The following is a 72,089-nucleotide window of genomic DNA, read 5'->3' on the forward strand; positions in this document are numbered from 1 at the left end:
TGTATTTTACCCCTGCTTCCTTCAGAATTTGAAAGAGAGTATTCCAGTCAACACTGTCAAAAGCTTTCTGTAAGTCTACAAATGCTAGAAACGTAGGTTTGCCTTTCCTTAATCTAGCTTCTAAGATAAGTCGTAGGGTCAGTATTGCCTCACGTGTTCCAACATTTCTACGGAATGTAATGAGCTTGCCTCACTTTGAAATCCTCCATACTCAAAAATGGTTCAAATGGCTCTGAGCACCATGGGACTTAACATCCATGGTCTTCAGTCTTCTAGAACTTAGAACTACTTAAACCTAACTAACCTAAGGACATCATACAACACCCAGTCATCACGAGGCAGAGAAAATGCCTGACCCCGCCGGGAATCGAACCCGGGAACCCGGGCGCGGGAAGCGAGTACGCTACCGCACGACCACGAGCTGCGGACAAACCTCCGTTCTGATACTGCTCATCCTCATGGTTTGTCTTTTCTCCTCCTCGAATATGCCTGCTGTATATTTGCAGCTAAGACACTGACTGATCTGTTAGCTTTCTTGACACAGCTCTCATCGATGGTGTGAAATGCTTTTGTTGGAAACACACCAGGATCCATACCAACTCTATTCAGCACTTCGATCCTGCCATTATTTCCGTTATTATAAATTACAGCTGCCTCATAGACACCTATTTTGAGTACTTAAAGTCCGCAGAATATCCTTTCTTAGCAACTAATCCAAATTAAATTAATGTTGGTTTCATTTGCAATTTGTGTCTTTCGTGAAAATACGTCCTCAGCACTTCTGGGTTTGCAAGAAGCCTGAATGTGGGCTTAACTGCATTCGTAACAGGTTCTGGTAATGAGTGTTTATGTGAATACGTCTCATTTCTGTTGCTGAACTTACACCAATCGTCTTTCGGACACACATTGTGCATTGATGTTAGGTCAGCGGATAGTTTGTGGGAAAAATGACCCACACAACACGTCTCATTACTTGTAAATTATGTGTGTTTTTCCTGATAGCTCTCTCATAAAATAACTGAAGAGAATCAATTTATTTCCGATGAATCCTGTCTTTTCCTCCTAGTGCTTTTCCACCCTCAAGTACTTCACCCTTCTTCTCTTTCAGCAAGCGACGAAGACTGCCACCAAGCCTCTTTTGGATATGGAGATCATATTGCAACTTTCCTGTTGTCGTTTTGTACGGATTTTTATCTGTTACAGCTTTGAACGAAGAGGAGTCCCCAACACCAAGGTATTTAGTATATTGGTCCTCATATCTTGAGAACGTGCTCATAACTGCAGCAGCCTCCATGCCCACAACTGAGCCACCATCATTTTTAGAGCATGTTACTGCATGTTTTTCTTGCCACAGTCAGTTTCTCACTGTCTTCCTAGTTGTACATTTTCCTTGTTGCACAATGGCGGCCGTATTTAGACATAATTTCTATAAGTAAAACTTTACCTGAGTCAATACCAATAATAGATTGAGCTCTATACAGAGATGTGTGACCCCTCTTCATCCAGGTACGGTTTAGCAGAGATATCTGTTTGAACAGAATGAGTAATGTTCTCATTACTTTCATTCATTTGAAAAACACCGCAACGTTGATGAAGGAATCGTTATCGAGTTATTGTCACACTAATTTGGGTAATGATACGCATAATTGTATTAGTTTAGCCTTCACTGATTTGGGAAAATTCCGTTCGGTTTTAAAATAAACAGTGCATGCGTGTACTGCTAAATTATCGAAAGTATGAACAGAGTTTCTTGATTGCATTACTCAAAAAAGCTAATTTTTGAAGCAGATTAAGAACGTTCTTTAAATTATAACAGTTTTATAAGGTATCGCATTAAACAGAGAAATGTTACCTTAAAGCACACTAATTACACTTGGTGAAATGACAACTTGGTTTTCGTTAATTACAGCCTGTCACTGTGCCCTAACAGAATCAAATTCCTCCGCGTGCTGAACGTGGCCGCGCTTCCCATGCTCTCTCTCGGCGATAAACGGAAGTAGATGTGTAGTTTCAAAGTCAGCCGTTGCGCTGCGCTGCCGGTACGACTGAGCGAGTTTTGCTCCAAACTTCTGTTGACAGATGTCGCAAATAGCTTAGCAAACATCATGGGGCTTCGAAATTATTTTCCATTTTCTTCGACGTAACTAATTATAGTCTGAGATCTCTGTTGGTAAGCAAATAAAGCGTTTAGAATGGCGAAAACCCATTTTCTTGAGATGAGAGGAACACTTCCAGACTCGACAGTGATAATTCTCCTTTTTTTGAGTATTTATGCAGTGCGTTTTATGGGACGTTGCTTATTTAGATGCCTCCAGAACAACAAACATTTTAATTTTTTATTAACAATTGAAAATGCTGCCATAATCTACCCATTAAGAGGTATGATATTTCGTGAATCGTTAACACAATATTTCAAGTAGAAACTTTGCTTTCTTACCGAAGCAACGTCACACAGATGTCCGGACTTACTCATTCAGTATCTGAGAATGAGAGCGTTTACCGACTTCCAACAAACTTTACACACAACTTCATATGTTTTCGAAACTTTTTCTCGTTGAAAGAATGATAAGAGGAACGAAATTGAGCGACTATTACGTTTCCCCTCTTCGTGCAATAATACGGCGCCATAAGGTATGACGTGTCAACTCTGTTCGCAACCCACTTTGGAGATGGTATCTATGTGTCTATGTGTCTGCTATGAATATACGATTTATAGTTCTTGAGACACGACGTCGTGAACATTCCTTTTGCTGAAAATGACGCGCAGTAAGACTTCAGTATCGGGCATGACATTTTAATTTGGTTACTTCTGTACTCCCCCCCCCCCCATGAACCATGGACCTTGCCGTTGGTGGGGAGGCTTGCGTGCCTCAGCGATACAGATAGCCGTACCGTAGGTACAACCACAACGGATGGGTATCTGCTGAGAGGCCAGACAAACGTGTGGTTCCTGAAGAGGGGCAGCAGCCTTTTCAGTAGTTGCAAGGGCAACAGTCTGGTTGATTGACTGATCTGGCCTTGTAACAATAACCAAAACCGCCTTGCTGTGCTGGTACTGCGAACGGCTGAAAGCAAGGGGAAACTACGGCCGTAATTTTTCCCGAGGGCATGCAGCTTTACTGTATGATTAAATGATGATGGCGTCCTCTTGGGTAAAATATTCCGGAGGTAAAATAGTCCCCCATTCGGATCTCCGGGCGGGGACTACTCAAGAGGACGTCGTTATCAGGAGAAAGAAAACTGGCATTCTACGGATCGGAGCGTGGAATGTCAGATCCCTTAATCGGGCAGGTAGGTTAGAAAATTTAAAAAGGGAAATGGATAGGTTAAAGTTAGATATAGTGGGAATTAGTGAAGTTCGGTGGCAGGAGTAACAAGACTTCTGGTCAGGTGACTACAGGGTTATAAACACAAAATCAAATAGGGGTAATGCAGGAGTAGGTTTAATAATGAATAGGAAAATAGGAATGCGGCTAAGCTACTACAAACAGCATAGTGAACGCATTATTGTGGCCAAGATAGATACGAAGCCCACACCTACTACAGTAGTACAAGTTTATATGCCAACTAGCTCTGCAGATGACGAAGAAATTGAAGAAATGTATGATGAAATAAAAGAGATTATTCAGGTAGTGAAGGGAGACGAAAATTTAATAGTCATGGGTGACTGGAATTCGAGTGTTGGAAAAGGGAGAGAAGGAAACATAGTAGGTGAATATGGATTGGGGCTAAGAAATGAAAGAGGAAGCCGCCTGGTAGAATTTTGCACAGAGCACAACTTAATCATAGCTAACACTTGGTTTAAGAATCATGATAGAAGGTTGTATACATGGAAGAACCCTGGAGATTCTAAAAGGTATCAGATAAATTATATAATGGTAAGACAGAGATTTAGGAACCAGGTTCTAAATTGTAAGACATTTCCAGGGGCAGATGTGGACTCTGACCTCAATCTATTGGTTATGACCTGTAGATTAAAACTGAAGAAACTGCAAAAAGGTGGGAATTTAAGGAGATGGGACCTGGATAAACTGAACGATCCAGAGGTTGTACAGAGTTTCAGGGAGAGCATAAGGGAACAATTGACAGGAATGGGGGAAAGAAATACAGTAGAAGAATAATGGGTAGCTTTGAGGGATGGAGTAGTGAAGGCAGCAGAGGACCAAGTAGGTAAAAAGACGAGGGCTAGTAGAAATTCTTGGGTAACAGAAGAAATATTGAATTTAATTGATGAAAGGAGAAAGTATAAAAATGCAGTAAATGAAAGCAGGCAAAAGGGAATACAAACGTCTCAAAAATGAGATCGACAGGAAGTGCAAAATGGCTAAGCAAGGATGGCTACAGGACAAATGTAAGGATGTAGAGGCTTATCTCACTAGGGGGAAGATAGATACTGCCTACAGGAAAATTAAAGAGACTTTTGGAGATAAGAGAACCACTTGTATAAACATCAAGAGCTCAGATGGAAACCCAGTTCTAAGCAAAGAAGGGAAACCAGAAAGGTGGAAGGAGTATATAGAGGGTCTATACAAGGGCGATGTACTTGAGGACAATATTATGGAAATGGAAGAGGATGTAGATGAAGATGAAATGGGAGATACTATACTGCGTGAAGAGTTTGACAGAGCACTGAAAGACCTAAGTCGAAACAAGGCCCCCGGAGTAGACTACATTCCATTGGAACTACTGACGGCCTTCGGAGAGCCAGTCCTGACAAAACTCTACCATCTGGTGAGCAAGATGTATGAAACAGGCGAAATACCCTCAGACTTCAAGAAGAATATAATAATTGCAATCCCAAAGAAAGCAGGTGTAGACAGATGTGAAAATTACCGAACAATCAGTTTAATAAACCACAGTTGCAAAATACTAACACGAATTCTTTACAGACGAATGGAAAAACTAGTTGGAGTCGATCTCGGGGAAGATCAGTTTGGATTCCGTAGAAATACTGGAACACGTGACGCAATACTGACCTTACGACTTATCTTAGAAGAAAGATTAAGGAAAGACAAACCTACGTTTCTAGCATTTGTAGATTTAGAGAAAGCTTTTCACAATGTTGACTGGAATACTCTCTTTCAAATTTTAAAGGTGGCAGGGGTAAAATACAGGGAGCGAAAGGCTATTTACAATTTGTACAGAAACCAGATGGCAGTTATAAGAGTCGAGGGACATGAAAGGGAAGCAGTGGTTGGGAAGGGAGTAAGACAGGGTTGTAGCCTCTCCCCGGTGTTATTCAATCTGTATATTGAGCAAGCAGTAAAGGAAACAAAAGAAAATTTCGGAGTAGGTATTAAAATCCATGGAGAAGAAATAAAAACTTTGAGGTTCGCCGATGACATTGTAATTCTGTCAGAGACAGCAAAGGACTTGGAAGAACAGTTGAATGGAATGGACAGTGTCTTGAAAGGAGGATATAAGATGAACATCAACAAAAGCAAAACAAGGATAATGGAATGTAGTCGAATTAAGTCGGGTGATGCTGAGGGAATTAGATTTGGAAATGAGACACTTAAAGTAGTAAAGGAGTTTTGCTATTTGGGGAGCAAAATAACTGATGATGGTCGAAGTAGAGAGGATATCAAATGTAGACTGGCAATGGCAAGGAAAGCGTTTCTGAAGAAGAGAAATTTGTTAACATCGAGTATAGATTTAAGTGTCAGGAAGTCATTTCTGAAAGTATTTGTATGGAGTGTAGCCTTGTATGGAAGTGAAACATGGACGGTAAATAGTTTGGACAAGAAGAGAATAGAAGCTTTCGAAATGTGGTGCTACAGAAGAATGCTGAAGATTAGATGGGTAGATCACATAACTAATGAGGAAGAATTGAATAGGATTGGGGAGAAGAGAAGTTTGTGGCACATCTTGACCAGAAGAAGGGATCGGTTGGTAGGACATGTTCTCAGGCATCAAGGGATCACCAATTTAGTATTGGAGGGCAGAGTGGAGGGTAAAAATCGTAGGGGGAGACCAAGAGATGAATACACTAAGCAGATTCAGAAGGATGTAGGTTGCAGTAGGTACTGGGAGATGAAGAAGCTTGCAGAGGATAGAGTATCATGGAGAGCTGCATCAAACCAGTCTCAGGACTGAAGACCACAACAACAACAACAACAACTTCTGTACTACTAAGTCGCAACGCACTTTTACTATAGATAACTACATATATTATTGATTGTACCTGCAAAGTACATCACTGAACGATACATCGTTCAGGATATATGAGATCATACACTGTGCGATGCCTGAAAAACTAGCTTTTGTTTAAAACAGAGCGCAGAATACGATGTTTATATTTTAGGCACTGTTAGTCACTGTCACACAAAATGCAAAACTACGGCTTTTAACTTCGGGGTAATTGTTGAGACCAAAGTGTACATTATTGTAGTTACGCTGACGATTCCCTTCTCATACAGCTTAAAGCTTCAATTTGCGGTTGATTAGGAACATGTCGTTAATGAGATACAGGGCGGATTTTTGTCGCTATTTCCAGACTTCTGATCATCTATACACTGGCGCTGAATTTAACACTTTCCTGAGTAAGAAATATAATTTTTTTCACGTAACTTAGCTGTCGTTTATTCTACCAAACGTCTCCGTTCCTCGTCTACTCATAAGGACGGTAAGTGGAATAATAATTAATTTTGTGGTTATCGAATGTGAAATTGTTATCCTTTTCTGTATATTATGCTTTCATATGCACAATTTTATAATAGTGTTGAAGAGAAATACGGAGATGGGTGAAGATTCGGAATTGCCAACATGGAGGAAATGAAAGCAAGCTGTGCGCGTGCTGCAAGAGTGATAATGGTCGCCCCATCCCCCTTTTGGCATCGAATGTGGCCAGTAGATAAAGCACAGACCACCGCTACGCACAATGATACTATTGTTCAATAATACATGTTACGCTGTTCTTTCGTCTTCTTATAGCGCGTGCTGTAGTTCAGATTCCCTTTTTAGAGCGAGATGAAATTTTGAGCGAAACTTAGGTCGGTTGGCTATGTAAAGTCACCCACATTGTTACGGGGAAGTAAACTCCCTTGGGGCACTGAGTACAGTCTGATGTGTCTACAGCTCAGTTTCCACTAAAAGGATATTTCGGATGAAAAGCATTGGGAAAATATGGGGCAACCGTAACTATTGTAGTACGAGTTAATCCAAATAAAGGAATCACCATTTAATTAAAGTTAAAGAGATTATTAGTTAATCTTTGATTCAATAACGTCTTGCACAGTTCATGTGCATGTTTTAGTGGAAGTAGTGTTTGATCAGTAGTATTTCCGGTTATTGCCTGGTTTTAACTAGTTAGCCCTCTGTCAGAGTTCTACCGGTTGAGGAAGCCTTACTGCCTCTTTTTTCGTGTTTGATGGATTGCAGATAATTTGAATTAATGACTGAGAAAACTCTGTTGCAAAGTGACGATGAAACGGAAGTCACTATCGTCGTTTACCGCATAGTTCGAGTCGCAGTCTGATTTCATTAATAGTGAGCTCTTCCTGGAAACAATTAAATTATTCTTTCGCTCTAGTAGTACTGCGGAAGTATAGAAAAACTAGGGTTAGCATTATTTCTAGTTTACAGAATGTGCCACTAAGGCCAACGTGTAGGTGGTAATTGAAACTTCTTATGGAAGGAGAGTCCAGGTTAGTATGATTCGGAAACACACTGAAGATCGAAGGCAGCACATATATACCTGGAAAGAAAAATAATTTGAATTTAAATTTTACAATTAAGATATTACTACAACCCCTTTATTTTCTATTAGGACCTAGTATTACGCAGAAAGAAGAAAATAAATGAATTATATTCACTTCACTTGATAAGAAAGACCATAAAGGAGCCTTAATACCTAAAAAAATTCGAATTTACTTATGGATATGATAATACTTGAGAATTCACAATTCTGAGAATGAGAAAAGAGAATGTAAAATACGCATTCAGATACAAATTAATGAGTCACGTTCAGCAAAATAAACAGAAAACAGAATTATTAAGCTTTATTTTTGTATTAAAAATAAACCTTGTTAGTAAGGAACTAGGAAGTAGTGGTGCGAGCTACCATTGACTGGCGACGGATAACTTCGTTTTGGTAAACAAAGGAATGATTTATTCCGTAAACAACAAATTTTTGTAATATTCTTTCATTAATATTTTAAAAGAGGTTTTACTTACCATTGAACTAAAGTAGTGCAAACATGAAATCCTTTCACACTCTGTCAGACACTAAATTGTGAATTGTAGTGTTGTCATGTAGATGTAGATGTAGATTGGCAAGGTAAAGCATGTAGCAGCAGTTAAGACCGATAGGATTTTAACTGTTGGTAGCATGTAACCCTTTCAGTTTTTTTCTTTATACACCTCTTTTATATGTAAACTTATATAAAAAGTAGAAATAAGAAAAATACCAAAATTAACTCATGGTGGTTTACATAATTTAAACACTATTATGGTATTACTTACGTAATATATAATCTGGTTATTTGCTGAGGAATAATAAACAGTTTTTAGCTAAAGAATGTACTGTTCGCTTCTTTAGATGTATTATCAATCTAAAGTTGGCTGATTACGCCTACAGAAAATTTTATTCATTGCTCTGATGGGTAAATAAAAAAGTAGAGAAGTGCCAGGGTTTACTTTGTAACAGTACAGTACCCTCTCAGCAGTAAACATTCTTCAGCTGCAGTACATTTCAACTAAAGTTCCTTAGTAATTCAGATAAATGTATGGTCTATATTCAGTATAAAGTTTTCAAAAATAAACATTTTGTATCCTTGTTAGAGATCCTCAATCATATAGCTGATACCGTCTGCATAACTTTTAACATTTATTTGCAAACTGAAAAAAATAATCGATGAAGATTTCCTTCGACAGTTGTTGCAATTAATCCATCCTCTGTTAGACTCAATTACAACAGCAATTCTCCATAAAATATCTTGTTGCTAATTATTCAGCTGTTTGGTTTTTGGTGCTTTCAAATACGTAATGGTAAGTGCACGCTGCAAAGAATTTTACGATTTGTTTATACAAAGGGGCTCTAATTACATATAAACTATAATCTGTGAATATGTCATGTGCTTACCGTAATAAAACTATATCATATAGGATTACGTAATTTTCGTATTAGCTGTAATAAATTTTCAGACGTTATGCTTTAACAGATTCCAGGCGGATGATTTGAAGTACTTATGCCTTTCGATGGGTGTCACCCGTACCATCTGCTGGAGATTTCACCAAATACATCCGAGCTACACGTCCAAACGTCACGTTAGCTGAACAGTGCCAGTCGGCTGGAAACGTGAGAGCGTCCCGTCTTCATGTCCTATTAAAGTCTATATTCAACATGCACAGTACCTGTCTGTGTCTTACATGAGTGACTCTGCTAGTTACTGTATTCGCCATAAAGCAGTCACTCTAGTTAAATGATTCTCCTAAAATATTACGTAATATACTTGCATTTCTGTGTATGAGTATAATCAGTACATTGTATATCAGAATTTCCTGTAGTTCACTTCCCACAGTAAGTTACGATGTCTGTTGACATTTCCAGCACTGATGGTAATGTTTGTGGAGGTGCACTTAAATATCTATTATCAACGTAGCGGGGAGGTTTATGATAACAAAATTATTAAGTAAAACTCATCATTTGCACAAATTTGTTACTTTCTAGCTAACGGAAGGACGAGCTGACAATGATATACTAACGTACTGGCTCGACCAATAGTCTGGGAATCTGGTAATGCAGTGGTACATTGTGCCGTAATGAAATGTCTTGAATCACAGAAAACCAGAGTAACGAAGAGTCTATGAATAAATTGCAAAGCACGAATATAAGTGAAATATTGAGCACTATGGTATGCGGCTGTTTGTGAAGAATCCGTTAGGACAAGGACATAACTTTCAGTCTCAACTTTATTTAACTCATGAAAGAAGCTGTACTGAATGGCGGCCTCACAGAAGTTAACCTTATGCAGAGTGAATCAAACTTAATTAGAAACATTAGCGTATTCAACATAAGTAGAATGCGCGCAGGTAATGTTTAATGTGTGCCATTGGCATTGGGCAGTGCACCTTGTGCAGTACTTCGCAATGTTAATGTAAACAGATTCACTACATTTAGTAGTTCACTCAAAACTCTCTCGATACCATTTCACCGACAGCAACGTTCTGTATCAAAAGAGTATGTAAACTCACACTCAATACACAATATCAGTTTGTAAACAGATGCTCTGTACTATGTGCAGTGCAGCTGCATTCTTCGTTAACAGTTTAACGCAGACGCCGCCCACATGCTGCTCAAGCTCTTACAGTCTTACCCAACCAAAAATAGTGAGCCTAAAGCCACGATACAAGCTCTGCTTGGTCCCTCCTCAACTATCTCACATGACTTTCATCCTAGGTCAAAAGAGTTACTGTTTGCCTGACCGCCAGTTCAAATGTAATTCTACTTATAGGTTTTTAATTATTCCAAATATGCACAAAATACACTGAAGCGCCAAGGAAACTGGTATAGGCATGCGAATTCAAATACAGAGATATATAAACAGGCAGAATACGGCGCTGCGATCGGCAACACTTAAATGAGGCAAGTGTCTCGCCCAGTTGTTAGGTCGGTTACTGATGCTACAATGGCAAGTTATCAACATATAAGTGAGTCGGAACATGGTGTCATAGTCGGCGCGCAAGTGATGGGACACAGCATCTTCGACGTAGTGATGAAGTGGGGATTTTCCAATACGACCATTTCACGAGTGTACCGTATCACGAATGCGGTGAAACATCAAATCTCCGACATTGCTGCGACCTGAGAAAGATTCTGCAAGAATGGGACCAACGACGACTAAGGAGAATCGTACAAAGTAACGGAACTGCAAGCCTTCCACAAATTGCTGCAGATTTCAATGCTGGACCATCAACAAGTGGCAGGGTGCGAAGCATTCAACGAATCATCATCGAAATTGGCTTTCGGAGCCGAAGACCCTCTCGTGTACCTTTGACGACTGCACGACACAAAGCCTTACGCCTTGTCATGGCCCGTCAACACCGAAACTGGACTGTTGATGACTGGAAACAGTAAACCTGGTCGGACGACTCTCATTTTAAATTGTATCGAGCGGATGCACGTGTGCGGGTACGGAGATAACCTCACGAGACCATGGACCCTACATGTCAGCAGGGGACTGTTCAAGCTGGCGCAGAGTCTCTGATGGTGTGCAGCGTGTGCAATGGGACCCACGATATGTCTAGATACTACTATGAAAAGTGACACGTAGATAAGCATCCTGTCTGGTCACCTGCATCCATTCATGTCCACTGTGGATTCTTGCGAACTTGGTCAATTACAGCAGGACAATTCGACACCCTACAAGTCCAGAATTGCTACAGAGTGGCTCCAGGAACACCGTTCTGAGTTTAAATAGTTCCGCTGGCCACCAAACTCCCCAGACATGAACATTATTGAGCATATCTGGGATGCGTTCCAACGTGCTGTTCAGGAGAGATCTCCACGCCTTCATACTCTTACGGATTTATGGGCAGCCCTGCAGGTCTATGGCGTCAGTTCCTTGCGGCACTACTTCAGACATTAGTCGAGTCCATGCCACGTCGTGTTGCGACACTTGTGTGTGCTCCCAGGGGCGCTACACGATATTAGGCAGGTGTATCTGTCTCACTGAATCTTCACTGTATGCGCCTTTGATAAGCAATAAATGAATATTATTCTTTTTGGTTACATCTTGTTAAAACACTAACATAAATTTACTTGTTTATTCTGTTCAAATCGGAACAGTGATTGCTACTCAACTGACCATCTTTATGTTCTCTTGCAGGTTTCACGATATGTTATTCAAGTTATTTTCGTTATACATATCAGTCCATAGTTTTGAATTAAAAGCATATAAAGAATAGAAACAGCGTAAACAATTTATCTAACGGCTGATTTTTTCATCTACACTGATGAGCCAAATCGTTATGACCACTGCCGACTGAAAAGTTGAATGCTTCTTGGTGGTGTTGCGGGCATTTGGTACAGTAATGTAAGCGGAGGAGAGACAAATAGGCAGTCCATATAGCGAAGATAAGGGCCGCAAGTGGGGATATCCACTGATATAGATGGTTTCGACAAAGGGCCCATAGCTATGTTTCTGCGGCTGGAAACGAGAATCTCTGAAATAGGGAAGCTGGTCGCCAGCGTAGTTCTGTCATGAGTACCTACTGAAAGTGGTTGAAGGATTGTGACATGACGAATAGGCCGTATAGTATTGGACGACCACATCTCATCACAAAATGTATTGGTTGGAGAATCCACCACTGTGTAATTCAGGATAGGCATCGATCTGTGGCAGATCTGACGACAGTGTAGGATTCTGGTGCAGGCACATAGTGTTCCGGAGCACACCGTTCGAAGACCATTGCTGAACACCGAACTCTACATGCGAACCCTACGTGTTGACCCAACGACATCATTAGTTGCGATTGGAGTCGGCACAGTATGACCGAGGTTTCACCGTGGATCGATAGAAGTGTGTCGCCTGTTAAATCAATCTGATTTCTTGTTTCACCAGGTCGATGGCTGGATCCTTACACGCCGTCATCCAGGCTGATGGCTGCACGAAACTTGCACCGCGCCACAGTTGCAGGCCGGTGAGGGCAGAATTTTCTGTGAGGTACAGTGAGACGGGCTTCCATGGAACCTGTGGTGGTAATCGAAGGCATCATGACAGTAGTGAACGACGAGAACATTAGTGCGGACCACGTACATCGCTTCATATCGAGGCCTTCCCCTATGACCATGACATCTTCCAGTAGGATAACTGTCCGTGTAACAGGTTCTGAATCGCTATACATTGGTTTGAGAGGCGTTATAGTGAACTCGCATTGGTGTCTTGGCCAGCAAATGTGCCTGTTCTGTACCCAACGGAACACATATCGGGAGTCCCCTGCTTCACCATAAACCACTATCAAGTAATTTGCAGGAATTGCTTCACCTGTGTTTAGATATCTGTTGCCACACACTTCTTGAATCCTGGCAACGAATTGTATAATCCTTTCCCAGCAGAATCTCCGTTTTGCTGTGTCTGAAAAGTGAAATAACGAGCTATTAAATAGGTGGTCGTAATATTTTAGTACATGGGCGTAGGTGTGGAGCACTCTGTTTTTGCACTAACCTATAATAATATGTATTTTTATTTATAATAAATAGATTGTCTGTTCACTTGAATGTCAGACATGCTCATTATAGACAATTTCAAGTGCTAACAGGCGGTGTACCTTACACATTTGTAGCTTGGCAGTAGTATTTGTTACTCTTGTTATAAAAAATTTCATGCACAAATATTAATAAATTCCTTGATGAGGGAGGCTTTCAAATGGCAGGTGGCAGAACCAGCATTGGAAGGTGTATAGAGGCTATCGGAAGGGTACACGGCCGACAGTGTTGTCGTTATCGTAACACGGAAACGCAGCTATTTACCCGTCGTCCGCCACAGCCAAAGATGGCAAGGGTGAACGATGGCTGCGTAACTATGTGGTACTGCAGAAAAATGTTGAAGTTGGACTGATTAAGGAGGTATCCCACAGAATCGACGAAGAGAGAAACATACGGAAAAGAAAGAAGAAGAGACACGTGATAGAGAATGTGCTAAGAGATCATGGAGTAAGCATTCTTCTGCTGTGCTGACGGCAGCACGACGCCTTCAGCCACCACCGCCACACGTCGTTTCTCCCAGGCGCCATATGCTGACACCGGCGCGATCCAGCGACAGTGGCTGACTACATCACAAGGAGCCACTGACCAGCACTCCAGCTTCGATTCGGTCCCTGTAACTGTCACGAGTAAAAGACTTACCTAAAAAGGGGTGTTCTTCTTTCAGACAATCGTTCACCTCCTGTAACTGCCAACATTGCACACTGCAGACCACGCTCCCGTAGAGGAACTGTACTTCATTCTTTTCTATGAGCAGTCCGTTCCACCTGTCCCCACAAGGGTTACGGTCCGACTCCCACATTAAGGTAAGTAAAGGTTTAATTGATAAAGCACTTCTCGTTTTTTCTAAGTACATATTGAAAAGGGTACGAGAGAGACAGCATGGTTGTACGTCCTTTCGATGTTCTATCCAGTTGGTCCCTTCTCCACTAACTTTCACTGACGCTTTTTGATCTAAACATAGGGTTTTTCAGACCCTTCGAGTTAAAGTGAAACGGGTGATAGTGGGTCCACAAATGGTTCAAATGGCTCTGAGCACAATGGGACTTAACTTCTGAAGTCACCAGTCCCCTAGAACTTAGAACTACTTAAACCTAGCTAACGTAAGGACATCACACACATCCATTCCCGAGGCAGGATTCGAACCTGCGACTGTAGCGGTCGCGCGGTTCAAGACTGTAGCGCCTAGAACCAATCGGCCAATCCGGCCGGCTAGTGGGTCCACAACCGGTTACATTAAGATAGGGATCAAGGGTCTGAAATATATATTTTTTGTGTTATGGACATACACAGCGGGCCCCCATAGAACAACAACGTAGCTCATAATAACTGTTCAAAGCGGAGATCGCCAGTTTAAATGCGTCATTTGCAATTGTAAATTCAGTTCTGCTACACTCTCGCACAGCTCCAGGCTGTCTCTTGTACACCGTTATTTCAACACAACGGTGCACCAGCCCACTTCGATGTCCGCGAGCACTTGAACAACACTCTCTGGATTGGTAGTGGGCGGTCCTGTCCCTTGGCCAGCACGACCACGGGATCTCACATCTACTGACTTTTTCCTCTGGGTTTAGGTCAAGATGTTGGTGTACGAAATCTCTGTAGAAATGGATGAAGATCTGCTTTCTAGGGTCCATGCCACCTGTTTCCTGGTACAACAGACACCAGGGATCTTGGAGAGAGTGCGGCAGAACATCATGCGTCATTGCCATGCATCCATTGTTGCTTTGAACAGTTGCTTTGAGTTACATTGTACGCTATGTATGTCCATAACACAATAAGTATGCATTTCTGACCATCGATGCAATATCTCAATGTAGTCGGTTGTGGACCCGCTATCACTTGACCAAATGAAATTATAAGTCCTCTGATTTTCAAGTCTACCTTCCTTTTTCCCTCGTTACAGTTTCAAGTTTATGTAAGTCAAAGTATCAAATATTTTTCAACGTCTGCAAAACACGCATATAAGAACTAGAATCATTACTGTTGTTAGAAAGTCCTCTGCCCACTTCCCACTGCAAATTTTGTAATATAACCTCAACTTTTCTTTTACTCTCTCTTGGTTCAAACATTATAGTACTTCTCCTGGTGTTGTATCTGTACTTGCAACTTTCCCATTTCTATCTCCACCTATTGCACTTATTACTTCTTCCACTGTGATCGTTAGTCCTTTCTCATCACTCGTAATGCTCAGAACCTCAAATTTCAAGGATATTGGTTTCGATCTTGTAACACCGAAAATGCATATCCTCCTATTTCCATCTATTGTACTATAAATTTTCCCTATTTTGTTACCTGAAGATATGACATTTCTGTGTCTTTATATATTGCATTTATTTTACTATATGCATTTATGTCGATGTATAATGGGTTTCTTTTGTAAATATTATTTATATTTATATGCTGGGTCTGGCCTAGGGAAAACAATGCTATCGAACGATTACATCGATGGGTCGTGTGGAGAACCAGAGAGTTTAGGATCTTTGGTAGTGTTAACTCTGCCCTCGACTTGCTATGATAGTTTCTGACACGGTGTCGCGGACGGGAATCATTAGCTAGCGCACGTCAAGAACCTCTTTCGCCTGGTGACCGTGTCGAGAAGAAGGCGCGCCAACATCCAGCTTCTGCAACAGCGACGGCCGACGATGAGTGACTGTCGCCACCTCCTCGACCGACGACTTCAAACCTTCATTCAACAACAAGGAAGACTGCAAGCACGTAAAGTTTTAGTACTGTATGGAAGACCTCAGCTTTTCAAACTGTTCAATTTGTCTCACACAATTACAGCAACGTAGCATGAACCTATGTTGCTCATTGTCCCAATTGCATTACCAAGCAGGGTCCCCTCCTTTTCCGGAATGAATCCGAGTGTCGTTGAAATTCAAACGCCAGCATAAAAGTAATATCATTCCATTTCACAGCTTTAATTTCAAAGTTCAGTTAAAGTATTCATAGCTGGCTACAATATTTAGATTACACAAGCACAAATTAAGAGTGCGAGTTCTGTTACCATATTTTAACTTACATGTGACTGCAGCTCAGCTTGGCACGTACTAAATTTTATTATTGTTAATTGTTCAGAATCATTTAATTCAAGTTCAAAGTTAAATCTCTTATTTGTAAATTGCATAGATTCAAGTAGGTTTCGAAATGATTGTTGAGGTAGCCCAAGACTAACCTTATCTTATTGAATTTCGTAGTGCTTCAGAAACACAGTTCACTATTAATTTCAGTCACTTAATTAACTTTCAATCTTCCGGTTTTATTAATTATTTTGCTAAATTGAGTCAGAGTGTAGCCAAATTTAATACTTCTGACAAACATTCAGTTTTCACACATCACGTGTCAACCTTCAGTTGCCATGCTTTAAGTGCTAATTATATGTGCAATATCCTTTCTTTTCCAGTTATTATAGTAGTTGTCCATAAGACTGGCGACCGTAGTTTTCCACAAATCTCAAATGTCTAATTAACGCCAATTAATTGTTAATGTAACGAGCACACATTTCGTTTCTTTATTAATTTTATCCTTTTCTCAAAATTAATTTCCACAAATTTCATTTGCATTTTTTCTTTCATTTAGATGTAACCCTTTCTTCCCTCTTTACCGACAGATTAACTTCAGTGACGATTGCTTTTCCCAAATTTCCATTAGGTACACGCGGTTTAATTTTTACTGTCATTAAGGTCGATAAGTGAGGGGGAGGTTACACGTGACGAGCTGGTGACAGGACAATCTTCGGATTTGAGCTTGTTGTGGACACGACTATTGCATTGTGCAAATCTCGTAGCAAAGTACTGGTTACGAACAGGTCGTTACGTCAGTGAGAACAAATAGTGAGAGGAATCCTAATTAGATTTGAGATTTGGCATTTATATTGAAAATTATTGAAATGAGTGAAGGCAACAACTACCAAAATTTGGTAGATTTGGATACGGAACAGTAAGTCGAACAGTGGAAAACGCGCACCGCGAACCCATTATTCAGGGGCAGGCGGCTAGGATGAAAGACGCGACCGCCGAAGCGCAACAAAGGGCAGAAATGGAATACGTAACTTTAGAAAATGTTTTGGAATCGGAAGTGAAATTCAAATCCGAACCGCTTGATGACGAATACGGGAAAATTAAAGAGGCTCCCGCTACGGAAGTAAAACCACTGTTTTTCGGGAATTGGACTGATTTATTGCATGTTTTGATTAACGAAGTCAAGGCTCAGTCTAGCAAGATAGAAACTCAATCGGCAGAAATCAAAGGTTAGTCTGCCAAGCAAGAAGCTCAGTCTGAAAAAAATTGACAGGAAGCTAGACAATCAGAACAAAGCTATTAAAGTTGTTAACAACAATGTTGGAGTTGTTAACACAAAAGTTGATAAAATCAAAGCAGATACTGTTGTGATTAATACCAAAATCGGTAATCTTAAACGGGAAATGATAGGCGTTCAGGCGGAAATTGCGAGCTCAAATACTCGTTTTGATTCCGAAATTAGCAGAATCGAGAAAAGTGTAGGAGAAGCAGTTGCTCCGATCATCGACAATAAAGTGACAGAACAAATTCAATTAGTGAAAAAAGAGGATCAACAGAAGGTGGAAACTTTAAAGGCTTTAGTATCCGAAGTAGATACTAAAGAGAGGAAGCAGTCTAATACCTGCGAAGAGAAAAAGAGGGAAGTGGAAACGCATGCGACAACCACTTGACAAGTAATTACGAGAGTGTCGGAATTTAGAAAAGAAACTTGACGAAAAACAGAGATATGTGCCAATCCGTGCACATAGTTCGGAATTGTTGACGAAAGAGGAGCGGTTCGACCCCTTGAAAAAAGTCGGTATACACGAGACGGATTTCATTAAAAATTGTGAAAGAGTTTTACCTAGATCATGCACTGATGAGAGAAAAAATAATGTGGTTATTGACGTGTTGGCTAGTGATGCCAAGCGTTGTGGCTTCAACCTCAACACTACGAACCTCACTTTCGACGAGTTTAAAAATTTGTTTCTGGCTGAATACTAGTCAGAGCAAAAACAACAAAGTGTCTGGCGCGAATTTGTCGTATCGAGGCCTTTCGATGCGAATTCGCGTGGCTCGATTAAAGAGATTTGCGAGGGCTGGATCCGCAAGTTGGAATATTTGCGTGATCACCGCACGGAATCCGAAATAGTCTGTGAACTCTACAAGAAAGTTCCAGATGATACAAAACGCTATGTAGGAAGCAATTACAAGGCAAACGATGATTTCCTGGAAAGAGTTGAGGACGAGGACAATTGGCGCAATAATTGCGACAGTGGTAGAGGCCGTGGTAACAACAACGGATACCACAACAACGATAACCATGGGAATAATGCATACCGCAACCATGGCAGCAATAACAATAATGGTTCGGACCGTAATGACAATCGGTACAATGCAAGTAAAAACAGGAATGACGGACGCCAGTATCACACTAACGGGATACGTGCTTCACAGAATAGCAATAACACCAGAGGGTGTGATAAGCCGCCTCAGCAGCATCCGGGGAGCGTATCTGCTGGGACGAGACAGGGAAACCATTAGCCACGCCTGTGAGGGGCCGACCGGGAGTGGAGAAATTTTGGCTGCCCAATAACAGGAGAAGACCCAGGTGTCGTCGTTATGAAAATTCCGTACGGAATAATCACCGGCGGCAGAGTGTGCCAGTGTTAGGAGAAAGGAGTGCGCCCACAAGTAGTAGATCAGCTGTAGACACGGCAGTAGAAAATACATTCACTGTCAGTGAGAACAATTTAAGTAGTGTTCCGGAAATCGATTATAAAGTGGCAGCTGTAACACGCACAGCGGAACTGGAGATAGAGTTTCAGAATGATTGGCAAGAGTTGAGAAAAGGTCAAATGTCGAATAACATGTCAGTCATCGAGTGAGAGGATACAGAGAGTGATGAGGTCAGGTTAAGGCATTTCGGTCGCTTATGCGACGAACTAAGAGATTATAGGTGCCTGTACGGGAGAAGTATCTATGGGGAGCGCGGGCAGGATTTGCCGCGTCTCGTCCCGCAGGAAGATAATGTTTGTGAAGTGATAGAAAGTTCTGGCCCTAACCGGCAGACTTTACCAGATATAGTTGATGTTAATGGGGAGCACGAGCCAGATTCGTCGTGTTTCGTCCTGTAAGACTTGGATGTTGAAGTAGTAACGGAAAGTTATCGCCCTAACCGGCAGACCTTACCGAAAGTTATAGAGGTAGAAGTAGCCGACCAATCGGACGCAAAACTCCAGTTTAAACTTTGCGAGAGTATTTAGGAGAAAAATTACGAAAATTTTAGTGATTGCCGGACACGATTGGTAGAAAAGCACGTAGATTACAGCGTTAGAGCTGACGTTATACGGTCGAGCGTTAGCAGTGTGGGTTGCGCAGATCCAGAGGAAGTAATTGCAGATACTACTGGGCACATTCCTCCAGGGAAGCGTCCTGGGACCTCTGCTGTTCCTGATCATTATAAATGACCTGGGTGACAATCTGAGGAGAACTCTTAGGTTGTTCGCAGATGATGCTGTAATTTACCGTCTAGTAAGATCATCCGAACACCAGTATCTGTTGCAAAGAGATTTAGAAAAGATTACTGTATGGTGTGGCAGGTGGCAGTTGACGCTAAATAACGAAAAGTGTGAGGTGATCCACATGAGTTCCAAAAGAAATCCGTTGGAATTCGATTACTCGATAAATAGTACAATTCTCAAGGCTGTCAATTCTACTAAGTACCTGGATGTTAAAATTACGAACAACTTCAGTTGGAAAGACCACATAGATAATATTGTGGGGAAGGCGAGCCAAAGGTTGCGTCTCATTGGCAGGACACTTAGAAGATGCAACAAGTCCACTAAAGGGACAGCTTACACTACACTCGTTCCTCCTCTGTTAGAATATTGCAGTGTGGGATCCTTACCAGACGGGATTGATGGAGGACATCGAAAGGGTGCAAAAAAGGGCAGCTCGTTTTGTATTATCACGTAGTAGGGGAGAGAATGTGGCCGATTTGATACGCGAATTGGGATGGAAGTCATTACAGCAAAGACGTATTTCGTCGTGGCGAGATCTATTTACGAAATTTCAGTCACCAACTTTCTCTTCCGAATGCGAAAATATTTTGTTGAGCCCAACCTACATAGGTAGGAATGATCATCAAAATACAATAAGAGAAATCAGCGTTCGAACAGAAAGGTTAGGTGTTCGTTTTTCCCGCGCGCTATTCGGGAGTGGAATGGTAGAGAGATAGTATGATTGTGGTTCGACGAACCCTCTGCCAAGCACTTAAATGTGAATTGCAGAGTAGTCATGTAGATGTAGATGTAGATTGGTAGATAAGATAAATGTGACCAAAGAGGAATCAAACGAAGGTGACAATTAGTGAATGCATAGCAAAGTAACACTCACTAGTTGACGAGTTACAGGAAAAGGTTTCGGTATTGGAGGTGAAGCTACAGACTAAGCCTCAGGACAAACGTGTTGAAATTAAAACTGCATGTGAAAAGAGGCAGAAAAAGTCCGGATTTAGAATCAAAGCCGAATGGTTTTTTTCTGAAATGACCTGGATATAGACGAGGATTTACTGTGTGAAAATAAAGAAACAATCGAGGATAAGTGTAGACAGATAGTAGTGTCTGTTAATATGCACAGCCTACAACTAAAAGTGTTGATTGACACTGGTGCAGAATTGAGTGCTTTATCTGGGAATATATTTCAGTTACTGAAAGACAGACCTGGTATCGTAGTAATGCCAGTAACAGGAGTTGTAAGTAGGCTGTTTATGTTTTCTTATTGGCAACGTTACGTAGCTCTCTGTGTGAAAATCACTGGCTGTGCTGTGTGCAGTCTGTGGCTAGTTGTCTGCCATTGTAGTGTTGGGCAGCGGCAGCTGGTTGTTAACAGCGTGTAGCGTTGCGCAGTTGGAGGTGAGCCGCCAGCAGTGGTGGATGTGGGGAGAGAGATGGCGGAGTTTGGAAATTTGTAACACTGGATGTCATGAACTCCTATATATATTATGACTGTTAAGGTAAATACATTGTTTGTTCTCTATTAACATCTTTCAATTGCTAACTGTGCCTATCAGTAGTTAGTGCCTTCTGTAGTTTGAATCTTTTATTTAGCTGGCAGTAGTGGCGCTCGCTGTACTGCAGTAGCTTGAGTAACGAAGATTTTTGTGAGGTAAGTGATTTGTGAAAGGTACAGGTTAATGTTCGTCAGGGCCATTCCTTTGTAGGGATTTCTGAAAGTCAGATTGCATTGCGCTAAAAATATTGTGTGTCAGTTTAAGCACAGTCATGTACAATTTTTCAAAGGGGACGTTTCATATGTCGACCCTTAGCCGAGGATACCTCACTGGAATCTTCTGATTTTTTCTTGTAGTTTGTGTAATTAGTGTAGATTTTGTTTATTGCTAGCGCCTAAATGTATCTCCTTTGTAGTTGCAGTCTTTCATTGTTGTACAGTAAAACAGGTGTGGCACGCATGTAAATTTGCACCAAGTATTTCGCAGCTGCGCTTGCAATTAACTAGATATTATTTTCAGTGCTATGTAGTGTGTGCTCTTATTTTTGCTCTTCAAATTGTGTTTTACTGTGTTGTCGTGTGAAAAATTGTGACAATAATGGCGTTTGAAAAACGTAATACTAGGCTCCAAAGTAAACTGAGAAATAACAGTGAAGACGAAAGCAGTGTGTTAACGCCACCATGTAATGAATTAACTAATGTTGAAAGTAGTAATTTGGTAACTGTGCATAGGGAAATGGAGCGGGCGTCAAATAATGGTGTAGGCAGTGAAACAATTAGTGAACAGGGAAGCATTATCGATCGATCGGTCGGCAACAGCTCGCCTCAGGATTCCGAAACGGCAGGACACAATCTTGCAAATACTGTAGATTCAGGTTTTGCGTCCTCACCGTTTTCTCAAATAAATCAAGGCACATTTTCTGCTTTTCATAATGCGAATATTACCGGTTCAAATGCTCTGCCGAATAGCACTGAGGAACATGTTTCAGATACCAGTGCACTGTTATTACAGTTAATGCAACAAATGGGACAAAGGCTACAAAAGTTAGACACAACGTTTTAACAAAATCAGAAACAAATGGGACAAAATCTTCAAAAGTTAGACACAATGGAACAAAATCTTCAAAAGTTACACAATGGAACAAAATCTTCAAAAGTTAGACACAATGGAACAAAATCAGAGACAAACACAGCAAAAGCTTCAAAAGTTAGACACAATGGAACAACACCAGACAAACATAGCAACAGTTAGACACAATGGAACAAAATCTTCGGAAGTTAGACACCACACTTGAACAAACACATGAAGATTTAACTACTGAGTTACATAACATTGAATCGAAATGTCAAAAAGTCTGTAATGACGTAAAAACACAAATTTGTGAGCATTTTCGACCTATTTTTTCGCGGCATGAAAATGCATTACAGAATCACGAAGCAGCCATAAAAGAACTGCAAACCATTGTTCATGAAAATCATGAGACCTTGTGGGCTAAAATTGACTCAGTTGCATCTACCAATTCGGTTACGCAACTTGCAAAACCTCAGGAAAACTTAAATGACACAGTAGATTCGATTTCAACACAAATGGACACTCTGAAACTTGGTTCAGGAAAACACACTGAGGAAATGTGTTCACTATCGGAGAAAGTCGCCGAACTTTCGGATCAGGTCACTCACTTATCTACAAAGGTAGATGATGATCTGAATGACACAAAACCCGTAGCCTTCACTGACACAGAAGAGTATGAACAAATTATAAAATTCAAACAAAATCAAAATCAAATCAATACACAGTACAAAAAAGAAATCCGGGAAGTACAAGATCAGTTGACGCAGGTAATAAAAGAATTACGTATTTCAGAGGACACTTGCGCCCCAATATGGGAAGAGGGACATAGAAATACGGAACAGCCACTAAATAATAACACCGGACACTTCGGAAATTATGAAAGAAATTGGCAAGGCGCATTGGATTTTGAGATGGAACCGCCGAAACGAAGTAACAATGAGCGATGTGCGACTCGCCGACACAATGATTTCGACTATAAGCTGTTCATTACTACATGTAAATTCAAAACAATTAAGAATTCTGAAAACGACATTCATCCACAGGCATGGCTTCATCAATTTTCTCATTGTTTTCCTCCCAACTGGTCATTGGAGCACAGGTTAGAATTTATGTGTGGCTACTTGGAGAATGAACCAGCTGTAAGAATGCGATCGGTCATTCACGATTGTCACAGTGAAGGAGAATTTTATCATGCCTTCCTCTCAGCGTTTTGGTCTCAAGACCGAGTAAAACATAGCATCATAATGATGAAACATTTCGAACAATATGAATTTTCCAGTCTTGTGAAATATTTTGAAGACCTGTTGCACAAGAATCTGTACCTTTCAAACCCATACAGCCCTTCACAACTCATTCGCATTTGCTTAATCAAATTACCTGAACATTTACGGCATATTAGTTTGGCAGCACGTTGCAAAGACGACATTGAAGCTTTTCAGGGGCTCTTACAAGAACTGGAAATTGACACTGACTATCGCGGAACGCGAAAACAGGTGCACAACAATTACAGGTCACATCCGTCACAATTCCGCGATGACAGAAATAATAAATGGACACGACAAGGCTATTCTTACAACGTAAATCGTGACCAAAACAGACACTACCCGTATGACAACCGTTGGCAGAGTAGTAATAATTACAGGGAAAGATCCCCTCTCCGCAGTAATGACTTTCACAGAGACAATCAGAGAAACAGACAATATGGGAACCAAAATAATTATTATCAAGGGAGACAGAATAACTTTAGACGCAATGGTCCAGCATGCAGTTACGACTCAGGGAGAAATTCTCCACCACGTGACCGACAAGAAAGAAACTATGGAATCTACCGACATGACGACAGACGATATGATCGTAACGACAGAACTGAACTGCATCAGAACTGGCGGGATGTAAACAGGGCAGGGCCCTCTCGTCACGGTGAAATTGTAGAAGTTAGGTCTCCAAATCCCAATAACGACGCGCGCCAACAAAGAGACAATGGGCAATGACTCACACCGCTGGCACCCACAAAACGTACTTATGAAACTGACGACGCAGCTGCCGTAGCTAGTAATTACGTAAAAATGGAAGACATTAAGTACATCTTACTCCAGGAACACGACGTAAAACTTAACAACATTGCATATCCTGTGATTCACATTACTGTAAATGATGTAAAATTTACGGCAGTTCTTGACTCTGGCAGTCCCATTTCAGTAATTAGGGAAACAGCTTTGAGCAAGTGCTACAAATCGAACGATTGCCCCACATTTCCGTTACGTAAGATTAAATTACAAGGTGCAATCTTTGGAAAAAGTGTAGATGTACGCCAACAAACCAACTTAGAATTCTTTTGTCAAAGCAACAGCTTCTCTATGAACTTTCTTATTGTTCCATTATTGTCGACGGAAATTATACTGGGAGTAGACTTTTTGAATGAATACAAAGCAATCTTAAGCTTTCACAATGCTGAAATATGTTTAGAGAAAGAAGGTAAGTCAATAGCTTTGAAATTTGAAGACTGGCTCTCAAACCATGACGAGGAAATTAATCGGCTTTACCTTCTGTTAGACAACAGTTCCGAATTCTCTACGGAACTAGACATTAACAATCACTCTGCAAGTACTGACAGGGATGATATCGATGGCATATTTGAAACTAATGTTTTAATTCAGAATAAAATTCAAACAATTGAGAATTGTAATGACATTGATAGGGAGGACCTTTTTGAGATTTTACAAGCACATTCCACACTTTTTACTCACAAAACAGGAACAATCAAGGGATTTCAAAACCAATTTCGTGTTCGTGAGCATACTAAATTTTGTGTTAGACCGTACGTAATTCCAGCACATTATAGGGACCGTGTTAGAACAGAAATACAATCTATGCTTGACGAGGGCATTATTGAGCCTGCAGTAAGCTCATACAACAATCCATTACATGTTGTTGAGAAGAAAAATGGATCGATCAGGCTTGTCTTAGACTCGAGACAAATCAATACTATCATCATTCCTAAAACAGACAGGCCGCAAACGTTAGAAGAACTTCTTCAAAATTTTAATGGTGTAAAAGTGTTGTCTTCCATTGATCTCAGATCCAGCTTTTATCAGATCGAACTTCATCCAGAATGTAGAAAATACACAGCTTTTTTTTCTTTCGGCGTTTGTTATCAGTTTCGGAAACTTCCTTTTGGTTTGAACATTTCTTCGGCAGCATTCATTCGCGGGCTAAATTCCATATTACCTGAGTTCTTAAAACGTCACATCACCTTATATGAGGACGATATTCTGATAGCAGAAGCCTCATGGGAACAACACAATCGCATCCTCAACAGCGTGTTACATATTTTTGCAGAATCTGGAATTACAGTTAACTTGGAAAAGTCTGAATTCAGTAGGACAAAGGTGAAGTTTTTGGGACGTATTATTTCTTCTGAAGGCATTCAGCTGGAGCCTGAAAAGTTAGAAGCAATCAGAGCCATTCCAGTTCCGTCCACAAAAAAACAAGTCCGCAGTTTTCTAGGTCTCGTAAATTTTTAGCGTCGTTTTCTGACTATGCAAATTCTTGTTACACCAAAACTTTGTTCTCTCACTGGAAAAAATACTATTTGGAACTGGGACGAACAAGCACAGTTGGAATTCAATTCTTTGAAAGAATCGCTACTTAACGCGCCAATACTAGCTCACCCAGGTCTGTCACAAGATTTCTGCCTTAGCACGGATTCTTCTAAAGTCGGTCTTGGTGCCCATTTATTTCAAGAAGCCACAGAAAATGACACTACCGTTCAGGAAACCATTGCTTTTGCTAGCCGAGTGCTAACAAAATTGGAAAAAAATTATTCCGTTACTGAATTAGAAGCTTTAGCTATCGTTTGGGCATTTAACAAATTCCGTTTCTTTCTTTCTGGTAAGCACGTAAAAGTATACAGTGATCATCGTGCATTACAATTTATTATGTCTTCAAAATTAAATCATGATAGGTTAAAACGTTGGGCATTGTTTCTGCAAGAATTCCACTTCACAGTAGTCTACATTCCCGGCAAGAAGAACATTGTTGCGGACGCGCTGTCACGCGCACCGGCTGGGCTTGAGAAAAGTAACACAGAAGGCAACCTCGAAAAAAATTTCAGTATTCTTTACATTCAGAAAGTCGCCTTTGAAAATTTCATCACCACATCTTTAAATGACATTGCTCACGAAGAAGATAAATATCCGATTTGGAAAGACATCAAAAGTAAATGGCATGAAAAGACACACACTCAGATTCGGCATTGTTACCTTGTTAGAAACAACATACTTTTCAAACGCTGCACTGTTGATGACAAGCTATGGGTACTTTGCATTCCAGACGATTTTGTTAAGAAGCTCATTTGGTACATTCATTTCAGCTACGCACATTTTGGTCCACGAAAATGTTATCATATTCTTCGAACGACTTGTTATTTTAACAATATGGAAAAGCGAATTCGAAGAGTGTTGTCTATTTGTAAACTTTGTCAAAAGGCGAAACCATCTACTATCTCACATCGTGCTCCGTTGTTTCCTATTATTCCTTCTAAATTAAAAGAATTTGCTGCTGTTGATCTCTTGGGACCCCTTGTCAGAACATCGAATGGATTTTCGTACGTTCTAGCCACTCTTGAACTTACTTCAAAATTTATTTATTTCACTCCGTTACGTAAAGCCACTGGACGGTCTGTATCCAATGCCACTGTTAAAAATTTCTTACGTGAAGTTGGCCACGTTGCTAAAGTCATTTCAGATAACGGACCGCAATTCAGATCTTCTGTTTGGTCATGCATGCTTCGGAATCATAAAATCAAACCTGTTTTTATTTCATTGTATTCACCACATTGTAACCCCTCCGAACGGACTATGAAAGAAATCAATAAGCTTTGCAGACTTTATTGTCACAGAAAGCATCTTCATTGGGACAGATATTTACACTTATTTCAAAACGTGCTGAATGAAATGCCTCATGACTCCCTTGCTTTACCACTTACTCTTGTACTGAAGAATGAAGAACCACCGAACAGAATCAGAGAGCTTGTACCTTTCCCGAATACACGTAAACTTCGACACAAAGACATAATTGATTTGGCTCTTAAAAATATAAAATCTGCAGCAAACAAAAGGAGAAAACTACACGGTGAAGCAAATGCAAAGAAATTATATATTGGTCAGAAAGTTCTCATTAAAGCTCATTCATTGTCACATAAGAAGAAACACTTGAGTCACAAATTCTTTCTAGTTTACAATGGACCTTACAGAATCCGACGTATACCACATGATAATTGCGTTGAAGTTGAAACTCAGCGTACTAGGAAGAGTAAAGGTTTACACCACATTTCACATGTAAAACCGTTTACTGAAAGATAATCTGCTTTTTAACTTTGTCTTTGCCATAAAACGTTTCGCTTCACATTTCTAGTATGCATTGTCACACTTAGAAACTGTTATCATGCAACTATGTTTTGAAGTTAACTATCCAGTCAAGAACCAAGAGAAATTATTTAAACAGAAATTACGAATGCACTGTAATAGTGAGCAGACGACACAGTATTGTTATTTGTACATTCTTGCTTGTTAGTTGCACGATTACATAACGACTATAAGGCTCACATACTTAGAACATTTACCAGTACTGCTAATGAGATTCTAATGCAACATTTTGGTTTACATGAAAATACATTCTGGATTTAAAGTACTTTCTGTGAGATACCAGATGAGACAGTGGTTAGTGTATGTGACAGCTACACGATTTTATCACGACGCTACTAATGAGTGACAATTTACAATGTTGCTTTTGCGGTGTTTCTGTTTTATATCTGCACAGTTTTTCTGAATTATTGTGGAAAGTAAAACATGTTTTAGTAGTAACTTTTGTGGTGTAGCTACAATGAGACAGCCTCTTTCATAGCACAACAATACGTTACAGCACAGTAATTTCTTCATCACAACAATAAGCGTAATAACTAAGATATCTATACGCAAAGCATTTCACTTTTGTTTATCATGAGGTAAGTACATTGACTTCTGCAGAACTTAGCTTTCGGAGGACAATAACTACGACACTTCCATAGAGATTATCTTACAGCAAGACGCACATTTAGCGCTACAGGACACGTATTTGAGTGATTAATTTTGTACTTAAATCATTTATTTTTAAAGATATTTGAAGTACAATGATACAACGGTTTACCGTAATACATTTTATTCAATTCTTGTAATCTGTAACACCTGAGGGTATAATTACATTAATCCTCAGGAGGGTACACGCTTACTTTGTGTATCATGTGTTTGGCAAGCACAAGGAGCCCTAGCTAATATGGTATTTGCTTATACAACTTTACACATCGGTACCATATTCCTCTAACACATAAATTACATAGCTATCTGACCATTTAAATGAGAGAGACAAACTTTTTTACTACGACAGTGACAGATGTTTACGTAATTACACCGTTGGATAACTTCACACTTACGAAAGTGTATTTTGTCTGTACTTTGTGAACTGTTCATATTTTTTCGGACCCATTGTGATATTATGAGAGCTTTGAATGATATACTTGGTATGGGATCACGATTTTTAAAGTACATTTGAGGCAGATGACACTTTTGAGATGAGCAGAGAATTTTTTTAGGTTTTGAAGTTATTGGAGGAAGCTACGACGATTTTGAGAGTTGACTGAGGTGTTATGGTGTTATTATTACGATGACTATGTGTATTATGCTGTTGCGGTATGTTTATGATCAATAAGCTGATGCTATATGAGGAATTTGATTATGCTATGTATTTATTATGATGAAATATTAAAGTGTCGTCGCAAGATTGACGTGTCGAAGAATATATATACAGTATGTGTAATAAGGTAAGGAATAATGAATAGTGGTTAGGGACTCTGACTTGTGAAAAAGGATGTTGGAAACCAAGAATCGTACTTTAAGAGTTATGAAATGTGTGTAAATGCGTGAATGTATCACAATGCCGGCGAAAATTTTTTGGACACTGTTATGTTCATAAGATTTTGTTTCTACACATTTGCAACACAAATTCTCGACCCATGAAATTTTGTATATGAGACTGTCACTGTAGCGGAAACTGCTGTCATAAATATTTCCGTAAGAAAGTTAAGTGACCACCTGCACGTAATGCGTAGTGGGCACCCAGCTGCGTCAGACGCCTGGAGAAAAAGCCATTAGTGTGTGCGTTTTCAGAGGCACAGGTAGAAAAAAAAAGAGACGCCCTTATCCTCGCTATTGACATTCCTTTGTAAAAAGCATCCCAAATACGACACGCTCAAACTTGAAAACAAATGATTACACTGTGGTGCTCTTAATTTATGATTTACAGAAATGCCTAATGAAATGACGAGAAATATTTTATGTCTATACACCTGATTATGACTACTGTCTTTATAGTTGAGAGGTTTTTTAGTACCTTATGAAATGCCATATGGCTAATGAATGATGTTTCATCCCTTCCTTTGTACATATTTTCATTTTTTTAATATCTAGTTTCTAGCTGCACAGCAGCATTGGTTAAACTAGAATTTTATAGATGTACTAATATAAATATTTTCTGTCTACAGATCCAGTAAATACTAATTTTGTAATACATTTCCCAAAAATGGGGGAGCACAAAGACATTTCCCTTCACAGAAATTGCATACGGAATTTTCTTTTCAACTACTTGGTAATTTTTTTTGTAGAATAACTTCTTGTGGTGCACCACTTTAATTACGTAGACATTAAGATGTGAATATACATTTCCCTTGTGTGCATTGTTGTCTTTAGTGTAATGTTTTTTTTCTGCTTGAGCTATGTCATGTTCAGATATAAGTTATTTCATCTGCTGCTGCTATTTGCCAGGCATATTGTTACTGAATTTGACTTTGTGTTACTCTGCTAAGCCAGTTTACTACCTATTTATTTTTCTTGTTTGCTGCTCATTGCCTTATATTAGTTGTAATATTGTTGCTTACTTTGCCAATTTGAATTTTTTTGTCATTGCTGTTCGTGTTAATTGTTTTGTGCTGCTGCATTGCCTCGTCCCTTAGTTTAGCATCTGAGCTCAGTAGATTTAAGTTAGCTTAAGAGGGGGTAGCCTATAAGAGAATGAGTTGCGATGAATTTGAAGAAATGCACTGAGAGGTTATACGAGAAAAATACAGAAAGCATGCTTGGATAGGATTTTTTTTGGCTGGAGCAAATATCGAAATAAGACGAAAGATCTATGGAATGAAGTTTTGCGTTGGACTGCAGTACCAAATGTTACACTGAAAACGAACCCTGTCCTTTCCTTTTGTGTTATCCCACTATGTGTTTGTGTACCCTTGTGTACTTGTTTTCTTCCTGTCTCTGTGTAGTTTCATAGAATTTTTTCTTCTTCTAATACTAAGCTACATTCACTATGATGAGGAATAGTGTTATCCTCAAATATAATTGGCATTAATAATATGTCATTTACCTTGTAAATATGCTTAGACATTATTTATTCTGTTTTGTTTTAATGCTCATGTGTAAAGTTGATGTTTCAAAAGTCATTCTGATCTTTTATGTATTTACTTATGTGATAATTCCTGTAACACTGATGTATATGTTAGTTCGATTCTTTTGTAAAGCCTGTACCACAAATGTTATCTATATTGTTATGTTCTTTAATGATGTATTTTGTACCTTTGTTATTGTATTTTTATGTTATAAAATTGTAATTGACACCAGTTCATCAAATTAAGTAACATGTAAGTTACATTTCACTGCACACGTTTCTGTTGGTCATAGGATATGGACAATATGTGAGAAGTAGCGACTGATAGTGTTTGCACGTGTGTTAATAATTCAGCAAGGGACTGGTTAACAGCATAGCTGGTTCTAAGGATAAAAAAAAAATTGTGACGGCACAAGTGGTGGTTTATGGACTTGCTATATTCTCCACAAGACTCTTCAATGGTGATTCTGCACCTGCACGGTCAAACAGATGGCTGCTGGCCATCTCTACAAGGACTACAGTGGGTCTGCAGCTCTGGTGGCCCACCAATACCGTAATCTCTACCAGGACTACAGTGGGTCTGCTCTGTGATGACCTACCTACCAATATTCTTTAGTATTCTTCTGACTCTGCTGTGGGTTTGTTCTATTGTGGACCATTACCTGTCTGCATGTCGAGAGTCAGCTATGTCTTTCCGTTGGAAGGACAACACTACTTCTTCAAGACTGCGTGGAAATCCACTACTTCTGTGTGCATTGTCTTTTACTGCTCAGACTTTGAGAAAAGAAACGGCAGTTTTACTGTGATGAATGATCAGGACTGTCTTTATGGACTGTGAGAAAATTTTAGCTTTTGACCAACATTGTATTAATAAGTGTGTGGATTTGATATATTTTTTTTATTGTAATTATGAAAAAGTTTTTCAAATCTGTTTTGGTCAGTGCCCAAAACAATTTGTAAAATTTTTTGTGGGGAGCATGGAAGCTATGTAAGTAGGCTGTTTATGTTTTCTTATTGGCAACGTTATGTAGCGCTCTGTATGAAAATCACTGGCTGTGCTGTGTGCAGTCTGTGGCTAGTTCGCATTGTTGTCTGCCAGTGTAGTGTTGGGCAGCGGCAGCTGGATGTTAACAGCGTGTAGCGTTGTGCAGTTGGAGATGAGCCGCCAGCAGTGGTGGATGTGGGGAGAGAGATGGCGGAGTTTTGTGATTTGTAACACTGGATGTCATGAACTCCTATATATATTATGACTGTTAAGGTAAATACATTGTTTGTTCTCTATTAACATCTTTCAATTGCTAACTGTGCCTATCAGTAGTTAGTGCCTTCTGTAGTTTGAATCTTTTTTTTTTTTAGCTGGCAGTAGTGGCGCTCGCTGTATTGCAGTAGCTTGAGTAACGAACATTTTTGTGAGGTAAGTGATTTGTGAAAGGTACAGGTTAATGTTCGTCAGGGCCATTCCTTTGTAGGGATTTCTGAAAGTCAGATTGCGTTGCGCTAAAAATATTGTGTCACTTTAGTGAATGTTTGAGTACGTTCAGTTTTGCTCAGCTGTTTGAAAAGCAAATAGTGTAAGAGGTTTATCAGCACAGTAATTCAGAAATTGTTCTAAGTGGACGTTTCAGAGTGAAAATTGTCGGTGCTACCTTGAAGGCCAGTAAACCGGTCACAAAACAGATTTTTGTCAACTTCGAGACATGGGGGGGGCACCATTTGAACAAGAGTTTGTCGTCGTGCCAGACTTAACTACGGAAGTAATCATCATGTTAGATTGGCTATTAAAGTACCGTGCAGTGATTAATTGCGAAAGCTCAACTTTGTCATGTACGGAACAAGATAAATGAATAGTAGTTAATTTTTGACGAGGCAGGAGACGGTGTGCATAGGCAATACCAGCCTATACACATTGTTAACTGGCTGGATGCCATTGACGTAGGTATGAATTTGAACTACTGCAACGTGAGGAGTCTCGGCATTGATATCAATATTGGTGTGAAAAAAGATCATTTGCGAGAAAAAATGAAGCTGAAAGCCGATGCTCGCATACGTCATCATGAGGCTAAAGTGCTCTTTGCTAAATTTGCAATCGGAGACTTAGTACTTGTGAAATCTCATGAGAATTCGAGTGAGATAGACAGTGAAATCTCTAAATTTTAGTTTGTTTATAATGGATCATATAAAGTCATTGGTATATCTCACACAAATGCTTATTGCTTAGAGTATCCAAGCTCTGGAAAATTATTAGTTATACGGAACATTGTAACCTGAAATTGTACCGACCTAGGATTGATTAATGCCATAGAACTGGTAATATGTACAGTATGTAAATATAGAGTGTAAGATTTTAGGATTTTCTAGGTTGCCATCCTTTTTCCTGACCAAGAGGACATTAAAGAAATTGTAATTAATAAGTAATTAATTTTGACTAGATGATTTAAGAGTAACTGATTATTAATCAATTGAAAAATCCAAGCTGCTAGTTTAAGTTTTCAGCTGAGTCACAGTAGGTTAAGGAATGTAAATATGATTTTGTAACTAGCTGTAAGATTTCATGAATATGTGATTTACTAGTCATTGCCAATGTACTTAGACGCTGTTTTAAGTTTCAGGCTAGTACATGCGTGTGATGACGGACAGTGTTGAGTTATCCACTGTGATAGTGTTAATGGACTCCTTGAGATTAGTCGGGACTGGGTTTTTCCGAAAGAATTCAGTGAAACGGACGTTCTGGAAATGCCATTACAAGGGCGAGTGAGATCAAGCGTGCCACAAAGGCAGGCGCAACAATACTGGCGAGGCGGAGCCGCTGTCGGCTCTTGTGCCACTGTCGGCTCTTGCGCTGCTGTCGGCATTCTTTGCACTTGTGGGTATGGAAGGCGGAGTTGTTTTTCTTCCTGGACAGCTGATGTGAAAGATTCTACTGTCAATATTTATGTTTTTTTCTATCTGCTGTGTATTATTTCCTTGTTTAGCGTTAAGTGGACTCTCATGACAAGAATATTAATTATGAATAGGTTAATTAAGAGTGTATTCAATGTAATTAATTATTAAATTCCATATTTAGATTTACCTGTTTTTTCGACCATGTACTCTGAGTAAATAATATTCGATTACTTGATACTGTTAGGAATTTTACTGATTTTAGAATAGGTAAACAATTTTCTATGTTTTCTATGCATTTCTTTATGTTGTCAACCTATTTTCTTTTGTGTAAGATGACAGTGTGGAATAAGGTTAGGAGTGTCTCCACTCAATTATTAAGGCCTAATAATTGGTTTATGGATTATTAGCCTAATGCTAAATTTTCTTGATGTTTTGAGCATATGCATTTCCGCCTCTTTTATTTTCTTTTTGGGATATTTTCTGAGTCTCTTTAGGTTACACGAACATCCTCAGACAATAAGCGGCATGTGTAACGCCGGAAATGCATATCCTCCTATTTCCATCTATTGTACTATAAATTTTTTTCCTTATTTTGTTACCTGAAGATATGACATTCTGTGTCTTTATATCTTTATATATTGTAATTGTTTTCCTACTTATATATATATATATATATATATATATATATATATATATATATATATATATATATATATATATATATATATATATATATATATATATGCATTTATGTGGATGTATAAAGGGTTTGTTTTCTAAATATTATTTGTATTTTCATGCTGGGTCTGGCCTTGGGAAAACTATGCTATCGAACTATTACATCGATGGGTCATGTGGAGAACCAAAGTGTTTAGGATCTTTGGTAGTGTTAACTCTGCTGCGTGGAGTGCGGGCAGAGCAGAGTCTGGCTGGAGTAGAGCGGTGGAGCAGGTGTGTTGTGTGACGCTCCCGCGAGCTGCCGCGCTCTCCGGGTTTGGCAGCATGTAATTGCGCTTGACTTGCTGTGATAGTTTCTGACACCGTGTCGCAGACGGGAATCATTAGCTGGCGCGCATCAAGTGCCCGTTTCGCCTGGTGACCATGTCGAGAAGAAGGCACGCCAACATCCAGCTTCTGCAACAGCGACGGCCAACGGTGAGTGATTGTCGCCACCTCCTTGATCGACTGCTTCAAACCTTCAATCAACCAACAAGGAAGACTGGAAGCACGTAAAGTTTTAGTACCGTATGGAAGACCTAAGCTTTTCAAACTGTTCAATTTGTCTTAAGAAATTACAGCAACATAGCATGAACCTTTGTTGCTCTTTGTCTCAATTGCATTACCAGGCAGGGTCCGCTCCTTTTCCGGAATGAACCCGAGTGTCGTTGAAATTCAAACGCCAGCATTAAAGTAATATCATTCCATTTCACTGCTTTAATTTAAAAGTTCAGTTAAAGTATTCATAGCTGGCTACAATATTTAGATTACACAAGCACAAATTAAGAGTGCGAGTTTTGTTACTATATTTAGCTACGTGTGACTGCAGCTCAGCTTGGTACATACTAAATTTTACTATTGTTAATTGTTCAGAATCATTTAATTCAAGTTCAGATTTAAATCTCTTATTAACTTGTCACTAAATTAACTTTCAATTTTCCGGTTTTATTAATTATTTTGCTAAATTGAGTCATAGTTCAGCGAAATTTATTACTTCTGACAAACATTCAGTTTTCACACAACACGTGTCAACCTTCAGTTGCCACACTTTAAGTGCTAATTATATGTGCCTTAATCTTTCGTTTTCAGTTATTATAGTAGTTGTCCATAGGACTGGCGACTGTAAATTTCCCCAAATCTCAAATATCTAATTTACACGAATTAATTGTTAACGTAATGACCGCACATTTACTTTCTTTATTAAATTTATCCTTTTCTCAAAATTAATCTACACAAATTTCATTTGCATTTTTTCTTTCATTTAGATGTAACCCTTTCCCCCCTCTTTACCGACAGATGAACTTCGGTGACGATTCCTTTTCCCAAATTTCCATTAGGTACTCGAGGTTTAATTTTTACTGTCATTAAGGTCGATAAGTGAGGGGGAGGTTAAAAAATCTGTGTTCCGTTCCTCTTCAGTTTTTCAGATGCGTAGCACTCCGTTTTTAGCCATTTTTTCCGAGTTTTCTCTATACCTCTACTATGTTCTGTACTCAGCCTTCTATACATATTCCTCGTATATTAACTGTCCTTGTTTTTGAATTTTTTCTGGCCCCCATCTTCTTCATCTTTTGTTGCGTGAGCCAAAGCTCCTTCCCCTTTTCTTGTTCAAAAGGTACCATAGTTTTCTGCCCTGTTTTTATGATTTCTTCTTTCAACATATGACAATACTCGTTTTCACGCATCTCGTTTCCATGCACTTAGGCTGCACCTTTGTCATAATCACGTCTAAACCGTTTCTTTGTATAATTGGCCCTCCTGAGGAGTATGTTACATATTGATCTGAACACAATTCTCCACGTCCATGCCATCATACCTCAGCAACTTCTGCCAGATGCATATCTATTTTTCCATCTCTCTTTTAACCCTATCGTAAGCAGTGGCACTTATTTGTCTCACTGTTTCTCAGAGTTTCGCGGGATACGAAAGTCCCACATATGTGACGTGCTGCGTTGTAGCACTGAGTGTATCACCACCATGTAGCCAAAAGGCTCATTTTTTTGCATATAATGTGCGATATATCGCTTAATTGCTTGAGATGTGCATTGTGTTTTGTGTTTTGGCGGTTTTATGTATTTTTTCCTGTCTGCAATAGATAAGCAGTAAAAGTATTTATTGAAGTTTTACACTATTCGCTATAAATATACAGTTCTGCGCACAAATTATTTAATAAAACACTTTTAAATTGTATGAGTGTTTTCCCCTTATGGCCAGTGTGGGTAGAGAACTTGTTTTTGTGGCTTTGTTCATAATTATGTATTAATTCTTAAGTATGTATTTTTTATTTTCTGCTGTAAACTTATTTGGATTTGATAAGAATGCTTGGTATTCCCTTCTCCTTATATGTCTCGCAGTTGAAAGCTGCCTTACAAAAGAAAAGTATACAGGAAGTCAGTCACATTTGTTTCCATTATTAGTGTTGCAAGTGAAAGGACTGTTTACTATATCAACTTTCAAGAGAAGATAAGGAAGTGGATGCCATCGCTGTATGGTCTACTGCGACTAGCATATCGTTCTCTACACTAGCCGAAGCGGTCTCCAGTTCCCATTACAGATGTATACTATACTATGGATGCACGACGGGATATATCTGAGATTGTAACTTCTCTGCTTATTTGTGTGAAGGGTCTCATATATTTCAGGCGGTGAGCAGCTGACAAAACTGTAATTTGTTTAATACTGTATCTTGGAATTTGATTGACTTAGTAACGGTACTTCCTTTTCTTACAGGTCCTAATCCGTGGTAAAATTATTATTTTATGCAATGCATGTCTAGCTAGACTAGAGGAAGAATAATTTTAGGGAACTACTTATTCTTTCTCTAGGTCAACGAGCCGTATACGTCCCACATAAAACAATTATAAAAGTAAGCACAATCGAAATTTAGAAACAGGGCTTCATTCACTAGTCATTTCAAAACAGAAAAAAAGTGTTTATAGTAAAATAGTCCGCCCCCTTATCCGAGAGGTCAGGGCGTCTGACAGGTTCGATTTCCGCCCGGATCGGAGATCTTCTTCGGTCGGGGGCAGGCTGTAATGTTGTCCTCGTCATCATCATCATCGACAGGCAAATCGCTCAATGTGGCGTCAACTGGAAATACTTGCAACTCGGCGGCCGAACGTCACCGGGTGGGGATTTCCCGCCATCAATGGCATTTGATCATTTTATTAAAGTTTTGTAAAGTAATAAGTGAAATTCTATTAATTTGGTCACGAACGGGTTAAGTCTTTTAGTTTTCCTACTCGTAACAGTGCTATAACATTCCATGTACCAATCATTTTCAATATTAAGCCTCAAGCGAAGATACCCTCCCCTTCCAGGAGTTCCGAGTGGGGGTTTATTTTGCCTCTGGATATTCATTTCACGTAAGAGGAAGCTATATATTGCATATAAAATGGAGACTGCGTCACACAGAAAAAGTAATCTGCGGTAGTATTGCGCTATCGTCTTCAATTCTGGAGGCCGCCCCTGACATGAGGTACACAGGCCTTTTGCAGCCGTTCGCTCCATGTCAGACGCTGTATTGCCTTTTGGTCCACGGCAGGTACTTCATTTCCCACGTACCACCCGTATCTCGAAGACATTGCCTGATCCACCACTGGAGACGCGCCCTCTAGGGTTACAAGCTCCTCCGATGGAAATTTCCTCTCTATACCTAAACGACTTCTAATATAGCGGTAAATGTTCTACACTCAACGAAGCGCACGGTATAAACAGAATTGGCAGAATGACGCTATTAATACATGACGCACTGTGATACCTGCTGCAATATCAAACTTCGTGCTTGCACACAAACCCGTGAATGGAAACAATGGATTTAACCATTACCTCCGTCCAACACTGCTTTGGTTTGCTACTTGCACACAAGCGACCTGTCCGCCGACTCTTCGAAGTTTAAACCTTGGATTACATCAGTCAGTGATCCTCAGAATGCAAGTATGCCGTTGGCCTCCCCCTTCACTCGCCAATAGCACTTCTCTGTGAAATTTTGTCTTCTGCCAGGACTTCTTATAATTTAATTCCAAACTAAATGACACCGGAACATTACCTGAAGCCAGGAGATAGTCTTCATTCCTCAAGCGAGACTAGGACACACAGACCACAGTATGGAGATCCGACTGCCTAGGATTTCTTTAAGCAGTAACCCATGATCTGTATGTGGAATTTGAGGATTGGGATGCAAAATCAATCAGATCACTCTTCACGAATTTAGGAGAAATGTACCCACCAGCGTCAATCTGCACAGCCGAAAGACGGGCGCGTTTCAGTTGGAGGTGGTGAGGGGGGGGGGGGGGGATTGGAACGGGGTACACTTTGCCTCGTGCGGCCAACTGCGGAGCTATGCGATTGAGTAATACCGGCTCAAACGTCAAGAAACCCGACAACGACAGGGAGAGCGGGGTGCTACCATCCTGCTCCTGCATGCAGCACCAGAAGACGTCATTTGCAGTCGGTCAGACCTATTTGGCTTATCTTGGCCATGAAGCAAAATGTTTTTACGTACCAGCAGTACGCTGTCTGACCAAACAAAACTATGGGGCTACTGGACTCCAAATACTTCTGGATATCGTCTCTTGCGCCACTAACAGCTAACTCTCAGTCCCCATGGCGTATCCATCTATCAGGTCAAAGGGAAATAAAAGCACTGGCTTAACTGCAATCCTGACAGTCTGATTGTTGCTTCGAACCCTTGTCCACAAAACTATTTAAAGTATGTATTGCAACGAGTGGTACCCTCTACTGGCGTAAAGTAGCCTCCGAGTGGAAGGACCCGGCAAAATAACGATGAAACATCATTCGTATGAAGACTTTAATTTACATCCTTCAGCCGAAATAACTTCACAAATTAGGTCAACAGGACATTGACATATTAAGGCATTTCTGTCTAACTAGCCAAATCCATTCAAGAACTACTACTGATAAAGTATTAACAATGTTATCAAATATTTCAGTGAGACCAAATGACAGAAGGTTACAGTGTTCATTCAAATACTTGCTTTCAACACTCCAAAAGGTCATTCGTTGGATTAAGGTGTATTTAAATTTAAATTTACAACAAATATTAATCTCTTTTCAAAATATACAATTTTGTACGCTACTGGTTACCATTGTTGAAATATTTACAGAAAATTTAAGTGAGAGAAGCAACATATTATATCACCAATTGAAGTTACATAACAGTTTCTTCTGAGGTTATAATAAAACAGTCTTTGAAAAAGGTGGGCTACGAACCACTATACAACGTTTTTGAACAAAATACAACAAATGATTCAGGTTAACCTAAAAAGGAGTTCATTAAAAGGAAACAAAAAACAATTAAAGACCCTTCTTTTGAAACTATCACACGTAGGACAATACGGTCCGGACGATCGGACACGAAATTACTTACAAGGGAACCTCCCCATCGCACCCCCTTCAGATTTAGTTATAAGTTAGCACAGTGGATAGGCCTTGAAAATCTGAACACAGATCAATCGAGAAAACAGGAAGAAGTTGTGTAGAACTATGAAAAAAATAAGCAAAATATACAAACTGAGTAGTCCATGCGCAAGATAGGCAATATCAAGTACAGTGTAAGGTCAGGAGCGCCGTGGTCCCGTGGATAGCGTGAGCAGCTGCGGAAGGAGAGGTCCTTGGTTCAAGTCTTCCTTCGAGTGAAGAGTTTACTTTCTTTATTTTCGCAAAGTTATGATTTGTCCGTTCGTTGATTGACGTCTCTGTTCACTGTAATAAGTTTAGTGTCTGTGTTTTGCGACCGCACCGCAAAACCGAGCGATTAGTGGACGAAAGGACGTGCCTCTCTAATGGGAAACGAAAACATTTGATCGCAAGGTTATAGGTCAACCGATTTCTCCACAGGAAAACACGTCTGATATATTACATACGTCACAGGTGACGGCATGTGCGTCACATGACAGGAATATGTTGTCGACCCACCTAACTTGTACACTTGGCGAATGGGTAAAAAGATTCTTCTACTTTGCCCGATTTAGGTTTTCTTGTGGATGTGTTAATCACTCCCAAAAAAGCGATGAAGACATAAGAGTTTATCACATAAAATGCAGCAAATGAATGCAACAGTTTCACAGTCGCACAGTTTTCCCTGTGCTCTGTCAAAACATATGTTTTTAACGTTCTCAAATTTTTCCGTGTGTAGATCGTCAAATCCTGCATACGTCGAAGCAAATCTGAATATGTCCTGGAATTTTGGAGAGCGAAGTTGATTATGTGTGAGTGCCTGAACTTTGATAATTGTCTGAAAACAAAAAATTAAACTTTTCACTCAAGGGCCAGACTTGAACCAAGGACCTCGCGTTCCGCATCCGCTCACGCTATCCACGGGACCACGGCGCTCCTGACCTTACACTGTACTTGATATTGCCTATCTTGCGCATGGACTACTCAGTTTGTATATTTTGCTTATTTTTTTCATAGTTCTACACAACTTCTTCCTGTTTTCTCGATTGATCTGTGTTCAGTTTTTCAAGGCCTATCCACTGTGCCAATTATAATTAAATCTGAGGGGGGTGCGATGGGGAGGTTCCCTTGTTAGAGCAGGCCCGGTAAGTTGCTCATCACACTCCTTTTCTAAGCAACCAGTGGGAACACACCACAAGGCACATATACACAATGATAGCCTGATGAACAGAGACGTAATCTTTAAGTAAAACAAGTAAAAAGTTAAGTCATCAGTTTACACGCTGGCAGCATGGACAAAACATGTTGAAAGTCACCATAAAATCAGATAACTGGCAAAGGCAATCACCCCCACTTACACCTGATAGTAAGAACTTCAGTGGCCAACTGGAATTCAGCTTCAAATCACGTCACGAGGCGGAAACGGTAAATACTTAACCGTCGCGAGGGACAGAAAACATAGGTGGAACCAAGGGTCGGATAGTTGGCTGATGATCCTCACCTACATAAAAGCGCAAGCTCCGCTCGGAAGCATCACCCACCAAAATATACAAGACTCGTCCTGATAAGGCGCCTAACCTTGTAATCGGCTTGGCAATTTAGTGAATATCGTACCACGCTAAGAAAGAAAGAATGCTCTAAATGATAACATGTTGAACTTCAAAGCAATTTTCAAAACCACAATAATTTAAAATACACTATCAAATAACAGCTCTATGACAGTTATCAAATGGAAGATATTATGTTATGATACGAAGGACACGCTCCTCAATTCGCCTTGCCTGACACAGGAACAGAGAACACAACACAAGGCTGAATCGAAACCGATGCTGAAGTAGCAGGGCACAAACACGGGCAGAAAGCGAACCAATCACAATTATCAAGCTCAGAATGGGGAACAAGCTCAGTCCGTGCGAATGCCGCGTGGTCTCGGCACCGGAGCAACGAACTATAAGTAGATAACCGAGTATACGAAGCCGCTGTGCGGTGACAAACAGTGGAAAAACTTGGAGCCGCCAGAAGATGTTTGATGACGGCAACGCACCGCTCGCCTCCAGGCATGGTCGGCCAAAGGAACAATGTGTCCACTTCCAATTCCGGTGCAGGTCCCTCGTGTGACAGGTATTGGCTGGTTCTACACTGAAGAACGAAAGAAACTGGTAAAACTGCCTAGTATCGTGTAGGGCCCCCGCGAACACGCAGAAGCTTTGCAACACGACGTGGCATGGACTCTACTCATGTCAGAAGTACTTCTGGAGGGAACTGACACCCTGAATTCTGCAGGACTGTCCATAAATTCCTAAGAGTACGAGGGGTGAAGATCTCTTCTGAACAGCACGTTGCAAGGTATCCCAGATGGGCACAATTACTTTCATGTCTGGGGATTTCTGTGGCCTAAGGAGGTGTTTAAACTCAGAAGAGAATTCCTGCAGCCACTATGTAGCAGTTCTGGACGTGTCGGATGTCGCGTTGTCCTGCTGGTACTGCGCAAGTACTTCGGAATTCACAATGGACATGAGTGAACGCACGTGATCAGACAGGATGCTACCTGTCAGAGTCGTATCTACACTCCTGGAAATTGAAATAAGAACACCGTGAATTCATTGTCCCAGGAAGGGGAAACTTTATTGACACATTCCTGGGGTCAGATACATCACATGATCACACTGACAGAACCACAGGCACATAGACACAGGCAACAGAGCATGCACAATGTCGGCACTAGTAATGTGTATATCCACCTTTCGCAGCAATGCAGGCTGCTATTCTCCCATGGAGACGATCGTAGAGATGCTGGATGTAGTCCTGTGGAACGGCTTGCCATGCCATTTCCACCTGGCGCCTTAGTTGGTATGGTGGGTCTGACACACCGGTGTCAATGTGTTCTTTTTTCCATGTAGTGTAGATGTATAATGGGTCCCATATCACTCCAACTGCTCACGCCTCACACCACTGCAGAGCCTCCACTAGCTTGTACAGTCCCCTGCTGACATTCAGGGTCCATAGACTCATGATGTTGTCTCCATTGCCGACACGTCTGTCCACTCGTTACAATTTCAAACTAGACTCGTCCTACCAGACAACTTCTTTAAAGCCATCAACATTCCATTGTCGATGTTGACGGGCTCAGGCGAGGCGTAAATCTGTGTTGTGGAGTCATTAAGGGTAGACGAGTGGGGATTCGACTACAAAAGCAGATATCGATTGTCTTTCGTTGAATGCTTCGCACGCTGACACTTGTTGATGGCTCAGCACTAAAATATGCAGCGATCAGCGGAAAGATAGCACTTTAGTATCATTGAACAATTGTCTTCAGTCGAAATTAATCCCGTTGTTGCAGTATCTTCTTCCGGCAGAGATTTGTTGTTCTATCGGTTTCCTAATATTCAAGGTACACTCGTGAAATGGTAGTACGGTAAAATTCCCACTTCATCGCCACCTCGGAGTTGCTGTGTCCCACAGCTCGTGCGCCTACTATAACACCACTTTCAGACTCACTTAAATCTTGATAACCTGCCATTGAAGCAGCAGTAATCGATCTAAGAACTGCTCCACGCACTGGTTGTCTCATGTTGGCGTTGCCGACCGCTGCGCTGTATTCTGCCTGTTCACGTGTCTCTGTTTTTGATTACTATGCCTATACCAGTTTCTTTGGTGCTTCAGTGTATTATGTTTAAATTGTCCACTCCCATTTCCGGTGCCGGTCCCCCGTGTGAGTCGTGTTGGCTCGTTCTATGTTCCTGCATCTTTGCCTACTGCCACGGCAGGTCTCTTTCTAGTCGCCGGGTGACGCTTCGGCCGCCTGTTGGTTGGGCTGCACTTCGGTCGCAGTGAAGGCGAGAGAGAAAGTTAAGAGGCACATGTGACGTACGGCGGGCTGTTCGCGGGCGCACGATTGTCTAAGCGGCCGGTCATCACTAGAGTTGTGTCGGTTGGCAATACTTGGGCCTAGTGTCGACGCAATCGATTTACACTGAATTAAGGAGACATAGTTGCTGATATGGGTGTTGGAGTGCTGTTCATTTTCTGATGCCGTCTGTCCTGCCCCTTGGGGTAAGGTACTCGTTCTTGATTGACGCATGTGCTCCCGCGTTAAAGCTGCTCCCGCTACGTTCGATTGCCTGTGGTTCTCCATCACTCTAAGCAATCGAATTTGCCCTTTGGTGCCTCTGTTTGAAATTATTTGAGTGTGACATTTGTGTGTTTAAATGCTCTTTTAATTGAAACTTGTTCAATGTCTGCTTATTTGTCAGCTGTGCCTGAAATTAATTGTCGTTTGTTTGTAGGCCGCCATGTGTGTTAGTGACCACTGAGTTCGAAACTCAGTCTGATTTGTATTGGAAGTTGTTGCCCCATGACTGATGCAGCGACTATAAAACTGCCTACGGCTGTGGTAAGCAAAGGCTAGCGGCCCATTGAATCTTGGATCTGTAGGGTTGTTGAGTTCCGTAACTCCGGTGAGATTTTGCCGTTAATACTTTTGCCTTTAATATTTATTGTTCCAAGTACGATTACGATTGTAGTTGTTTGAATGTTATTTCTCAAGATTTGCCTGTTACCTTTTAAGACATTTGAGTTAATGTGTCTGAGGACTGCAATGAGATTTTCACTCTGCAGCGGAGTGTGCGTTGATATGAAACTTCCTGGCAGATTAAAACTGTGAGCCGGACCGAGACTCGAACTCGGGAACTTTGCCTTTAGCGGGCAAGTGCTCTACCATCTGAGCTACCCAAACACAATTCACGCCCCCTCCTGATAGCTTTACCTTTGCCAGTACCTCGTCTCCTACCTTCCTACCTCCAACCTCTGTGAGGACTGTGTGATATTACATTAACTTATTATATTGAATTGTAAGATTAACAAGTTAATCTTTCAATAATTCTTACTGTAACATTCTTGTTGTAATACGTAAATTTTGGTTGGGGCTTCGGGCTATGCCCACATTGAACTTCTTCTCTTGGTCTGAACATTTTCATACGTTCCTTGATTATTATGCATGATTTATATGTTTGCTTGTTTTCTCTCGGCTTTCGAGCGGTTCGTACGTTTGGAGTCGCTGCTCCGGGGTGTTATTCGTTATTCGCCGGTGCAGTGGACGATGTAGCTGTCCGTGTCGGCCGGCCGGAGTGGCCGAGCTGTTAAAGGCGCTACAGTCTGGAACCGCACGACCGCTACGGTCGCAGGTTCGAATCCAGCCTCGGGCATGGATGTCTGTGATGTCCTTAGGTTAGTTAGGTTTAAGTAGTTCTAAGTTCTAGGGGACTTATGACCACAGCAGTTGAGTCCCATAGTGCTCAGAGCCATTTGAACCATTTGTCCGTGTCGGCTGTGTATGTGCTCGTAGGGGCGCGCCGCTTCCCGCCTCACTGTAGCCTCTGAGATATTACGGTCTCCTGTCTTGCTGCCTGGCCCCCGTACCTGCCCCTTCCGTGGTTTCTCTGTCTGAAAGTTGGTTTTTAACACAATAGTTTTTTTTATTATTCACTTATGGTCCCAATAGGTCCTCGCTAGGTAAAATCCATCAATGGCACTTTTGATGGTTGGCCTTCCTTGGTACGCAAATTTGTTTCATCCTTTCAGAAGTCTCTTTCTTTCATCAGACCACGGTGCTCCAGACCGTTTTCTAATTTCCCACTTACCAACTTACCAAGAAAATATCTTTTTGTCTGAAAGTTATTCTATCTGTAACGTCTGCCTGACCTACTGGGTGCCATTCTTTTAATGTGCCGATAAAAGTTAACCCTCCGTTTTCTCATGTCACCGTGTATGTCTGAGTATTCTTTTATTCCCTTATTGCTTATCAGCCTGTAAGTTTCTCCATCGGTAATTTTAGGGCCTTATATTTTCCTAATAACCTTCCTTTCTTTCTTCTGAATTTCTTCAGTATCTCTCTTTCTGTTTCAAACTAAAATTTCTGCTCCACAAAATCATTCAGGTTTGATTATTGTGCTGTAATGCCTAAGTTTACTGAATTTAGAAAGTGATCTTTTATTAAAAATAATTTGTGTTAATCTGAATGCATATGGCAGTTTTTGACAGCGATCTTCGTTTGCAGCTTTATCCAAACCGTTTTCTTGTATGATTTCCCCCAAGTATTTAAACTGAAAAACCCTTTTTCTTTTTCCATATTTTGTGTTCAAAAACTTTGGTGCTTGTTTGTTGTATCTCATATATTCCGCTTTTTTTAATTATATTTGCAGCCCTACTTTTTCCAGCATTTCTTTAAGAATTTCAATTTGTTTTTGAGCTGTAGTAACATCCCTGCTTAAAACTGCCAAATCATCTGCAAAAGCCGATACAGTCTACTTTAATATTACTTCTGCCTGACTTGATTGATTGATCTATATTTTGATTCGACTTTTCCTCTCCCCATTGTGCAATCACCTTTCCTAAACACAATTAAACAGTAATGGGGAGAGAACATCTCTCTGTCTAACACCAGTCTTTGTATCAAACAATTCAGAAATTTCTCCCATGAATTGAACTTCAGAGCTATTGGCAGTAAACGTTTCCTTAATCAGTGTTAGAGTTTTAATATTGATATCTTGCTCTATAAAATACCATTTTATTATTTTGGCGCAGCAGTATCTTTAATGTTACCAAGAGCATTCCATGACTGAGGAAATATGTTTTCAGAGTTACGTGATTCAGTTTGGCTCGTTTTATAATATATTTATTTTTTATTTATTTATATTGCACCTATTTGTGTTCTTTTTACCAGTAAATCGGAATAGGAGAGTTTGCATTGTTAATGTTTGATGAAAAATGCTCTATATCTATGGTTGTAAGGTGGAGTAGCACAATTCAGAAGAAATGTGTTTTTTGGCAGGAAGCTGAGTTATAAGATTTATCTGTGCAATAAAATATTGTCGGACTCTTGTAAAGTAACAAACGCCTTCTGATAAACTGCCTGAACTTTTCCATGTCCGTTTAGTTGTTCCTTTACCCTGGGTCGTCTATTGTGTACGGAAAATGCTCAGCCAGACGAATTTGGAAGTCACACGGGCGGCATAACAAACAGCTGGTCCGTTGCCCCACAGACCTGTGCTATGCGCGCTGCTTTGCATTCTGCATCACCTAGAAAATGACCTTAAAGGCACTCGGTGCTAATGTACTGTCCCCTTTCACACCAAGATTCGTGTTCCAGGGGACGTGGCGTGAGCTATCGATGGCGCAATGGTTCAACGTCTTTGAGGAATTTCAAACAGCTTCGTTGCTGTTTGTGAAGTTCGGTTCATTATCAGAATGAGCAGTCGCTTGGGATTGCGATGACTATAGTGGCATTCGTCCATGTCACTATAAGGAACTGCCGCCACGCGATGTTAGTAAAGGTCGTGTCGCTACTAAAATAAACACTGTAGGTGGAATATTTTCTAGTGGTTTTACGTAAAGGTACTTGTAGCCCACCCAGTCAAACTGAAATTAGGTGGAATATATTGGGGTAAGCGCAGGAATATATGGAAAATGTGCATTTCCAGATTTAATCAGAAAGCAGAGAAAACTGCGACCAATGACGATGTTTTATATGAACAGATGGAAACGAGATTGTTAAGATACATACTCATTTACTAGAGATGTAAAGACAGATTTCAGGTAACTTTAATGATCGACAAAATTTGTTTGGTAGGAAATAGGAAGTGGTATTTTCGTAACAAACGGTGGTAGAAGTGTTCAGTGTACTTGACCAAATCTGATACATTAATAGAAGTTAGAGCAGCAAGTGACTGAGCAGTTTCCCGTTCACCTTCTTGTATATTTGTTCCAAAGTCTTTCAAAACTACTCAAATAGTGATACCTAATTGGTTTAGCTAACTTAACAAGTTAGATTATTCTTCCACTGCCTCGTGCTCTCTCCAAAACGTTTCGAGACTGGCTCTGCTTACAGCAAAGCACTTTATTTACATATCTATGCCTACACACTACAGTTTTAAATACGGCCACATTGTACAGGAATACAGCGCTCCCAGAGTTTCTGCCACAGATAAAATTTGTGCTGGAATCTGGAAGTTTTCTTTTCGAAGCGTGTCAAGCACCTTCCACTGTTCGCAGAGGATCTCTACATCGACGCTCCGGTAACTGGGGACGAATTCATGATGCACACTGTCGCGGACGTCGAAAATGGCGGAAGACATTAACTCGTCGCGCTGCAGACCTGCCTCGACTTATTCGGCAGTGATGATAATGGGGTGTGCTACAGTGAATACTCTTCCTTCGTTTCGGGGTCGTACCCGTCCACCTACGTTTCGACACTTGTAATGATCCTCGATATCAAGGACGTGTCACCCTGGGCACGCTGAATGTGAAGGTTGGTTCTTCTTCAGCCTTTATGTGCCGCCATGCAGTTTATTTTGTTGACACATTACACAAGCGGTATCGGAACGTTTTGATACCCCTTCAAATACACGATTTGATATCCAACGACTAAGGAGGAATAAATGGTAAACTAATCAAATGTTTCTAGGATGAGATTTTCACTTTACAGCGGGGTGTGCGCTGATATGAAACTTCCTGGCAGATTAAAACTGTGTTCCGGACCGAGACTCGAACGCGGGACCTTTGCCTTTCGAGGGCAAGTGCTGTACCATCTGAGCTACCCAAGCGCGACTCACGCCCTGTCCTCACAGCTTTAAGTCTGCCAGTACCTCGTCTCCTACCTTCCAGACTTTACAGAAGCTCTACTGCGAACCTTGCAGAACCAGCACTTCTTAAAGAAAGGTTGTTGCAGAGACATGGCTTAGCCACAGCGTTGAGGATGTTTCGAGAATGAGATTTTCACTCTGCAGCGGAGTGTACGCTGATATGAAACTTCCTGACAGACTAAAACTGGGTGCCGGACCGAGGTTCGAACTCGGGACCTTTGTCTTTCGCGGGCAAGTGCTCTACCATCTGAGCTACCGAAGCATGACTCACGCCCCGTCCTCACAACTCTACTTCTGGCAGTACCTCATCTCCTACCTTCCATACTTAACTGAAGCTCTACTGCGAATCTTGCGGAACTAGCACTCCTGAAAGAAAGGATATTGCGGCGACATGGCTTAGCCACAGCCTTGGGGATGTTTCCAAAATGAGATTTTCACTCTGCAGTGGAGTGTGCGCTGATATGACTCTTCCTGACAGATTAAAACTGTGTGCCGGACCGAGACTCGAACGCGGGACCTTTGCCTTTCGCGGGCAAGTGCTCTACCATCTGAGCTACCCAAGCGCTACTCATGCCCTGTTCTCACAGCTTTACTTCTGCCAGTATCTCGTCTCCTACCTTCCAAACTTTACGGAAGCTTGTTGATTATATGGTGCTCCCATGGCTACTGCTTTTCTTTTCTTTATTATCAGTTGCCAACGACTACACATAGATCACAGGAATGGTGGAAAATTGTCCTTGGAGGAAAGAAAGTGGATTCTAAAATGTTATTGGAAATGTGAAACTATGAAAGGAGTGTAAATACGATGGTGGGTGGAGTTTTAAACTGCACCACCGTCACTGTGCCACTGTTACGCGACGAATTTGGGAGGAAAGGAAATGTGTATCATCTGGAGAAAGGAAGGTTAGGTAGGAAGAAAACAGTACGGGAAAATACACGTAAATCAGGTGCACACAAATCAAGTGCTCACCGCATTTTAAAGGAACCAAAGTGGAAAGCCTACAGTCCCATGTTGTTTCATGCGACGAATGAGGATGATCCGGATAGGCAGCACGAATTTTATGAATGGATTCGCGATAATGAAGAGTTGACTGATGTATCTGTGTGATCTTTGACGTTTAAACTGAAGGGAATCATCATTCGCCATAACTATCACTACAGGTAAAGAGATAATGCCCATATTACAGAAGAGCGAACTGTTAATCTTCCTGGGTTATCAGCTTGTTGTGGTAAGCCTGTCACAGGATTTGTACCGCCAGTCTTTTCTTCAAGAAACGGCGACAGGTGTAACGTACATTGCCGTATCGCTGGAACGAATCCTATCAGTTGTTAAGAAAACTGTACCGAAATGAAGACACTTTCTTCAATAAGACGGTGCACCGTTACAATATCATCGTGACGTTGTAACACCGAAAATGCGGACAAAACGCCTTCTTCATCATTCAGAAGTTTTCGCCGTTTAATATCCATTGATAACTTGTACTGTACTTCTGATTCTGAATGTGTGAGTATTATTACAGAAACTATATTTATTACGTAACAGAAGTAATAGTGTAATTATTTCTAACTGTATATAACTCATTGTAATTATTAGGAAAATATTGTACATTGTGGGTAATAGCCAAGGGAATTTTATTTAAATGTAACAATAGCAATGACGAAATGGCAGTAGGTGTGCGAGCAGAGAAGCAACGCAGCTTGGGTCATGAAAGAGTGCGGAAGTGTTTGTTGGGCGCTCGCACACACGCGGTGTGCAGCTGTGGTGGCGCCAGTGTAGTCGCACCAAAGTCGTTAACCCGCGAGTGGTAGGAGTGGACAGGCGGAGGTAGCTGCTATTCTAACTGCCCCCAATCCCGTAATTATCCGCTACTCTGGAGGCAGCTTGGGTTCTCAACCAGCAGTAGCAGCGGCAGATCAGCATTGTCGTCGGCCACATTCTTCGTCGTCCGCACAGCTACAACATCGTAAGACCGTAAAGCGAAGATTTAATATTCTAGGTGAGTTACCCAGTAACATTCCTGTCACTAACTATGAATGACTTGAATGATAACCAGCAACAGTTAACACTTCCTTTGCAAGCAAACACCCAGTGCCGTAAGAATAACAAAATTGATTACCGGTAACTATTTACTGGCAGTGCAGTCTAGATTTTCCGTTTCAGGAACTGTTCATTTTTGTATTGCACAACAGGGATTTAACTGATTTGCAGTTTCGGTTTAGACTACGAGGGTCACTCCAAAAGAAATGCACACTATTTCTTTTTTAAATTCATCTTTTATTCAACATGTTTGAAAGTTTTACAGTGTGTAGATACATCCTTTATGAACTATATTTTCATTTCGCCTCATAATTTCCATCCCTCTCAACTGCCTAACGCCATCTTGGAACCAGCGCCTGTATACCCGCACGGTAAAATTCTGGACCAACCTGTTGGTGCCACTGTTTGGCAGCGTTCACAAAGAAGTCATCATCTTCAAACCTTGTTCCACGAAGAGAGTCTTTCAGTTTCCCAAAGAGATGATAGTCACATGGAGCCAGGTCAGGTCTGTAAGGTGGGTGTTTCAGTGTTGTCCATCAGAGTTTTATGATCGCTTCCATGGTTTTTTGACTGACATGTGGCCGTGCATTGTCGTGCAACAGGAAAACAACTTGCTTTTGCCGATGTGGTCGAATACGACTCCGTCGAACTTGAAGTTTCTTCAATGTCGTCACATATGCATCAGAATTTATGGTGGTTCCACTTGGCACGATGTCCACAAGCAAGAGTTCTTCGGAATCTAAAAACACCGAAGCCATAACTTTTCCAGCAGAAGGTGTGGTTTTGAACTTTTTCACTTGCGTGTATTTGCATGATGCCACTCCATTTTCGCCTTTTCGTCTCTGGTGAAAAATGATGGAGCCATGATTCATCACCTGTCACAATTCTTTCAAGAAATTCTTCTCCACCATTCTCGTACTGTTCCAAAAGTTCGCTGCATACAATTTTTCTTGTTTCTTTGTGAGCCACTGTCAACATCCTGGGAACCCACCTGGCACAAACCTTTTTTAACGCCAACACTTCCTGTATTCTGCAAACACTTCCTTCCTCTATCCCAACGTAGCGTGACAATTCGTTCACTGTGATGCGTCTGTCAGCAGTCACCAAATCGTTAACTTTCTGCACATTTTCTGGAGCGTGTGCAGTACGAGGCCTGCAGCTGCGAGGACAGTCCTCAATATTGCCGTGCCCGCTTTCATCACGTAATCTGCTTGCCCACCGACTAACTGTACTGCGATAGACAGCAGCATCTCCGTACACCTGTTTGGACCTCTTCTGGATGTTTGCCACTGTCTCGATTTCACAGCACAGGTATTCTATGAGAGCACGTTGCTTCTGACGAACGTCAAATGGAGAAGCCATCTTGAAGACATGCAGTGACGGCGCCACTCACGGGAACTAAGTTTGAAAACAAGCGGGAAGGATGTATCTACACACTGTATAATTTTCACACTTGCAGAATGAAAACTGTATTTTTACAAAAATAGTGTGCAGTTCTTGTGTAGTGATCCTCGTAATTACTTCATTCAATTAAAGTAACCTAAGATTTCACTGCAAAACTAACAACTAAAGACACAATACAAATTAAGAGTGCACAATTTCATTTATTCTGTATTTAGCTTAGTTAGTGACTTCTGCTGGTTTGGTATGTATTTTATTGGTACTGTATTAAAAATAAAATCCAGTGCTCATTTGCTGGAAGGGCATTCAAATCAGTCTTTCAATAATCAAAATTAAACTGTTTTCTCTTTCCTAAATTTTTAATTGCGTTGCACTGAGGTTACAGAAAGGCTTTTTCTCAGAAAAAAGTTTTAGTTACATTTATGTAACCAGTAACGCCATTTAACTTCACTTTCAAAATATAGTATTTCAGAATAAGTACTGCAAACTCACTGCTTCCTGATTCATTGATTTCTCGTGAGCTGTTGTGCTACAGAAAAGCGTGACAACGTTTTGTTGCCACGCCAGTGATTATTTGCTTAAATTTCTTTGACATTACCTTTCTTAACATTCTGGAGATTCATTGTCCGAGAGGGCTGGCGACCGTTTAATTACCCCCTTTTAGCTAATCAATGTTTTCTTTGTATTATCAGTAATTTCTGTACTAAATATTACGTGGCACCCTTTTCCCCCACTGTGTGGTTCGTAAGTGATTGCAGTATATTACAGCTATTCCAAAATTGTCATCAGTATTCAGATTAGATTTAGTGTGTTTACATTTTGCGGCGTGCACTGCAGCTGTAGCGGTTATAAGCTAAGTACTCACAAACCTATTTGTGCTCTGTAATACAGTTATTTAATTTAATAGATTTCATCGGTGTTGCGTGCCGTTTGTGGCGAAATAACGACTTAATAAACTTTTGTAATCGTTCGCTCGCTGTGTTTTAGAGAGTTTTCAGTGTGTTGAAGTCGTTAGTAATTTTCGTGCTTTAGTTTTCAACTGACGTTTATTATTCTTTCTAGTGAAATATTTCAGTAAAATTTTCATATAATGTTTTAACTTCGCTTAGTGTTACAGTAGCAGTTTTAATTTTTTGGTCGTAGATAATAATTTTGTGAAGTTTTTCTGGTATTGGTATCGGCTGTGTTGTAGTAGTATTAATACAAGTAGCTGCTTTCTTAGTAGGCAGAGAATTTCGAGATCATTATTGTTAATTATTAAATAGTTCTGCTGGTGTAACTGAAATTTGGTAACGTAGACATATAGTTTTTTTCAGTAACTGTAAAATTTACCATGAGTGAAAAGTGTGGGCTCTGTCGTACGTTTGTGAGTAGTTGATTACGGTGTGGGATTTGTTCAAAGTATTTTCATTGGGGGGAATGCAGTGGGGAAGCCAGAGGTCATTTTAGGGAGATCTTCTCCTGGGAATGTAGAATCTGTAGTAGAAACAAGTTAATAGAGGAGCAGGAGCGTAAGATCTGTGCCCTTCAGGTGCAGTTACAACGCGCAAAGGAGGAAGTAGATAGGTTGAGGAGGGTGAAGGGTGGTGGGGAGTGGGAACTGGCAGTTGGCAAGAAGGTAGCTAGGAACAGGAGGTACTCAGACAGTTTCACTTTGCATACATGCAATAGATACGACCAACTGTCAGAGGTGAGTGGAGAGGAGCCTTGTGTAGCCGTAGATGTAGGTAACTTGCAGCAGTCCTCAGCAATTAGGAGGCCTAGGTTAGTAGCAAAGTCTAGCAGAAAGAAGGTTCTGCTGCTAGGTAGTTCCCACGGTAGAGGTGTGGGCCAGCAGTTGCAGGAAGTGTTGGGGAGTGAGTACCACGTCACCAGTATTGTGAAGCCTAGTGCAGGGTTGGCTCAGGTGACTGAAAGCATAGGGGAGTTATGAAAGAAGTTTGCGAACGAGGATCAGGTAGTTATAGTGAGTAGAGCAGGGAACAGTCTCGATAGGGACGGGGAATATGATGTCAGTGGTGACTTGGTTAAAATAGCTACTGAAACTGGTGGTACTAATGTGCATTTCGTGCTACTGTTTCAGCGTCATGATCGGCCTCACCTTAATGCGGATGTTAGGCGGGTTAATGTGGGGCTGGGGAGGGCACTGATGGCGGAGGGCATGGATCATATCTCAGTGGTGCCAGTTGGGTCTATCAGTAGATGGGGTTTCACTAGGCATGGCCTGCACCTCAATAGGTATGGGAAGGGGAGGCTGGCTAAGGTTATAGGTGACAGTGTAGTGGGTGGTGATGGTGGTAGTGGTATCACTCATGGAAAAATTCCTATAGTAGTTGGTGTTAGAGCTGCACCTTTTTTAGACTGAAGTCAGCTGATAGGTATACCTGCTTAAAGGAAGTGCCTCTAACTAAGGGTTCACCTCCTGAGGGTGTAATGTTTCCAAGTAGAGAAGGAATTAGCATATTTCATCAAAATATAAGAGGTATTAGAGATAAAGTTAATGAACTGATAATTGATGTTAACTCTGAAATTATTGGTATGTCAGAGCACCACTTAAATAATTTGATAATTCAGTGGCTTCCTTTACCAGGCTACAGATTAGCTGGCTGTTTCTCAAGGAGTTCCTGGCGGGGTGGGGGAGTGGTTCTGTACGTAAAAAAAACAGTATTTCATTTGAGTCCATAGACGTATCACGACACTGCACTGAACAGATATTTGAAAGTTGTGCAGAATTAGTTGAATTTAGTGAAGCTAAACTTCTAATTGCCGTTGTTTATAGGTCCCCTAACTCCGACTTCAGAGCATTTTTGCTTAAGCTAGAGAGGGTTCTTGATTCACTTCGTACGAAGTACCAGAAAGTAGTTCCATGTGGTGACTTCAGTATTAATTTTGTACATGATTGTGCAAGAAAAAGGATGTTGGTAGATCTCCTAAATTCATATGATCTGATGCAAACTGTGTTTTTTCAACTAGGGTGCAGGGGAACCGTAGCACAGTCATAGACAATATTTTTATTCATTCTTCATTACTAGATGGGCACTCTGTTAGTAAAAGGGTGAATGGCCTTTCAGACCATGATGCACAAATTTTAACACTAAAAGGTTTTTGTACTCTAACCAATGTTGTATTTAATTACAAACTATGTAGGAAAGTTAATCCAACAGCAATAGAGAGTTTTTCAAATTTGTCAAGGAACAAGAGTGGCAAGATGTTTATAGTGCCGATAATATAGATGATAAATACAATGCTTTCCATAACACATTTCTCATGCTCTTTGAGAGTTGCTTTCCATTAGAACATTCTAAACGGGGTACTAGCAGTAATGGACAGCCCGGTTGGCTGACTAGTGGAATAAGGATATCATGTAGAACAAAGCGGGAATTATATCAAAATGTTAGAAGTAGTCACAATCAAGCTACAGTAGCCCATTACAAACAGTACTGTAAGGTGCTTAAAAATGTTATTAGCAAGGCAAAAAGTATGTGGTATGCAAATAGAATAGCTAATTCACAGGATAAAATTAAAGCCATATGGTCAGTTGTGAAGAAAGTGTCTGGTCAGCAGCACAAGGTTGACGATATAAAGTCAGTTTGCAGTAATAATATTTCTGTTGCTGATAAATCAGATATATGTAAAGTATTTAACAACCATTTTCTGAGAATTGCTGGTGAATTAAATAAAAATTTAGTATCTACAGGAAATCATATAAATTTCTTAGCAAATGCCTTTCCGAGATTGACGTCTGAAATACTCCTCTGTGATACAGAGACAAGAGGGAGATTGAGACAATAATCAAACCACTGAAGACTAAGGACTCTCATGGTTATGATGGAGTGTATAGTAGAATATTAAAGTACTGTGCTGCACATGTTAGCCCTGTACTTAGCCATATTTTTAATTTTTCCTTTAGGAATGGTCAGTTTCCTGAGCGATTAAAGTACTCAGTAGTAAAGCCGCTTTATAAAAAGGGAGAAAGGGATAATATAGATAATTTTAGACCTATTTCTATGCCATCAGTGTTTGCAAAAGTTATCGAAAACGCTGAGTATGTAAGGTTAATTGATCATTTTATATCACACGATTTGCTATCAAACGTACAGTTCGGATTTAGAAATCGTTTGACAACTGAAAATGCTACATTCTCTTTTCTCTGTGAGGTAATGGATGGGCTAAACAAAACGTTTCGAACGCTTGACGTATTTTTTGATTTAACAAAGGCATTTGACTGTGTTGATCACACAATATTGCTTCAGAAGTGCTACCATTACGGAATAAGGGGAGTAGCTCACAATTGGTTCACCTCTTACTTTAGCAACAGGCAGCAAAAGGTCATTATTCACAATGTTGATAACGGCTGTGATGTGGGATCTGAGTGGGGTACTGTCAAGTCGGGGGTGCCCCAGGGATCAGTGTTGGGGCTGCTCCTGTTCCTTATTTATATAAATGATATGCCCTCTAGTAATGTGGGTAACTCTAAAATATTTCTGTTTGCTGATGACACTAGCTTGGTAGTAAAGGATGTTGTGTGCAACATTGACTCGGTTTCAAGTAGAGCAGTACATGACCTCAGTTCATGGCTTGTAGAAAATAAACTAATGTTAAATCACAGTAAGACTCCTTTTTTACAGTTCCTAAGACACAATTCAACAAAACCTGACGTTTTAATCTCACAAAACGGCCATATTATTAGTGAAACTGAACAGTTCAAATTCCTAGGTGTTCAGATAGATAGTAAGCTGTCGTGGAAAGCCCACGTTCATGATCTTGTTCGAAGACTTAATACAGCAATTTTCACTATTCGAACGGTATCGAAAGTGAGTGATATTCCGACACGTAAATTACTCTACTTTGCTTATTTTCATTCACTTATGTCGTATGGTGTTATGTTTTGGGGTAACTCTTCCCATTCTAGAAGGATATTTTTTGCTCAGAAACGGGCGATTCGGGCAATAAGTGGTGTGAGTTCACGAACCTCTTGTCGACCTCTGTTCACGAGTCTGGGCATTTTGACATTGGCCTCGCAATATGTATATTCCTTATTGTCGTTTCTTTTTACCAATATTAGTTTATTTCCTACAATAATCAGCTTTCACTCGGTTAATACTCGGCAGAAATCAAACCTCCATTTGGATCGGATGTCCTTAACTCTTGGGCAAAAAAGTGTGCAGTATACTGCTGTATCCATTTTCAATAAGCTGCCACTCGGATTCAAAAATCTTAGCAGTAATCCATGCGCTTCCAAATCGAAACTGAAGAGTTTTCTCATGGGTCACTCCTTCTATTCTGTCGAGGAATTCCTTGAAAAATTAAGACGATTCTCATTGTATTGCTGATAGCGTTTGCTTAAACTTATGGACTGATTTTCTTCCAGGTTCATGGACATTTATTTTTATCTGTTATTACTTTTTATGTTGTAAGTTCATGTACTGACACGTTCTATGACCTTGGAGATTTGCTCCTCAATTTGGTCCTATGGAACTTGACATTTAAATAAAGAAAATAAAATAAATAGATCCTTCTTTCAGAAAGGACTGCTGTACACTTTACTCAAAGTAACCAATGTTATTTTCCATCGGTAACGATAGCCTTACTCACTGTAAAATTTGATTAGGCATACGCCATCACTGTCAGTTATATCGCAATCCAGTAGGCCGATTAGGAAAGGGGACGTTAGTTACTACGTGCAGCATTTTCTCGATGAAACATTTGTTGAGAGGTGATTAGACCGACGAGGAAGTGCTGAGTTCCCACCCAGATCCAATAATACAGCGATGTTAATCTTCTTTCTGTGAGGAACTCTGAAAGACTGTATCTACGTCGTAAAGCAAACTGTGCTGGATAACATGAGAGAGGCGATACTAACTGGCATTCCACTCCAGTGGGAAACGTGATACGTGTGTGTTATAACAGTATGTTTACTTTTGTACATTAACGTACAGCTATAATCAGCGGTGGAAATATATTTGAAGAGAAAACCACATAATGATATCTATTGTATTTTAGGCCAAGAGATATAACTAGTTATTGTAGTGGTTTTGAATACCTTTACCGGTCACACATTTTACGCCGACTGTTTGCCGCTGTTTCTTGCTGAATCGTCTGATCAGTCGGAAGTTGCTTTGCAGAGGAGGGTTAATAACTATTGAAAATATATTTCTTTTTGGATATCTCAACATGAATTTCCTAAGGGACCGAAGTTTATCACGTATTTACCAGTAGAATAAGGTTCGGAGAAAATATTCTGCAACTTCCATCCGATTCGACGAAACAATTCGTGACTGTGAACCATCAAACTTTTCAGAAACGTAAAAGAAAATTAAATACGTATTGGTCATGAAGTAGTGAGACATAGGTTCTATACCAAATAATGAGTCAATATACAAGTTCCATTTAACTTTGAAGTTATGGCTGTCAATAGATAACGAACTTACATCCTTCGACATTTCCAGATACACGTCAGACACTATAGCTTCTCACATAAATCTACTGCAATGCAGTATGGCACTTTCACATTACACTAAAATAATATTTTTTAAACAATAATAATATGGTGGCAAGACATGCGTGTCCAACACAAATTACAAGAGACAGAGCTATTCATAGAGAATATCTGTAAATCAAAAGAATGTGTAAAAAAATGTTCTTCTTTTGTCCGCCTTTCGCGCAGCGGCTTTCAAAGTCAACAGCTCACAGCATCTTTGACGGCGCTTCCACAATAAACACGTCCCGTCACAGGACGTTAGTTTTTTTTTTACATTCTCGCAACGTTATTTACTAATTATAGCTGTTGCCGAGCAACTGCTCCGTTAGTAAATGATTTAAAATGGTAGGGCAATCACATGATGCTACAGTGTCAATGTGTTCCGCAGCGTTGTAGAAGCTGTGTTGCTATCGATGGAATACATTTTGAACAGAATGAACAATCAAATATCAGTAACCAAGACAGAAAGATATTAAAGACGTCAGCTGTCAGTGCATATCGATTTATATCAATGGGACAAATTGAAAATTTGTTTCATATCGGGAGTGGAGCTGAGGAACCCTGCTTAGCAGGCAGATGCGCTTACAACTACGCCATACAGACACATTGGTCGCGACATTAACAAGGACTACCCTAGCAGGCCTCCCACAGACGAAATTCTCAACGTGCACCACACACAACACTGGCGTAGTGTGCCTGGTCATCAGCCACATTGCTCACGGCATCTCGGCGATACTTGTAAGAGTTCCAGCTTGGAGCGCATCTGCACGTAAGGGATCATTGGTCGTCATTGCGGTAATTATATATGTGGTGATCACTTATATGACTTAAAAACTGATAGTATTTGTAATTTTTATTCGAGTTATTTAACTTGAAACAACGTAGACCCCTGCGTTAGGCTATATGCGAGTGTGTGTGTGTGTGTGTGTGTGTGTGTGTGTGTGTGTGTGTCCGAATGAGTGCGAGCGCGTGCGAGCGCGATGAGAGCCGCCTAAGCTGTTAACCTGAAAAATTAACTATGAAGTATTGTAACTTTGGTGTCACCCACATAAATTATGAAAGAGTCTCCCCTAAAGGATATGTAGTCTCCCGTAACGGTAGTGTTAATTACGTTGAAATTGGTAGAAACTTCGCATTTTCAAATGAAGCTATGGTAATTTCCACAGCTTGTTCGCTCATGCGAAAGAGACAGATGTAATGATATTTTCTAGTCTCAAAAATACATTAAGTACTTTCATAGATGTTACAGTATTTACAGCTTACGACTTCACTTTTCTGATCATCGAACTTATTGCGCTCTTGTGCGAAAATTCATCAATTTCGACTTAGATAAGGATCAATTACATCTCGGCTTAGGGGCAACAGAAAGTTCGTCTACGTTCACAATTTGTAATTAGTGACACGTAGCTGCATGAGGCCAGATCAATCGATCAGGTGGGTCAAAAAATTCACTAAATATAGTCATTTTGATGCGAAAAACAGAAAAATCATAAGAGTAAACGCTGTAATTTTCCGAAATTACGAATTGGGCTTCGGAGAGTTAAACACCGTTGACTTGGTTCATTCAGATCTACGACATTGGCTACTAAAATAAGTTTAGTGCAGCTTAACAGCTGTGTCATTAGTTGTACTATGGTAAGAAACTGTACATTTCTTAGTGAAAATATACCTTACATTTCATCTTTGTGATAGTAGTCTCGTGATGTCTTAAACGGTTCCGGTAATATTTGAAATTGATAAACTCGACTAACACATCCTACATTCCTAAACTGGTTTGTATTTGCTTCGTTACAGGGTACATAAGCCCAGATAATTGTTGCCTGTAACACACAATGCTTTGGAGTCGTGCAGAAAGGCAAACTTTATAACGTTTCGAGAGCGTGCAGTGATAGCAAATAGTCAGCTCTCTCCAGCCTCCTCTTCGGGAATCACAGGTTAGTCAATCCTGTAAGCACCGAGGCCTGAGACTCTCTCTAACTGTCATGACTCAAGAACAATTTATAGGTTAAGAGATGTTACCTATAAGGTGAAAATAACCCCCAAATCCACCTCCCCGCCTCTTTCTGGGGAAGGAGAACATACCGCAGTGTAGTAATTGAAATGACTTAACGTATTATGGGCCTAAAGCGCTGTTTTGTGGCAAATACCTTCCAAAGGATTGAATATATTATGCATGACATTGTGTCAGACGTGGGGCCTATCTGAATTATTATATTATTATGAAATATCAGGTTTCCAAGATCGAATGTACATCTTTTGCTGATTACGAGTTTCGACAGATCTGGGCTATCGTCATCAGAACGTCTGTTAATGTGTTACAGGATCCGACGATGACAGCAGACATTGTGTCAAATGCGGGGGTTCAAATGGTTCAAACGGCTCTGAGCACTATGGGACTTAACATCTTAGATCTTCAGTATCCTAGAACTCAGAACTACTTAAACCTAACTAACCTAAGGACATCACACACACACATGACGGATGCAGTATTCGAACTTGCGGCGTAGCAGTCGCGCGGTTCCGGACTGAAGCCGAGCGTTATCGTGTTGCAGCAAAACATCTACTGGACTGCTGTGGCGCCGAAGTCGCCGGAAACGCGACTTAGGTTTGTTAATGTGTTGGCATATGCTTCTGAGTTAATGGTACCTCTTGGCATTACGTGAATGGGAATCACACCTTCACAGTCGCAGAACACGGAGATCATGACCTTACTGGCAGAAGGAGTTGAGTGTGAGAATGGTGCCATTCCATCGACTGAGCCCGCATCTCGTGGTCGTGCGGTAGCGTTCTCGCTTCCCACGCCCGGGTTCCAGGGTTCGATTCCCGGCGGGGTCAGGGATTTTCTCTGCCTCGTGATGGCTGGCTGTTGTGTGCTGTCCTTAGGTTAGTTAGGTTTATGTAGTTCTAAGTTCTAGGGGACTGATGAGCATAGATGTTAAGTCCCATAGTGCTCAGATCCGATACATCGACTGTCGTTCTGTTTCGACCTCAAAATGGTGAACCCAGGTTTCATCACCTGTCACAATACAGGACAAGAAGGCCTCCCAATCAGCTTCAAAACGTTGCAACAAATCAAGACAAATGTTTTTTCTGTGCTACTTTCGATCCGCCGTTAGGCACCGCGGCACCCATATTGCAAACACTTTTGAATATCCAAGAGTGCGGGTAATTACATCCACACTTCGTTTTCTGCTTGACAGACGCAGCGCGAAATGCCGAGTCGTAATGCGTTTGTCCTCGCAAGTGACAGCATCGTTTCACTGGAACATTTCACTTGCGACAGCCTGTAACCTCCCCCTCACTTATCGACCTTAATGACAGTGAAAAATTAAACCTCGTGTACGTAATGGAAATTTGGGAAAAGCAATACTCGCCGAAGTTAATTTGTCGGTAAAGCGGGAGGAAAGGGCTACATCTAAATGAAAGGAAAAATGCAAATGAAACTGGTGGAAATTAATTTTGAAAAGGGGTAAAGTTAATAGAGAAAGTAAATGTGCGGCCGTTCGTTAACAATTAACCAGCGGTAATTAGATATTTGAGATTTGGAGGAAATTACGGTCGCCAGTCCTAAGGACAATTACTATAGTAACTGAAAAAGAAAGGTTATTACACATATAATCAGCACTAGAAGCGTGGCAACTGAAGGCTGACACGTGTAGTGTGGAAACTGAAAGTTTGTCAGAAGTAATAAATTTCGCTACACTCTGACTTAATTTAGCAAAAGAATTAATAAAACCGAAAAATCGAAAGTTAATTTAGTGACTGAAGTTAATAGTGAGCTTTCTATCTGAAGCACATCGAAATTCAGTAAAATACGGGTAGTCTTGGACTACCTCAACAATCATTTCAAAAGCTACTTGAATCTACGCAATTTAGAAATAAGGGATTTAACTTTGAACTTGAATTAAATGATTCTGAACAATTAACAATAGTAAAATTTAGTACGTACCAAGCTGAGCTGCAGTCACAGGTAAGCTAAAATACGGTAACAAAACTCGCACTCTTAATTTGTGCTTGTGTAATCTAAATATTGTAGCCAGCTATGAATACTTTAACTGAACTTTGAAATTAAAGCAGCGAAATTGAATGATGCTGGCGTTTGAATTTCAACGACACTCGGGTTCGTTCCGGAAAAGGAAGGGACCCTGCTTGGTAATGCAATTGGGACAATGAGCAACAAACGTTCATGCTAAGTTACTGTAATTTTGTGATGCAACAATTTTAAAAGTTTGAAAATCTGAGGTCTGCCATACAGTTCTAAAACTTTACGTGCTTCCAGTCTTCCTTGTTGGTTGCTTGAAAGTTTGAAGCCGTCGATCGAGGAGGTGGCGACAGTCACTCATTGTCGGCCGTCGCTGTTGCAGAAGCTGGATGTTGGCGCGCCTTCTTTTCGACACGGTCACCAGACGAAACGAGCTCTTGATGTGCGCCAGGTAATGCTTCCCGCCCGCGACACCATGTCAGAAACTATCATCGCAAGTCGAGCGCAATTACATGCTGCCAAACCCCGAAAGCGCGGCAACTCGCGGGAGCGTCACACAACACACCTGCTCAACCGCGCTACTCCAGCCAGACTCCCCCTCTGCCCGCGCTCCACGCGACAGAGTTAACACTACCAAAGATCCTAAACACTTTGGTTCTCCACACGACCTATCGATGTAATCGTTCGATAGCAGTTTTCCCTAGGAAAGACCCAGCGTAAAAATACAAATAATATTTACGAAACAAACCAATTATACATCGACATAAATGCATAAATATATATATATATATATACAAATAGTAAAACAATTACAATATGTAAAGACACAGAAATGTCATATATTCAGGTAACAAAAATAAGGAAAACAAATTTATAGTACTATACATGGAAATAGGAGGATATGCATTTCCGGCGTTACAAGCCGAGGCTGGTTTCCCCGACCGCTGCAAATCGTGGAGCTCCTCCGAATCGCCTTCTAATGGCCTCTCCCTCCGTGCCTAGCGACTAACAGTACTTCTGTTGACAGCAGATGCTCCATAGACTTTGCACAAGCGTTTGTGAGTGTTCCCCATAGTTTCTTTCCTTGCAGTGAGAAATTCAATATTGGCACTTTACATGTAACGTACATCACCTACAGAGTCCATGTTGAAACTGTCCTGCAGCTACGATTTCTGTGGAAAGTGACGGAATTCTGGCGCGCTCACTCAGGAGACTTCATATAATATGCAGGTAACGTTTCGCATTCGTAGCATTATTTCCAGATGAGATAAAAAATGCGGTACATCTCTTTCTGGGCAACCTTCATATTAATACGTAATATCAGGTATGCCAAGACCGCTTGTAGATCTTTTATTGATTGCCAGTTTCGACAGATCTGGGGTATCATCATCAGAACTTCTGTTAATGTGTCACAAGGAGCTGTCGAAACCGGTAATCAATAAAAAATCTGCTAGCGATCGTAGCATACCTCATATTTCAGAAAAGTATTCCAGTGAATTCTTTGCTGGTACTCTGTGCTGATGGAGGGCGGCAGAGGAGAACAGCGGAGGCGGGCACCGGATGAGGAGACAGCCCCCTCTCAAGAACAATGTGACGACATCGCCGCGGCGTCGGCGCGGGGGCGGGCCCGCATTAAAGTGATTGATCCCGCGGGAGCAGATGGCGTCGGAGGTGCGTCGGCCCCCGGGGAACAATACTCGGCCGCCGGCCGGCGGGACCTCGGCGATTCATTTCTTAAGATCGGCACGCTCCTCGGGCGCCGTCTCAGAACGCTTTGTTTGTGTGGAGGCGTGAGATGCAGCTGCTGTGACACGTACCGGCACGCGGTAGCAGCGCCGCGTGCACGCAGAACAGCGGTTCCTGTCCAGTCCAGAGCTGTTCTCCTGGAACTGAGACGCTAAATTCGCTATTGTATTGCACTACTCGATATGGGGTTGTATCGCTGTGGGTCTGCATACAGTAATCTTAATACTCTGATGAGTGTGGTGGAACAGACAATTAGGGGAACTCGGGGCAGAATGGGATAGCGGGGCACAATTGGAAATTGCTCTTTTCCACAATACACAGTGCTGCAACCTGTTGTATGGGCATGTAACTATTCCTCAGAATGGCAGGGAAGTTAGGGCAGCCATTATTATTTAGTTTGAAGTGCGAGATCAAAGTGAATTGTTGTCCGTCACGTTACCGCTTGCGTTATTCTAACGTTTGGTGAATTTCAACGCCAGGTAAGCTGTTAATTGTTAATTGTATACTCCAAAATGACACATTCCCTTAAGTGCATGGCATTTGTCATACTTTAGTTATTTAATGCGTTTAAATACGTCAGTTATTACGCTCCATAAAAGTTGTTAACCTCAAAAGTGCTCTTGGGGCGGAACGGGACGGGGCACAATGGGATAGTGTCCCATTCTGCCCCGTCATACTTCGATGCAAGTAGAAAGCAAACTGTATTCTTTTTTCTTTCCCCCTTGCTGTTCCAGACGGTGCTAACGTACATGAAAAAGACTGATAGACTGCAATGGGACGTAAAAGCGATGGAAACGGCAGTTTCAGGTGTTTCATCTTCCCAGATGGGATTTTTAAAAGCATTTCAACGTACCGAAAGCAACATTGGAAAGATATGTGCGTAAAGCTACGAATAATCCTGACTACATAACTGACAAATCAGATGGGAAATTTGAAAAGGTGTTTACTGCAGACCAAGAACATGAGCTGGTAACATATCTCAAGTCAATGGAAAGCAGAGTTTTTGGTCTGACAATGAAAGGTCTCAGATCACTAGCCTATCAACTAGCCAAGAGAAATGCTTACCACACAGATTTGACAAACAAACTTGTCTCTAGCTGGACAAGACTGGGTTAAAGGATTTATTACGAGACATCCTACACTGTCTGTCAGCAAGCCAGGAAATACTTCTGGTGCTCGAGCAATGGCACTCAACAAAGGAGGAGTTTCACAGTTTAACTTACCCAACCAGCTATGTTCGCCGAACAACTCAGCTTTCCAGATATCGCTCGAGGCTGTCATTCCAATCCCAGTAATCTGTCAAAATACTCGGCAGACTGCAAGACGAAAAGGAAAAACCGTCGTATTAACAGATTCTCGTTACAAAAAGGGAATGCAGAATGCTGTCGCACGTAAAGTAGGCCTACAGAAAGGAGGAGGGTGCACAAATATGAACAATGTCAGGACAGAGACGTCAAGTGCAATGCAGCTTAAGGCAAAAATATCAAACTGTACACCCAAAAAAAAAGTAGAGGACATCAAAGACCTTAAGAAAAATAAAAGGAAGGTTTCTAATGAAGACTGGGTCGCATGCCAGAGGTGTTTCAAGCGGGCACACAATTCACGTGCTGGCATAGACCGTGAAGATGAAGAGGAAACACTGATTTGTGACTATCGTCGAAAGGACTAGTAGTTAGTGGTTTGGTGAGTATTAAGCATTGTAGATTTTTCAGAATGACATTAAAATATTTACTTATTTTGAAGAATGACTTTTTAATTGTTTAAATTACACATTACTTAGTCGTAACTGCCGTTTACACAACATTTTGTCATAGCTTAATACGATATTCGTAATTCAAATTCAACTTTTATGCAATAAATTAACAAAAATAGCCTTGTCCCATTAGGCCCCGTTGGTGGGGCGGAGCGGGATATATGCAAGAATTTCTTTGAAAAATTGTAAAAATGCAAAATGTATTGTTTTAAGTGATTTTAAAATAAGGTACATTAGGTTACACTACAAGGTGTTTTTTTATAACTTTAAGAAGTGTTTCCTTGTGTTCTCTTATTTTATACACATTGTTAAACATTAAGTATCCCGTACCGCCCCGAGTTCCCCTACGGCTGAACAACAGAACTTTGAAAAGCAGACGCGGCCGTGAACTTGCGTCTTGTGACGGGGAAAGGGGGCGCGACTGTGATCGTGGTGTATTTTGACAGCCCAGGGGGTTTGTTGGACGTGATAGTTTGATAAAGATGCTTGGTTTGTGGGGTGCTCAACTGCGCGGTCATCAGCTCCCGTTCAGAGTCTCAATTTTTACACAGTCCAAGTTTTTCACGATTCAATCTAGCCACAGTAACAAATGATGATGATGATGAGGCCGTAGCATTCGCCAGGAGGTGACAGGAGACGGCTCACTTAGCTGAACAGACAGGCACAAATTTCAGACTCTGTGGCGGGCGGTCACTGACAATGTGAGAAATAACACCGCAGCTTGAGGGCAGCAGGTAACTCGTATAGTTTGACACATGTTATGGGAAAACCCGGCTGTGCTTGGCCGTTGGTGGGGAGCAAGTAGGGATTATCCGCCTTTGCTTTTTTTCCATCAGTCTTATGACTTGTTTGATGTGGCCCTCCACAAATTCCTCTCCCGTGGCAACCTCTTCATTTCAGAGAAGCACTTGTAGTCTCTGTCTTTCTCTACAGTTTCTGCCCTCTACAGCTCCCTCTAGCACCATGGAAGTCATTCCCTCACATCTGAACAGATGCCTTATCATCCCGTCCCTTCTCCTTACCAGTGTTTTCCACATATTCTTTTTCTCTCCGATTCTGCGCAGAACCTCCTGATTCCTTATCAGTCCACCTAATTTTAAACGTTCGTCTGTAACACCACATCTCAAATGCTTTGATTCTGTTGTGTTCCGGTTTTTCCACAGTCGATGTTTCACTATCATACAATGTTGTACTCCAGACATACATTCTCAGAAATTTAATAGTCAAATTTAGCGCGATATTTGATATTACTACACTTCTCTTGGCCATGAATGCCCCTTTTGAAATTACTAGTCTGCTTTTGATGTCATCCTTCCTCCGTCCGTCATTGGTTGTTTTACTGCCTAGGTAGCAGAATTCCTTAACTTAATCTACTTCGTGATCATCAATCCTGATGTCTCATTTCTACTACTTCTCATTACCTTCGTCTTTCTTCGGTTTACTCTCAATCCATACTCGGCACTCATTAGACTGTTTGTTCATTCCGTTCAGCAGATCATGTAATTCTTCTTCACTTTCCCTCAAGATAGCAATGCCATCAGCGAATCGTATAATTGATATCCTTTCACCTTGAATTTTAATTCCCCTCAGGAACCTTTCTTTTATTTCCATCATTATTTCCTCGATATACACACTGAACAGTAGTGGAGAAATGCTACATCCTTGTCTTACACCCTTTTTAATATGAGCACCTCGTTCTTCGTCGCCCACTCTTATTATTCCCTCTTGGGTCTTGTACATATTGTAAATGACCCGTCTCTCCCTGTAGTTTACCCCTGCTTTTTTCAGAATTTCGAACATCTTGCACCAATTTACATTGTCGAACGCTTTTCTCTTTTAAATTCTGGTTCTAATACTGGATCCACCATCTCTTCTAAATCGACTCCGGTTTCTTCTTCTATCACATGCGACAAATCCTATGAACATGTCTTGATTTTTCTTTGGTCTTGCTTCCATTATCAACCGCAACGTTACAAATGCCTCTCTTGCACCTCTGCCTTTCCTAAAGCCAAGCTGATTGTTATCTAGCGCATCCTCAGTTTTGTTTTCCATTCTTCTGTATATTATTCTTGTCAGCAAATTGGATGCATGAGCTGCTAAGCTCATTGGGCAATAATTCTCGCACTTGTCAGCTCTTGCCGTTGGCGGAACTGTGTGAATGATGCTTTTCCGAAAGTCAGATGGTATGTCGCCAGACTCACACATTCTACACACCAACGTGAATAGCTGTTTTATTGCCACGTCCCCAATATTTTAGAAATTATGATGGAATGCTATCTATTCCTTTGGCCTTATTTGATCTTATGTCCTCCAAATCTCTTTTAAATTCTGAGTCTACTACAGGGACCCCTATATCTTCCAAATCGACTCATGTTTCTTCTTCTATCACACGATACGAATCCTCCCTCTCAAAGGGGCTTTCAGTGTATCCTTTACACCTGTCCACTCTCTCCTCCGCATTTAACAGTGGAATTCCCGTTGCACTCTTAATGTTATAACCCTTGCTTTTAATATCACCGAAGGTTGTTTTGACTTTTCTGCATGCTGAGCCTGTCCTTCCCACAATCATTTCTTTTTCGATGACATCACATTTTTCCTGCAGCCATTTCGTCGTAGCTTCCCTGCACTTCCTGTTTACTTCATTCCTCAGCGACTTGTATTTCTGTATTCCTTAGTTCCCTGCAACATTTTTGTACTTCCTCCTTACATCGATCAATTTCTTCTGTTACCCATGATATCCTCGCAGTTACCTCCATTGTACCTATGCTTTCCTTCCCAACTTCTATGATGAGCCTTTTTTAGAGATGGTCATTCCTCTTCAACTGTACTGCCTACTGAGCTATACCTTATTACTGTATCTATAGCCGTTACGAACTTCAACCGTATGTCTTTCCTTAGCACATTCGTATCCCACTTCTTTGCGTATTGATTCTTCCTGACTAATGTCTTGAACTTCAGCCTACTCTTCATCACTACTACGTTGTGATCTCAGTCTATATCTGCTCCTGGGTACACCTTACAATCCAGTATCTGATTTCGGAATCTCTGTCCGACCATGATATAATCAAACTGAAATCTAGAATCCCCACGACTATTACATTTTCATCCCCCTTTACATACTGTAATATCCTTTCAATATCCTCATACACTTTCTCTACCTCTTCATCTTCAGCTTGCGACGTCGGCATGTATAACGGAACTATCGTTGTCGGTGTCGGTTTGCTGTCGATGCTGATTAGAGTAAGCCTGCCACAGAATTGTTCACAGTAACACACTCTCTGCCGTACCTTGCTATTCATAACGAATCCTACTCGCGTTATACCGTTTTCTGCTGCTGCTGATATTACCCTTACTCATCTGACCAGAAATCTTCGTCTTCTTTCCACTTCACTTCACTGAGCCCTACTATTTCTAGATTGAGTCTTTGAATTTCTAGTTTCAGATTTTCTAGTTTCCCTACCAAATTCAAGCTTCTGGCATTCAACTCCCCGACTCCGGGAATGTTATCCTTCCGTTGATTATTCAATCTATTTCTCATGATAACCTCCCCCTTGGCAGTCCTCTCCCGGAGATCCGAATGGGGACTATTCCGGAATCTTTTGCCAATGGAGAGATCATCATGACACTTCTTCCGTTACAGTCCACATGTCCTGTGTATACACGTTGGGTGTCTTTAATGTAGTGGTTTCCATGGCCTTCTGCATCCTCATGCCGTTGATCATTGCTGATTCTTCCACCTTTAGGGGCAGTTTCCCACCCCTAGGGCTAGAGAGTGCCCTGAACCTCTATCCACTCCTTCGCCCTCTGTGACGAGGCCGTTGGCAGAAGGAGGGCGAGCTCCTGTGTCAGAAGTCTATAAATTATTAATTTAAATTTAAGCAGCGGCGGGATTCGAGCCCGAGACCGAAGACGTTTTTATTATGAATCAAAACCCTACCTCCCCTCCCTATCTTTAGACCATAGTTAGATCATCATGTAATATAAGCTGCAAATTTGAGAAAGAATTAATTATGATAACATTATAATAAATAAAAGGAGAAAGGAAAAAAAAAACGGGAACGTATCCGACAAACCACCACCAAGGTCACATGATATGTATGAACACTTATTTTTATATGGCTTTTAGTGATTTTTAATTTTGTAATGTTGTGGTTTTTATATATTTTAATAGTGTGTAATACAATCTAAAAGTATAAGGAAAACGATATCAGATTACATTCGAAATAGCAAAATAAGAAAAATTCCAGTTGGATTGCAAGGACTGTAGACGCTCATGTGTACCTATACTTCATCTATACACGTTTTAAAATAAAACTGGAGCGATGCTGAGTCAAAAAACAAATCAAAACGAACTGGAATATCAGAAGAGGACAAGAAAATCAGATGGGAACATACATAACAAATAAAAACACTGACCAGAAAAATTAATTTAAACGACACCTTGCCGACGAAAAACCAGATTCAACATGGTGGCGAACGGATCTCGATATCGAGGCATTCTAAAGCATGTCCAATAGGCAGTGATCATGTACTGCATGGAATACACGTGACCTTCCCCCTCGCCTTTCACAACATAATGAACGAAGTATCCCAGCAACCACATAACGGTATGGGTTTTCGATCGCGGAAAGAAAGAAGAATCTGAGTGCAATATGATGTCCGTAGTGTATGCAGACTCAGAAGATCCGGTAAGGAGGGCCAATTGTGTCCTGATCCAAGACCAGTTTGCCATATGACCTCCACAAGTAAAGCGATGTCGTATCGTACATGGAGACGTACGACGACCACATAAATCAGTTTCACTGAGCCCAGTACGGAAAAGTCGCTCGTTCGTTGGAATCAAGTTATTTACTAAGATATACCACGAAGAGGCTAAGCGCATCGATAAACTGATATTGAACCAAAGTGTCGTCCAGGTTGTTTGCAGCGATTCTCCTTCAACGAGGTGCGTGCAACGGACTGCTTCCCAATCAGTCTTTACGAATTTCATGGTGAGGACAGGTCTCCATAGCATGTCAGCCCCTAAGCAGCTCACCACAAGATAAAAGTCACGAATGTATTTTAACATGTAATTTATGCGACCAGCATCAATAGGGGGTTCAAGACTAGCAGGATGGACACAGAGAAATAAACGAGTCGTGAATGTGTGAGTTTCTTGAGTCATCGTCAAAACAGTACGACGTACATATAGCATCAGCGTCTTTCTTCATAAATCAGTCACGTTCAGCCCCCCAAAGGAGCGAGGCTTCGCAATCACCTCATACCGTAAGCGAAATACATGTCTTTTCCATAAGAAACGACCAGACAGTTCTTGTAGTTTCTTCGCTAAACTTGGGCCACGTAATAAGCTTTGCATAAGACATATGTATCCAGTATTCGGACGTTTCGGAGCAGAGTTGTAGAACGCTCTAGTATCGCTCCTTGATTTTTTTCCGTAACAGACTTCCAGTTTAGTGCCACCATTTTGAGTGGACAACGATCAATGATGATACCGAGAGACTATGCCGATCCACCGTAGTAGCCCATGGAACAACCACGTCATCAAACCCTCGCAAGGGAAGAAGCTTCCTTGTACCGTCATTAAGTTTTGCACCTGAACTACAACAAAAATGATCGATTACAGCCTTCAGTCGAGGTATCTCAGCAGGATTGCGGAGTAGAACCATCGCGTCATCCGCGTATGCACAAACAGCTATAATCCCGCCGGAAAGCGTCCAACCTGTCAGCTGGGATGCTAGCATATGTTTTGCAACAATCGTCTCCATCATAGCCTCCATCCTACTATTAACTACCCTCGCCACAGTCTTAAACAAAGTTTAACAAACTAAGTGGGCGAAAGCTATCAGGGGCAGCCGGTCCAGAGCATTTCGTTATTAAAGCAATTTTTCCCACTTCGAACGAGGTCGGAACTACTGTACCCCGTAACACTTCATTCAAAAGGGAGGTAAAGGTAGCACCCAACAACGGAAATAAGTGAACGTAAAATTCCTTTGGAAGGCCCACTAGACCTGGGGATTTTTGAGAAGGCGCTCCCACAATAAGTTTGTAAGCTTTCTCAGGATGGAAGGCAGCTAAGAGCGAAGCAATATGTTCAAGTGTAATTGTCGTATTCAAGATGCTGATAAGTGGGTCGTAAAAGGTTTCATCGGACTCATCGATGTCGTAGATGTCTACATAGTACTGGCGTAAGATATGCACTATATCAGCTTGCTCTATTAAAATACATCCACCATTTGTCGCAAGAGAATGAATGCAAGAGCGTCGG

Source organism: Schistocerca cancellata, chromosome 8, assembly GCF_023864275.1.
Source record: "Schistocerca cancellata isolate TAMUIC-IGC-003103 chromosome 8, iqSchCanc2.1, whole genome shotgun sequence".
Classification (NCBI taxonomy): Eukaryota; Metazoa; Arthropoda; class Insecta; order Orthoptera; family Acrididae; genus Schistocerca; species Schistocerca cancellata.